Source organism: Rosa chinensis, chromosome 1 (assembly GCF_002994745.2).
Source record: "Rosa chinensis cultivar Old Blush chromosome 1, RchiOBHm-V2, whole genome shotgun sequence".
Classification (NCBI taxonomy): Eukaryota; Viridiplantae; Streptophyta; class Magnoliopsida; order Rosales; family Rosaceae; genus Rosa; species Rosa chinensis.
The window spans coordinates 40368174-40439559 of NC_037088.1; the positions used below are offsets into that span (position 1 = coordinate 40368174).

The following is a 71386-nucleotide window of genomic DNA, read 5'->3' on the forward strand; positions in this document are numbered from 1 at the left end:
GGTCGGGTCGGGTCAGCCGGATATCTTCGATTCTGAAGGTAGCAGCCGAGAGAGAAGAGAGAGAAAGGAATGGTTTCCGGAAAAGGAAATAAGTGAAAATAGTAAGTTTCTCCTTCGGGAAACTTCTATTTATACCAAAATGGAAATTCTTTCCAATAGCCATAACTTTCTCATACAAACTCCGATTCTCGCGTTCCACATGTTCACAAACTCGTATCGACGCGCTCTACAACTTTCGTGAATGAAGTTTTCAGAGAATCCCAACGAATAAAAAGTCAACCTTTGCAACCCCCCCTAAAGTCATACTTTCCGAATAAAAATTCATCCGAAACACTTCCGCTCCATCCACGAGCCACGAAACCGTCCAATAACCATAATTTAGATTCCAGAAAATCCTCGGAAAATAAATACGAATTTCTGGGGCATCACAGCAGGCTTGTTTGCAGCATATTTGTGTGATCTCGTCACTTTAACAGGGATCGAGATGAGGATTAGTGGGGACAGACCACTACAATTCCTGTCGTTCCTGCTGAACATCCGTGTTCTTATCTCCCCCTAATGACAAGAAGACTGTCTCATCAAAGTGACAACCCACAAATCCAGCGGTAATGAGATCGCCTTGCAAGGGCATTAAGTAGCGGACAATTGTTGGAGTCTCAAATAGAACATAGTTGCCCATTCTTCTGTGAGGACCCATCATAGAGCATTGTGGCGGTGCAATTGGCACATAAATGGCTCACTTAAATATGCATAAGTACGATACTTGTACCCAGTCACTAGATGTAACACAGAGGTACATTGAGTGGCGGTGGGTCGTAGACGAATTAGCATAGCTGCATGCGATATTGCATCACCCCAAGTGGATATAAGGAGATTGATGTGCATTACCAATGTCCGAACTACCATCGTAGTCGTTTCCGCAAGACCATTTGGGTGTGTACATGGGAATGTGTTGTCCAACATCAGTCCCATTACAATATCCATCGAAAGTCTTTCGATGTAAACTCTCTAGCATAGTCAAATCCATTTGACTGAATAGGATGATTTGGGGAGTAAGCCGGTTGTCATATGATATGTGCTAGGAGTGTAGCATAAGCAGCATCATGAAATATTTAAGCATCCGCAAGTTGGTTGAATCAATCCACAGAATCCCCATGGATTCTATGTAAGTATGTTCATTTCCTTTGCATAGGACGGTCTTAGTCCTAATTTCCCTAAGGAACGGGCTTTGTAAAACGAGCGAGAGGCTTTAGAAGCAACCAATAAGTATTTTGGTTAGGCCTGAGCATCTGAAACGCTATTTGAAGCAAGTTGGTGATTGCAGCATCACATGGGGCGCCATCACCATGATGGACGCTATCCATGGCGTTATGGATAGGGACTGTGCCAGCCCTAGGCTGGTGGTGGACGGAGGCGGTGCCCTAGGCAGCTACGTCGGTCACACTTAGTCCAAAAATCAACTTTTGATTCATGCTTCGTTTCGCTCGAAAGAAATGATGTCCATGTGAAGTCTTTAGTAGAGGGATCATCATATCATTACCAGGATGACCTATCATGTCGTGACAAAACCAATATGTGTCTAAATCCAAGAGATCTTCTCTCGTAACTTTATTGGATTTAATAGCTCAAATAGTGACATAAAGTCCACTAAAGAGACACATAAACTTCTCTAAGATGCGCATTTATTCGCAATCATTAGAGGTATTGCAAAGGAACTCATTTCCGTTCTCTACATGCATTTTCGTATGGAATCCGTTGGCTATCCATAGGTGTGATTCGCCCTAGGAGCATAGAGAGTTTTTGTGACAGTAATTAAGATGCCATTTGGCAAGTGGAATTTGGGCTATTCCATGTCCTTGAATTAATACTGATGGCCCAACCATTGTAGTCACAAAAGTTATATGCTCAGAATCAAAATGGAGTCATAATGAAAAGAACTCAAAATTTTATTCATAAGCCAGCGGAGTTACATCATTGTGTCTTTGACCAAAGAAAATCTAATCCAAAGTGCTAGCTAATGCAAAACAATGGTAGTCGTCTAACTTCTTTCGGTAATTCCAAAATAAATGTGACCAGGTGAGTAGAGAGATGTCAATGGAGCAAGGCTCGCTTAAGTACCACTAATATCATAACCTTCCTAGACATCACACTTACTGTGGGTGAGCCTACTTTGAAGAAATAATAAACCATTGGCATCTACTACAAAAATATATGGCAATTGCCTATTATATCTCTTGGAAAATAAAAGACTTAATCAAAATCGCCAGTCTCTAGATCTTGGCCTTTGAAGTCTTCAACCCTTAGAGCGAGATCGTCATCTTGATTTTCTTGCTCCATGTAATTTGCTTCCCTTGCTTCACGATACGTCTTGTACGCGTTAGCAACATTCTGGGGTGCATTACATGATTTAGCCCAATGTTCGGACGCTCCACACCAAAGACAAGCATCATCATGGTCAGGCTCCCTTGATCGAGGTGCGCCTAGGGCGTGTTGAGGACGGCTATGATCCTTAGTGGCGCCACCACCATAGCCGGAGGCTCTACCTCTCTCTCTTCACACGTTGACCTCTACGGTTCCGCCATGCCTATCTTGGCGATTTCCTTCCTCTTTGGGGCGAGAATATGGACCAGAACGTCCAGAATAATCCCTTTCCTTAGGGTTTCGCTCCTAGCACCCTCCCTTAGGGGCGCGACTATAACTAGACTCCGAAATTGTCTTTTCTCCCACGGGTCTAGAGTTATAGTTCTTCACAAGTATGTTGTCGTGCTTTTCAGCTACGTTCATGGTTCCAATAAGCTCATGAAATCTTGTGATGTGTCCAGCATTGACTTCAATTTGATAGTTCTTGGCTATCATCAATGCAGAGACGGGGAAGGTAGAGAGAGTCTTCTCGATCAACATCGTATCAGTGATTTTCTGCCCACAGAAATCCATCAAAGACTTGATACGAAGTGCTTCCGAATTGTAGTCAAGTACAGACTTGAAATCACAAAAGCGGAGGCTATGCCATCTCACTTCTAAATCAGGAAGCAGGGAGTCACGAACGTTGCCAAAACGCTACTCGAGTTCTACCCATAGTTTTCTAGGGTCTTCCTCATTGAGGTACTCATTTTGGAGCGCGTTATTCATGTGCCTTGTCATGAGAATTATGGCTTTAGCTTCATTGGCCTCTCTCGTAGCTCTATTCGCTTCAAAAGCGGTAGCTTGTTGAGAAGTAAGCACGTTCTGAAAGAGCCACCTCCCTTTCTCTCTACTAGGGTTAGGGTTAGGGTTCTTTGCTTCTCTCTTTCAACGTAACCATGAGTTCCGTTGATGCCATGGCCACAAGGCTAGCTTCATCTCTCGCGATTGCTGAAGGAAAGAAACAGATAGACCTCCATCCTACGCAAGGTCAGGGTTTGCGTCAGTCGGAGGTTTTCATGGTGGGGAAGTTGCTCACTGCTCAGGATTATAAGATCCGATCCTTCCTTGGGATGTTCCACAATGCATGGCGGATAAATGGATCCTTGCGTGTGGAGGAGACGGAGGGTCAGAGGGTTCTTTTCACTTTGTCTGATCCTTCGGATCGAGTTCGTATCTGGAAGGGCGCCCCGTGGGGGTACAATCATGCACCGGTGGCGCTGGCATGTTATGATGGTGTGACGCCCGTGGAAAAGGTTCCTCTGACCATGGCCTCATACTGGATAACACTGCAAGGTATTCCTCCTGCGTTTCGGTCTGAAAGAGTGATGACTATGATTGGTTACACACTTGGGGATTTTCAGGAGATTGATAAGATGGGAAAGAAGGCCGGAAAGCTTCGCATTCGGGTGGAAATCCCGCTGAAAAAGCCGCTGCCATTTAAACGATGGTATTGGGTGGAAGACGAGGTTGAATTCCTCTGCAAATTCAAGTATGACAAACTGTTTGGCCGGTGCTCCATCTGTGGATTGGTGACACATGTAGGCTTGCCTTGCTCGGGGCCGGCGTTGGAGGAGGATGATGACGGGGATGAGAGGACGGTGTTGGGATCGCAAACTACACATGCACCGCCGGTGACTTTGATTGGAGGTATGCAGTTGCAGCTGGGAGCTTCAGCTTCAAGTTCGGGGACGAAAGGAGGCAGCAGCTCGGTTTTGAATGTTAGGGTTTTGATTCATGGAAAAACCCTAGTTTTTAAGACCCCTATCCCTCAGCCGGTTGTGGAACCTCCTCTGAGATCTTTCTTGCACAACCTCGGCGACAAGTGGTGATCCGAGAGCTCCAGGAAACTGCTATGACACCAGAGAGAATTACCGGTAAGCGTAGAGGTCGATCTGAGGAGGGAGTGACTATCTCCCCCAAGAAGTTAAAGCTTAGCTTGGCTGTAGGCAAGCGTAATCTGCATTTGGAGTCGGAAAACCTAGGGTTGGTCTCTTTGCCGGAGGAGGGTAATTCTTGTAGTGGAAAGAGGAAGCGAGGTTGTCCGGTTGGCAGTAGGAATAAGCTGCCATCTGGGGAGAAAATGAAAGGTGCAGCAAATGAGATTGGGCAAGTGCAGAAGGCTCCCAAGACGAATAAGGTGAAGACTACATCTGCTGGTATGAACTCCAACTCAAAAGGGAAGGAGCTAGTTATTTATTAATTTTATTTCAGTTGGGTATGAGCCTGTGTGAGAAGGGACAAGCTTCTATGAGTCTTCTATGACGTTTCTAGTTTTTAGTTTGTACCACAATTGCGTGATTGGCAAGCTAGGGCTAGTTGAATGATTTCCTTTCCGTATGAGGCGAGGTTTGTCTTTTTCTTGTTTAGGCTAGCTTAAATGTGAACGTCCCAGAGATTCTTAAGAGTTTGCTTTAGTTTAGATAGGTAGTTCGGATTTTCTTGCCGGATGGCTTATGTAAACTTTGTAGACTTTAGCTTTTGGCAGTTGATCTAATGCATTCAACTTCTATTTCAAAAAAAAAGTAAGCACGTTCTGACTTGGCTCTTAGATCGTACTCAGGATCCCATCAGCTTTAAGATGCTGGCGAACATCACGGACCCACTTGTGGTATCCTGCGCCTGTTGTCTCTAGTGGAGCAAAGCTCAACTTGTTCAGGTTACTCATCCTGAAAAACAACAAAAGATTAGGGTTAGTTTCAGAGCGAAAAAGGCTACCACAAAAAGGATAAAAATTTCTGAGCGTAGTCGCTTCCAAGAAATTAGGAATTTCTGAGCGTAGTCGCTTCCAAGAAATTGGATTCCAAGAGGGGTTGGATTAGATCGAAACAATGATGTTTGCGGTCGATCGTTTTATCTCAACAAACTCTAAGTTTGGAGGACTCTACAAGCTCCAAGCTTGGAGTGAGCACGAAGCCCCACAGTTCGGCTTAATTTGGTCTCCCTTATGATAAAGAAAGAGGGGTAGAAGAAGGGATGTTGGAAGTCCCTGAGAAAAACAAGAGGAAAGTAATTAAAACTTCAAAAAACGGGAATTTTTAGAAAAGTTTACCTTGAAAAATTGCAGGAAATCTTGACCGGAAAAGTTGGCCGGAAAAATGTCGAAGGAAAAGTTGACGGAAAAGTCACCGGAAAGTGGCCGGAAAAGTCAACGGAAAGTCATCTGAAAGTTGCTGGAAAAGTCGCCGGAAAAAGGTTGATCGGCGTTGACCGGAGGTGCTGACGTGGCTGCCAGGTGCTGACGTGGCAGACTGACTGGATGCTGACGTGGCTGATGACGCAGGGCTGGCGTCAGTGGGCTTCAGGCTGCTTGGCTTCTGTCTTTGGGCCGAGATCAGTTGTGCTTCTCGGCCTAGGGTTATTCTTTCCTTTTGGGCCGAAGCTTTGCGCTGCTGGGATGGGTTAACTGAGGTAGGCAGCGGTTGGGCGGTGCAGTCACTTCAGGCGGCTGGTTAGGCAGTTTCCAGGCAGGTTCCGGTGATGGTTTTTCCGGTTCCCGGAATCTGGGGAAGAGGTGCAGCTACTGACAAAAGATGGTAGTGGAAGGTGGACTGGAAGATGGCAAACCGGGCAGGAGATCTCAAATTCTTCTTGGGAGGCCGGTTTGGTCTCTTCAGGTGGCCGGTTTAGGTCGATTCCTGCCGGTTCTAGGCTCCTGGAGGAGAAAACTTCAAGGTGGGCGGCGGTGGTTCCTGGGATTTGAAGGCTACGAATATATGGTTTCAGGGTTAGGGCTTCGTGCTGATAACGTGTTGTGGAGAAACTGAAATTGAGAGGAAATAGCTGTGTATTCTCATTGATAATAGGGGCCTCTTTGTATAGAGGATTACAATGCATAGAATCTCAATCATACAAGGAAAGTAATCGTACATTGAATAGGAATCTAAATCCTTCTAATTTAACCCTATTACCACTAGAGCAAGTAACCTAGGGTTTGGGCCAAACACAAATTAGGGTTTACTTGAGATTTGGAGTCCAAACCATCAGAATTTGCAATCCGGGCGTGCAAGAGATTGGGAGACCAATCAAAACTATATTCGTCCCAACACAAGTAACACTGTTTGTGAGGTACACAATCGTGGTACTCACAGTAATATTGTATTGAGATCCCTTATAGAATGTAGAGATGAGCCATCTACCAGCACATAAACACAGTACACCCGAAATAATACTGATAACCACGATACCATGCGAAGCCCCTCCTAAGTCCCAAATACAAATGGTCAAGCCTAATTGAGGTATACCTTGGCCCCAAAAGAAACCCAGCCGTGCACTCCAACTTTCTGATTTGGACACCTAGATGTCGGGCACCCAGGCACCACTGAACAAATCCGGCCAGATTTGTAACACCGGCGCCAAGCAATCTGCCGCCACTTGTAGCGTCGTCTCCAGAAGAAGTGCCGTCGCCATAAGACCTGTCGCCACCATCAGAAGCATTGTCTGCCACCGAAGGTGCCCAATCACCATCAGAAATCTATTCCATCTAAATACCAATGCAAATCCGCACCGACCTCTATTAATAACCTCGTCTTCCACACTTAGCTTCGCCAGAAAACGACTCCCAAGGGTCAGCACCGGGCGCGACCCTTGCCTAGGTGTCGAACACCGCTAGTAACCTTCAACGGCGCAGCAAACAACGCGGCTAGGGAGAAACCCTAGTACAGCTTTTTTTTCTTCTTATACTAGTTTAAAAGAAAATGTTAATAGTAAAATTTCCATTATTAGTAGGACCGCAACCAAATTCATCAGGGTAATTTGTGTAAGGTAAAACAATGACAATAATTTTTCTAACAATATATATATTAAAAGAAAGTACACTTTTTATTTTTTCTTCATTCCATTGATTGTTAGATATATAGTCGGCTAGCATTTCAGAAGTATTGATAGAATGTATATCAGAAGGTTGTCTATAGTTTAATTTGGTGATGTTTAGTTTTTGACTTGCTCCCCCTTTTAAAATTAATTTCTTGTATATCAGTACGAAACCACAAAAACTTTCACATTTAAGAATTCAATATAACATTTGATGGGACTCCTATCCCCCTTTTTAAAAAAAACGAAAGGAAAAGAAAAAAAAGAATTCAATACTCTCTGCAATAAGCTTCAGTTAACTAAAAAAAAATTATTTGCTTTCTTAATCATTTTCAAAAATATAATAGAGCTGCTTTTTCAAGATTCTTGGTAGATGAGCTCACCATAGGCTGCTCATCTTGTACCATTTTCATTATTCACAATTTCACATGGTTGTTCATACGGTTATAATTTATTGTACTTGCTAACTTCGCATCACTCACATCATGTATATAAATAAATTGGCCCCTGTTGTTGAACGTCATCAAGATAAACTCTTTTAGTTTTTTTTTATGTGGTATTATCTGTTAGATGTAGCATTATTATGTATAGGAAGAAAATGCATCTAATGATGGCGTACGTTTCCATAATATCAACACCAAAAAAGAAAAATTCATAATGATTTTGAAGAGTTTTCAAAACGCAACTTTAGTCTGTAACCACTAAGGCACTAACGTACTAACCAAAGAAGGATATGGCTCTTGGTCTGCCCAAGTGGTCCTCATTTTTTATCTAGGGCCGTAGTGGTCCTCCTTTTTTACTTAGGTAACATGATAACTATAAGTGGTTTTATAGTGTTTTTTTTTTCTTTTTGTTTTTCCTTAAATGTGTTTACTTGATCTTGTTTTATAAATTACACTAGTTAAACTTTATTCATGTTAACGACTCTTTATTAATTGATGAGTTACTAAATTATTTAGTAATAGTTTTTCTATATGAAAGAAATATTACCGTTTGATGTCGAAAAGTTTCAGATCAATAATTTCTTGTTGTTTATCATAGAGAGAATAATGAATAATTCATCAGGTTCCGAACCAAACCAAAGAACCAAACCAAACAAAGTATAATAAAGGACGTCAGGTCAGGGGTCAGGACGTGCAAATATTTAAAACCTAAACATAATAATAATAATAAAAAAAAACAAGAAAAAACAATTCATTTGAGCATACAAAACATGTGACAAAAACAAGCCTGACCCGCACAGCATGGTAATGGTGTTTCTCAGCAACTGCCCTACCAATATAACAAAAGGTCGATAAGCTTCCCAAAGCTTCAGGTATATATGGAAGGCCTGATACTCCCCATTAACACACAGCTTCAAAATCCACTCTTAAGACTTCCAAAACTCACAGCTTCAAAATAGAGTGAAGTCTCAATACAACCCAGAAGATTTCAAAAAACATGTCCATAGAAACCGAAAGCTTCTCGAACTCAGACTGGGCTCTCTTGGAGTCGATCCGTCAGCATCTTCTTGACGACGATTTCGATACCCAGTTGGGTTTTTTCGCAGATTCTCCTGCTCAACGTACTTCCAGCTCTAACAGCACTGAGATATCGAACAGTGATGCGGAGATAGTGGGGCGGAACCAAGCATTCACTAGCGAATTTGAGGAGGTGGCGGCGGAGCGTGAACACCACGCGCCATCGGCACCGAGGCATTTTAGGGGAGTGAGGAGGCGGCCGTGGGGAAAGTACGCGGCGGAGATAAGGGACCCGAAGAAGAACGGGATGAGAGTGTGGCTCGGAACCTACGAGACGGCGGAGCATGCCGGATTGGCTTACGACCGAGCCGCTTTCAAAATGCGTGGCTCCAAAGCTAAGCTTAACTTTCCTCACTTGATTGGCGCGCATGATATGGAGGTGGGCCGTGTGTTTCCCAAGCGTGCCTCGCCGGAGCCGGCATCTCCGTCCTCCACGACGTCGTCTGAAGATGGCTCGCCGAAGCCAAAGAGGAGGAGGGGTGGAGGGGACTCGGCTGCGGCGAAAGCCAAGTTGGATGAAGCTGCTCGAGAGTTTCAACTGTTCCAAGTGGACTCATTCACATTTGGCAACGAATTATTGGTTGAGGATATGGTGCTCTTGTCACCATCTGAATGCTCAGACATTCTTTCTTTTTTGTAGTGATTTTTCCGGCGAACGAAAATGTAAATTTGCATTATGAGTATTAGCTTCTTCAGATTTAGATCATTTTTGGTACAACTTCTCAAGATTTATTTTACCATATGAAGTATCTAAAAACTCAAAGTCGAAAACAAATTAAAAATGTTTGTCAGAGAGGTTAAAATGCAAGACTACAAACTTAAAATAAGTCTACAAAATCAATTTTTTTTTCCCTGGGAGCAAGATGTTTTCTCACTTCATGCATCGACAACAATAATCTAAAAATGCCAAAATGCTTTCTGGTGCTAAGGTATGTGACAAATAGAGACTAAAGGCGACTCCGCAATAGGTTGACGAGTCAAACGCAACTGGTGCTAAGGTATGTCGTGGCCGGACGGAGGAGTTTCGATCGAGTAGCGATGCAGGATCGACAGCTCTGGATTCTTAAGTTCTTCTCATCCATTTGATCCAGTCTCTGGATATACAACAAATTTGCAAATCCATAAAAATTTGCTTCATCATTGATTTTTAATATATGTTAGAATTGAATGTGGAAACACTAGTTTTTTATTTGAACATTATTCATAAACATTGAAGATGAAGAACATTCGAAACTAGTATTACATTAGATTTTTATTGATGAACCTTTTTTTTTTTTTAAAGCAAATAAGGACTAGCCGCGCGATATTAATTTCTTGGTCTTGGACAATTTAGAGACCAAGTCCCACTTATTACATAAACTTGTATAAGAGCTAGAACACATACTATGAAGTGATGAGACATTATAATGACATTAAATATGAGAAATTGCAAATTCGGAACTAACACCACACTATTATGATGTGGATCTCCAAATGGATAGCCTCATCTTCATCAAATCTCATATTTGGTGTGGTTTCTGGATTCACTATGTTCATAGACCATGTATTCTTTGGTATGAGCTTTTGATCAGTTACTGTTGCATGGATTATTGTTGTAAATTGGATAGTTTGGTTCTGATTTTCGGCCACCTCCTCATTGAGACTTTTTTTTGTTATCAATCTCATCCAATATTTGTTTGATAAGCCACCCACGATCATCCATATCCATCATGCTTAGATTCTGGAATTAGGGAGTTCCCGTGGTGAGACTTTGGAACATGACGAATCTCAATTCCTTCTCATGATTTTGCCTTCTCACTTTGTTTAACTGCTTAATTATCAGATTTAGAGATCATCCCCCCTCATATAGCTTTCTTGACTCAACATCTTCCTACTCTTCTCAGTCATAAGCATATTCTTGAACTGTTTTAAAACTTTTTCAACACTAGAAGTAGAAGGCCAAACCTCGGGTTGAGAATCAAATGAGCTATAAACAATAGCACATGCATCAATTCCACAGAGAGTGTTCAATTCACTCAACTTCTTCATCATACCCATTTTTCTTCTTCTTCTTCTTCTTCTTCTTTTTCTGTAGTTTTTCTGGTTGAATTGTTGGTGATGTAGGCCCTTCTCACAGATAAAACAAAAACAAGGGATTCAAGATGGTTTCTTTCCCTCAACATGCCCCGATATATTTACGATACATAATCATACTTGACAGTTAGGACTGAAAAAGGCAAGTTAGTGAGAGTGTTATCAGTAAAAATTCATCCTACGAATCTAACCCTGAGAGGAATCTTTATTGTCTAATTTACTGTGTATAAATGAGAATTTGACATATATGGTAATTACATAAAAGTAGTTGGTAAGATAACATGACACGTATAATTGGTAGGATTCCGGCCATTAGCGAATTTTTTTTTTTTAATATGAATATATGATATACAGAGTTTACTAATTTGAACGAATTGTAATTTTTATTTAATATTAAAATTACTTTTTGTAAATTTGGAAATGTTATCTATCTCTTATAGTGAAATTTGTAGGACCATAATTGTACCAAATTTTATATTTAAAATGACTGAAAAATCATCATGAGGTGGACTATGGCACATAACCAGCCCTTTTTTTTTTTTTTTTTTTATTCCTTGGATTGGCTACTTGCTAGCCCTCACTTTCTTAGCCTCAATCAGTATGTAGTCTCCGAAACCAGAATTACTTGGTATGGATTTTGTGTCGACCTAGCTAGTCCTGATAGGGGACGGAGGAGTTGAGCCCACTCCTAGGATTCCACCATCTAGGGGTGCTAGGATGAAGACTTGTTGTCATGGACAGAGTTTTTTGGTAGAGCTCGGCAACATAATCATTCACTCAGCCTTCGATGGCAGCGTAGGTAGCGGGAGACGATAGATATGAAGAGAGTTTTGACTTGGGTGTTTGAGTAGTTTTTTACTGTTTTTTGCTGGTCTGGGCTTCCACTTTTAGACCAATCTTGTCCTTTGTTTATCAACGCCCTTTTCAGCTGTCATTGTACTTCATTCGGAATGCTGGGTTTCATACTACTTTCATACCTTTATCAATGCACATTCAATTTCCTGATTAAAAGAAATAATAATAAAATATAGAGTCAAATTTTTTCATAATTAGACTAAATGTTCAAAAGATGTCAAATGATAATGAAAACTGCAAATAAATTCCAAAAAAATAATTCTGAAGAAGCTGCAAATTAAGGTGTAAACAGGCATAAGTTAAAGTATATTTTTACCACGTGTTTTCTCTACGGTAGAATAACGTCCTGACAAATTAATTTGGCAACGCTTAGTTTTTTAATTATTCTTATTTATTAATTTATTTTGTTGTATATATATGTAAACCCCTTGAACCCTTTATAATTAAAAAAAATTCATTATGTATCTTTTGCAATAAGCATAAAAGAACTCAGATTTTAATTTCTATTTCTGGTAGAATAATGTCTGACAAAGTAATTTGGCGACGCTTAGTTTTTGAGTTATTCTAATTTTTTAATTTATATTTTTGTATATATATGCAAAACCCCTTGAACTTATTATAATTTAAAAATTCATTATGTATCTTTTACAATAAGCACAAACAAACTCAGATTTCAATTCTAAATGAAACAATATTTTCTTTCTTAAACATCAAAACTGAAAAAGAAATGCTAGCTTTTTCAAGATTCATGCATGGTAGTTGAGGCTCACCATGGCTGCTCTCGTCTTCCACCTTTTTTTCTTTTCCTTTTTTTGGAAGGCGTCTTCCACCATTTTAATCAATAGAATCTTTTTATTTTAATGACATAACAAAAATATTGCCAATAATCACATGGTTGTTCATACCATTATAATTTATTGTGTGCATCACTCAATCCATCATGTAAACAAATTGGCACAATGCATGCGTTGTTGAACGTCATCAAGATAAACTTTTCTATGTGCCTTAGATGCGTGTAGCATTATTGTTCATAGGAAGAAAATGTATCCAATGAAAGAATCTGTAGGCATACATTTAAAAAATAATTTCGAAGATATTGAAAAACCATTAAGGATCAAATGTTTTTCTGTACCAGAGAAGGTGATAACTCTACGTTTTTGGCCCTAGTTGGTAAGACGATAAGGAGGACATGGTTTCTTTGGTATATGTGCCTTTGTCTTCCAATACACAACTTGCTAGCCGAATTTCACTCCTCGCCCTTGCGGCCTTCACGTACATTTCCTTTTCTATAACAGAATGTCCAAGACTCGAAGGCGATGTTGATGTCAATGCAAGTTGAGGTCTATGAGTAGTTTTAGGTAATGAAAATGGTGAACTTCTAATAGCGCGCTTATTCTAAAGGAGTATCGGGCCACTTAAGTGTTAAAGTGGGTTTATAGACTCTTTATTAGGCACAAATTAATCATTTTGGAATTGAATGAGTAACTGGTGGTTAATGATCATAATTTAATTATTTGTACTTATATTCTAGAAACTGCAATCCGGCAGTGTATTAGCCTGGAATGCACTTATGTATCATGCATTTCAATAATGAGTTGAGGATGGGCCACAAAAGTATCCAATGTACTAATATCTAATGTAAACATCTCAATTGCATAATGATATGCAATTTATGTTGTCAAAAAAAAAAGAAGCAATTGTATTCAAGGTCTAATTATCTGTTAACGACTTTTGTTTTATGCCATCAATTGATGAGTTGCTTATATCTTATATGCTTCTAGATGAAAAGAAAAAAAAAATTCGGATCAATAATTCTCTTATTGTTTTAGTTTATGATATATGTTCATCAATCTGAAGAATCTAACGTCAAAGAACCAAACCAAACAAATACAATAGGGGACGTGCTAAAATAAAAAAATTAATAAAAAAATTTGTTTGTAGCATTTAAAACGTGACAAAAATAAGCCTCAAACGCAGAGCAGTACAGGTGGAGTTTCTTAGAAACAACAACCCTAACAGGGTAACAAAGCTTCACGGATATATATAGAAAGCCTGATAATCCCCAACACACAAGTTCAAAACTACTCGGGACTTCCTAAACTCACAGCACAGCTAGTCAACTACAACATATATTCAAGACCTTCATACAACGTCCCAGATTTCAAAAACAAAAGAAAATGTCCACAGAAACAAGCTTCTCAAACTCAGACTGGGCTCTCTTGGAATCGATCCGCCAGCATCTTCTCGAAGACGATTTCGATACCCAGTCGGCATTTTCCACTGACTCTCCAGCTCAAAATACTTCCAGCTCTAACTGCACTGAGATATCGAACAGTGATGCGGAGATAGTGGAGCAGAACCAAGCATTCACTAGTGAATTTGAGGCGGAGGTGGCGGCGCGTGAACACCACACACCATCGGGTCAGAGGCATTTTAGAGGAGTGAGGAGGCGGCCGTGGGGAAAGTACGCGGCGGAGATAAGGGACCCGAAAAAGAACGGGACGAGAGTGTGGCTCGGGACCTACGAGAAGGCGGAGGACGCAGGATTGGCTTACGACCGAGCCGCTTTCAAAATGCGTGGCTCCAAAGCTAAGCTTAATTTTCCTCACTTGATTGGCATGCATGATGTGGAGGTGGGCCGTGTGCTTCCCAAGCGTGCCTCGCCGGAGCCGTCATCTCCGTCCTCCACGACGTCGACTGAAGATGGCTCGCCGAAGCCAAAGGGGTGGAGTGGGCTTGGCTGCGGCGGAAGCCCAGTTGGAGGAAGCTGCTCAAGAGTTTCATGTGTTCCAAGTGGACTCATTCACATTTTGCAACGAACTATTGGTTGAGGATATGGCGCTCTTGTCACCATCTGAATGCTCAGACATTCTTTCTTTTTTGGAGTGATTTTTCCGGCGAACAAAAATGTAAATTTTGCATTATAGGTATTAGCTTCTTCAGATTTAGATCATTTTTGGTACAATTTCTCAAGATTTATTTTACCATATAAAGTATCTAAAATCTCAAAAGCCGAAAACAAATTAACAATATTTGTGAGAGAGGTTATTGAAGAAAAACAGACACAAACTTGTGGAAGCTTTTCTGGTATATTACTTCATTAAAGAAAAAGTGATTACAAAGCTTTATTCTATATAGACACAAAGAAGAGTGAGGAAACAGACTTCCATCACCCTTAAAACACTCTTTTAAGGAGAGCTTTACCTTATTTAAGGAACAACCCAACCATAATTATCTAGCAATTCTAACAATTGAAGTAACGTATTAATAGTGAAAGATAATGCAACCATACTACTAATAGTTATAGTACAAATCTATAAACTTAAAATAAGTACACCACGATCTCCGTGTTCCTTGCTGGTAGATTTGCAGGCCAAGACCAAACAATAGTTTCGCTGTCTCGTTTAGCTACCTAGCTTCTCAGTCTAGCTTCGCCGCGTTGTTTCTCCGTCTCGCTTCTTCGCCTCGCTTCACCGTCTCTCTTCTCCCTCTCGCTTCGCCACCTAGCTTTGTCAGAGCCCTAAATTTATTAATTTAGAGAGAATTTTGATTTTAGGACGGTTTTGATTTTGGGAGAAATGGCTTATACCAGTGTTAGTGGCATGTTGAACAATTTGTTTAAAATTCGAGTGCTCTTTCTCTCATCAGGTTTATGATGGGCTAACAACCCGTTAGTATTGCTAGCCGCATGGGCTCCGAAAAAGTGGAGTTTGCTCTTGGTAAAATATAGTGATTATTTGTAGTTATTGGTATTTGCCTCAAAATAAATTCCTTCCACCGCAAAGAAAAAAAACAACTCAAGTAGCAAGTACTGCCTCCTGCCCACTTAAGAGTGCAAATTTAGCTAGAATATCAGCCACAGCATCAACTATTCTATCCACTTGTTAAATATTGTAATACTCCCTCCGATTACAATTTAGGGAGTGTAAATTTCAAATTATTTATTATTATTATTTTTTATTTTTACGTTGGAGAACAATCGAACCATTCGTCTAGCTTAATTATAACCTAATTTCCTAACTCCCCACACCTCTTGGGCTAGCCTAATTATCTGCAATTGAATGAAGTTGTTACAAACAATTTCCAATAAAAAATGAATTTATAATTTTTTTTATTTGTCAGATAAATGATGTAATTATTTTTCCCTCAACGTTCCAAATCTAACCCAATATAATAGAGGACGTGCTAAAATAAAATAAAAATAATAAAGAATATTGTTGCAGCATCAAAAACATGTGACGATATGAAGCCTCATCATACCAATGAAGTCTCAAAGAAGCAACTGTGCCCATTTTAATGACATAGTTTGCAAGCAATGCCGATAAGCCTCCATCCCACTTCCCTATCTATAAATAGCAAAGGCAAATTAGTCTCATATATTCACAACTTCCAAAACACGGAGACTTCCACAAATCACAGCTACTCCTTATTTCAAAACATGTCCACAGAAACTGAAAGCTTCTCAAACTCGAACTGGGCTCTCTTGGAATCCATCCGCCAACATCTTCTAGACGACGATTTTGAATTTGATACCCAGTCGGCATTTTTTGCAAACTCTCCTGCTCAAAGTACTTCAAGCTCTAGCAGAATTGAAATATCGAGCAACGACTTGGAGATCGTGGAGGAGCCGAACCAAGTGTTCACGTGTAAACTGGAGGTGGAGGTGGCGGTGGCGGAGCGTGAACACAACACGCCGTCGAGGGAGAGGCATAATTTTAGGGGCGTGAGGAGGCGGCCATGGGGAAAGTACTCGGCGGAGATAAGGGACCCGAAAAAGAACGGGACCAGAGTGTGGCTCGGTACCTATGAGAGGGCGGAGGACGCAGGCTTGGCTTACGACCGAGCTGCTTTCAAAATGCGTGGCTCCAAAGCTAAGCTTAACTTTCCTCACTTGATTGGCACGCATGATATGGAAGTGGGCCGTGTCCTTCCCAAGCGTGCGTCGCCGGAGCTGTCATCTCCGTCGTCAGAAGATGGCTCGCCGAAGCCTAAGAGGAGGAGGAGTGGAGTGGACTCGACAGCCGCGAAAGCCAAGTTGGGTGAAGCTGCTTAAGAGTTTCATGTGTTCCAAGTGGACTCGTTCACATTTGGCGACGAAGATATGGTGCTGTTGTCGCCATCTGAATGCTCGGACATTCTTTCCTTTTTATAGAGATCGATTTTTCCGGCAAACGAAGATGTAAATATTGCGTTATGAGTATTAGCTTGTTCAGGTCTATTTCATTTTCCAGTAAAACTTTTCCAGATCTAGTAGCTTGATGAACACGCGCGCGCGCGCACACACGTGGGGGACAAAGTGATTGGAAAATCTATGATCTAGATAAGAGCAGATAGTTGATCTAGCAGGGAAATTAATATATAATACTAAAGAACTCGAATTGTTGCATCAATCACATGCACCAGGGTAAGAGCTCTTGGGACTTGTGCTTTGGGGTACTTGCTGTTCTAGGGCTTCTAGCCTTCAATCGATTATTGAATCACTTCTTATTATATGATAATTAATTTCTCACTTTACCGTACATAATTATAGCATTAAAAATAAACGTCAACAAATGTATGTAAAAACAGATTAAGGATTAAGCCAAGGAAATAGCACTGGACATTTGTTGAATGTAATTCAATTACAGTAATCAACCTTCAATATTGTTGTTCAAGAAGATCAAAATGATGATGATCAACTTATCAGAAGTTTCTAATGCATAAAGCAAGGAGGATAAATCCTACAAATATGGATATAGCAGACCATCCGTCACGGCTAACCACGTACTTCCTTCGACCATGGATCAGTAGGCGGTAGGCAAGTTCGCAATCCGGACAATAGTGATTCTCTCCTAGCCATGTTTCTATGCACTCTAGATGAAACTGATGTGAGCAAGGCACGACAGCCACCTTTGATCCCACAGTATACTCTTCCGAACAAATGCTGCAACTCTTATATGATAGAGGTACGGGGTCGTCCACGGTGGAGCTTTTCCTTTTCTTTTCCGGTCGACATTGTCCCTCCTCAATCTGATCATGGCAATCAGCACATCTAACCCTACCGATCCGTAGCTTCTGGACCATGGAGTCTGCCATTGTTTCTGATTCCGATTACCTCAAGTCCCGCTGAAAAAGCTCAGGGACAGTTCAGAATGTATAGCTATAGCTAGCAGTAGTATCCTGAGGAAATATTTTGGTGAAAATGTTTTGGGGGAGAGACTAACAACTATATAGTGATGGCCGCGTCCTAATTGGTAATTACCTAGTGTGAGTCGGATTTGTATTTCACGATGGTGGAGTATGTAATCCTTTTCGTTATAGGAAATCGACTCAATTTGGGATTAGGACAACATACACTATTGACTAATTCCTAACTCCATTCTGGACCATGGAGTCTGCCATTGTTTCTGATTCCGATGACCTCAAATCACACCGAAAAAGCTGAGGGAGAGTTCAGAATGTATAGCTATAGCTAGCAGTAGTATCTTGAGGAAATATTTTAGTGAAAATGTTTAGGGGAGAGCTAACAACTGTATAGTTAACAAGACCCGAACCGAATTTTACTCTGAGACCCAAAATAGGCTCATGGGGCCTACCTTAGAAGAAATTCTACCAAAAATTTGGCGGAACTTCAGCTAAAAGTGGACTACCCAAAACCTGTGAAAACGTTCTAACACTCCTTAATAATCTTTATCTCCTGGAACCTACCTGCTCCCCATAATTCATAACCGACTCCCCAACAAGAAACATAAAACCAAACTGAAATTCAAGACTCAAATCAAATTATATATCTTTCATACTAATACAACTGAAAGATGATCATCAGAGCAATCTAGACAAATGAACTGGAATAGAGTACAAGTAGGTTAACATGTAACCTACAATTAAAGAAGATGGAAGCGGTGGTCACTATGCCTTGACTCCTACGCAAGCTCCACCTCAACTACTCTGTATACTAGCCACGAGAAACCGAAAAACCTAGGGAAAACCATTTAAAAACCGTTAGAGTGAGTGGACGAAAATAAGTAATTGTACATAAAGTAAAACAAATATCTAATGCTTTCTCAAATTTACTTTCATAAAAACCAAGCATGCAGTAAGGATTCGTGGAGATACTTTTAATTAATCTTTGGTATTGAAATCTCAACTCGAAATGGAAATCACGTCGAAAACCGTCTCAAAATCTCATTAAAATACTCATATGCTGATATATCTCAAAAAAATCATTCAGAAATCTCAGAAATATACTGATATCTCCAATCATACTGGAAATATCAACTCTAAACTCTTGGAAATCCCGTAAAAACTCATATCGTAAAATAGGCGATGACTAGAGGCAACTGCTGACTAGTCATCTCATGCCACCTAGAGGGTACTGCTGACCAGATGACGCATTAGAGGGTACTGCCGACCGGAAATATATTCTGAAGGGTACTGCCGACCAAAATATTGTTTGGAGGGTACTGTCGACCAAATTATTACCTGGAGGATATTGCCAACTAGGTAATGCATGCATGCTCTAACGTATTCACCTCCTCAAATAAACTAAACTCAATCTCATTAAAATATTAAAATCATGAAATCTCGATAACTGGTTTATACTCAAATATTTGAATATCAATAATTATCATATCGCAGTTAACTCATAAACTTGAAGTATTTAAATCTCCATGTTTCTCTCAATAACTCGATACTCAGAATGCTAAAAAATAAATGAATGCTTTTGGAAATGAAACTCAATATTAACTCAGGAGATCATCAATAAATCATTGAAAACATAAATCAAGAAATCAAAGCTCATACAACTCAATTTCTCAATAAGCCATACAAACATAAAATATCAAAGACTCAAATCATAAATAAATCTCATAATAAATAAATGCCCAAAAGTAATACACTGCATGCATAATTTATTTTGAAAGCAAATGTCCACTCATAGATTTGTAGCTACGATTGCCGTCCAATGTTTTCTTCCTCGAACTCGATCTATACGTTGTCCTGAACAAATTGATATTATGAATAATACATTTTCAGACCTGAAATTAAATTGATGATAAGAATAATGGAAACCTAAAAATGATAATTCGTCGAAAGCTCAAATTCATATCGGAACAAGCTCAAAATTCATAGGCTACTTTGATTAAATAATTATAACAACTATAAAAAATTGGTTGATCCAACGGTCGGATCTTCCCAAATCAAAACCTGAATTTCTGAAACTTCAGAAATTATGATAATTTCTAAAACATGCACCAATCGCTACAAAGTTCATATCAACATGTCTATAATGCTACTCTCTACCTAACAAACTAAAACAGAAGGTCTGAAATGGCCGGACGCGCCCCCACTAGCCGCCACCTCTCACCCCAAATTGGATCACCAAACTTAATAACAAAATGTTCCTTATAACATCCCCAACAACTTTCTCAACTACAACATTAATCAATTTCAAGTCTACAAGCCGGATTTGCCCCGAAAACTTGAAATCCCTAATTTTTCTTCCGATCTTTGATTCTCCTTCCTCCGATCGAATTGGAGCTGGTAGCTAGGTGGGTTTGAACCACGAAGAAGAGAGCTTCAAGATATGGGTGGTGCCGCAGCCGGAGGTGGCCAAAAAACGGCGATCAAACACGATGGCCGAACTGGGGTTTTAGCTTCAAAACTCTTCCTCCAGTGCAATCAGAGTTAATGGTGGTCGGAGGATGGGTCGGCGTGAAGTGCCGCATCGAACACGACCAGTCCGGTGGTCTGGGTTGCCGGAACGATGGAGAACTTATTGGGTTTTCGAATCCAGGTTGGGTTGTAATTCGAGTTTGGGAGAGAGAGAGAGAGAGAGAGAGAGAGAGAGCTGTTCGGCCAAAGTGGAAAGTTTCCCAAAACAACTTGCTATTTATAGAAATTTTCCTGGAATCTCATACGAACTTCGATTTTCGAGTGCCACGTGTCCATTAACTCGATTTAATGTGTTCTACAACTTTCTAGAAAAACCTCAAAAAGTAGGCCAAAGAAATGTCAAACATAGAGATTCCTTAGAGTTTGAAACGAAGGTAAAAAGTAAAGATAACTATCGTTTGCCATCCGATTGACAAGTAAACAAGCAAATTTGGATACGGGGTGTAATAAGAGTGATGGCAGCGTCCTAATTGGTAAGGGAAAGCCTAGTGCGAGTCGGATTGTATTTCACGATTGTTAAGTATGTACTCCTTTTCGTTATAGGAAATCGACTCCATTTGGGATTAGGACAAACTATTGACTAATTCCTTATATAATTTAGTAAATAAATTGCCAAAGGTTGATTAGTTCCATTTCACATTTTCACAAGAAGTATTTTCTTTTTTTAATAAATAGAGGAATAGCCGGGAGCATCCCGGCTCATCTCGTAGGAAATTTTATTCGGAAGGAGGAAAAAAAAAGAGGTTAGTTGTACTTTATCTACGAGTACATAGTTGTGTACACCTAAATTGAAGTTGCAATTCCCGGATAACTCTATACTTGTGATGAGCGGGAATTGGGTGGAGGCGTGAGTGGTTTACCAGTTTGCCAGCTGTGGCAGTATTGTATTAGGGTAACGAGGTTAGTAGTTACCCAGTCTTATTTGGTGTAGACATGAATCGTTTACTGAAATGCCAAGTATGGCAGTGTTACGGGGGGAGTAAAGAGACTTTTACTTACCTAGGCTTGTCGATATAAGAAAAGCCTTGTGGTTAAAGAAGAATGTAATTGATCGGAGTGAAGTGTTTCAAAAATAAAGTTGTTATAGTGTGGGACTGGTTAAAAGGTCCAGATGTTGTATTAGTTAATACGTGTTGTTGAATGTTGTTCTTGTTTCGAACTTAAAATGTCATTTGAAGAAGAAATCCCGAAGAGTTCGGATCACCTCAAGAAGATCATGTCGAGCGTAACTTGTTGATACCCCTTCTACCTGAGGTGCGAGTTTTGAAAAATTGGATCTTCAGCTACTTCATCCACTGAACAGAGAAAAAAAAAGGAGGAAAAATTACAAGAGTCAGCAAGGTACATATAAACTTCCAAAATCTTACAAGCCAGTGGAACCCGACTAGTTAATAGGCTGTACATTTTGAACTGAGATGAACTTTCCAGCTGTATGGATCTAGTATAATATACTTCAGCAATCAGCACCACAATCTTTGTCTTTTTTGGTCGAACTCTTTTCTCTTGTTTACCGAATATATGATATATTATTATTATCAAAGTATAGCTTCTAGATTCCCAAAAATAGCTCATCAATAATTTAAAAATGAACCAAAAACACACTGCTAAAGTACTAATCCTTAAACTAATCACACGGACAAACATATACAATGAGATATATAAGTCTCGTGTAGTCATATTAGTCCCTCTTTAAACTTAGAGGGAGCTTCTTAATCTAGTTGATTTTTTGTTTTTTTAAGTAGAAGCGTTAATAAACAAACAAAAGAGTATAATGAAGGAACGTTCGCATGACTCACATACGAAATACGTTGGGAATCAATGAAGACCAGATCGATGATGATGATAATAATAATAATAATAATAATAATAATGATCTACATGCATGCATTTCTTCCACATGTTACTTGGAGAAACTCCCACTGCACTTGAGAATTGAGACCAGCATGGGACATATTTGACGAGGAAAATAAAACCAATTCATTATTATTACGGGTCAAAATAGTGTCGAAACAGGACGAAAGGAAAAATTCCATGACATGTAAACGGAATCGAAATTAAGTTCTTACCGACCGTACTATATATAGATATTCATTTCAACCCTTTCTATGTATTCGCCAAAATTGAATCTTTTATTGTGGACTCATCTCCAGATCTCCTACCAAATAGAACCCTTGATGGAAAGAACAATGACTTGATGCGAAAGGCCGTAAATGAAGAAAAAAAAAAGTCGGTTGCAATAACCTATGTCTTTTATGTTAGATTTTTTATGTGTGCGCGTGTGTTTTTTTTTTTTTATACGGAAAATCGAATATTCGATTCAATTTGTCAACGTTGAACAGTCTTTGAAATGTTGGCTTAGCTAATTAACTCAACTCCAACGTTTTAATGACTTAACTCACCTCAAGTACAAAGTAGATGAATTTTCGTCTAGCTAAGTACATACTGGCTGAAAAATGTAAACCCTTTCACAACTCACATCAGCCCATCATTCAATGTCAAATTTCTTCTTTGTTATTATTTTTACATTTATTATTATTATTATTACTACTACTACTACATGACTAAAAGTAATTAAAATATATAAACAATAGCACTGGTGATAGAAGCTTTCATCTTGAATAATTTGGAGACGTACAGTAGAGATATTTGACATTTTGGGTTTGTTTTTGTTTTTATTATTTTATTTTTATTTTTTTCATTTTTTGTCACATATGAGTTTGCCGTCAAATTTAAGCATCATATGGTCAAATGGTTGAAAATTCTACCATGGCGTATGATATTCATCTGGCTTTTTCCACTGATAGACTGAAAAACGTGGTGCATATTCATAATATGGAATTACATATATAATGTTTCTAATGTGGAATGTGTTACCTCTCAATACCATCAACACGACTATCGAGCTAAAAGCATCTCCAGATTCAGCAGTATAGTGTAAATCATGCAGGCAGGTTTGGCAATCCCTTTTCTTTGTTTTCTTTTCCTTTTTTTGGGTAGTACTTTTCGTTTCTCTACTGGCATCCACTGGCTTCTTGAAATGAAATGTGTTGGGCTATCTTAAAAAATGTACAAAAAAAAACGTAATTTTTTTTTCATCAAAAACACAGACAAGCATTGTTAAGAGACATTAAGCATTACCAGACCCCAAAATAAACCGTGTCCTAACAAGGGAAAATAGAGACTAAGAGCATAAAGGGCAATAAGAGTAATTAAACATTCCGGCCCAAAACTAGTCAGCCGAACCTGATCCATCTTACTTTCTTACAACAAAAGCAAGATGATTTTACCTCCCCTATAACTAAATCTTTGGAATGGAAGCTGGATGGAGCAGAGTTAGGCTTTGTTTATTCCAAGAAAATAACATAAATTCAATCATCCAAAAGTACTTCTATTCATACCTCCACATTTGGTACATAGGCCTCCATAAATTTTTGTAAAAATTTATATTCCATTTTACCCTTGTATAAAACTGAAACATAAAAAGCACCACAACTTACTTAACTCTATCTTCTTCTCCCTAATTCTCTCTCTCTTATTGTTTCTCCCTACTTTTTCTCGATCTTTTTGTTTCTTCTCTCTCATTCTGTCTCAGTGTCTCTATTGTGATTGATGGGAACTTGGGAAGCTAGTAGTTAATTAACTATGGCAATAGTGTTTCCAAGATTTGCAGACTTGAATGATATATAGTATTGCAATTGTTAAAACAACATACCAGAATAATGAGAATATCGTATGAAACTTAGCTAATAAACTAGAGGACGATAGAAATATCAAATCAAAACACAAGTTAAACGACAGCATAGAATTAAAACAAGCAAGGTTACAAATCAACTTTTACGGCGGAACTTGAAATCTTATATTCCCAAACCTAAGACCAAAATCCTGCCCTTGAAATCTCCCCACCCACCAAAATTAATTAGCAAAATAACCCATCAACTAGAGAGAAAGACGAGGAAGAAGAAGGAAGACTACGGGCTTGGTTCCAGTTTTTTACTTCTTTTATACTCTTTTTTTTTTTTTGTCTTCCGTTCTCCACAGGGACAAAATGGGGTAAAAAAATTTACAAAAATTTAGAGAGGTCCATATACCAAATGTGGAGTTATGAATAAAAGCAGTCATCATCCAAATGAGAAAGAAGTCATGAAAAAGCTCATGAACTGGACAATCTCGTGAAATAATCCCACTTTTTTAAAAAAAAAACTTGTAAATGATATGAATGCAAGTTTTTTCTTCGTACCCAGCATTAAGCGATCAGGCATCGCAGCTCCTACTGGTGTTATTGGTTGTGTTGCATTAACTCTAGTTAACTTTCTATCGGCTTTTGCTTTAATAAATGAATAGATAAAAGATACCTGACCAAGATTAGAATGCAGTACAAAGTGATATTCCATCACAAAATCTAGTATTACAGTTGTGGAATCTGGCTTCATACTTTGACACTTCAATTGCAATAATAACGGGTTTGAGACAGGGTAAATAGTATATAATCCTAAATCAGAAAAAGTTTAATTTCTGAGATTATAGTCACCAAAGAGGACAAATCAACAGGTCTGGGAACACCATGAACAAAAGACTAGGCTATTAACACTCGCCTAAACACTTCCTTTTACAACCTCTCAACTCTCATCTATATATCGGATGCCGTCTCCTGCAAAAGTCAAACAGTACAGTGAAGGCAAGTCACATTCATGAACAAAGGAAAGAATTAGATATTCAAGGTACTAGTTTTGGCAGTAAAGTTAGATCTCCAGTGTTTGTTGCACGGAGCATGGCAATCATCTCCCCTTGATAATAGCTTTTTTTTCCCTTATTTATCAACAAGGGAAGGATGCACCAAATTTGGGACCTCTTCCAACCTTGAGAAGAGAAATGAACTAACAATAAAGTTGAAAGCTGGGTATGAGTGAATGAGAGAGAGTGCAATTTATTGGATAAGGCATGTTCCCATTTGTAGAAGAAATAAGTTAGAGAGCTTCAGACCAAAAAAAAAAGTTAAAGAGAGCTGGAAGGTGGATTGCATTACCTCTTTGGTCGACTTCGGTCTTCCTCATAGTCCATCACTCCACCAGGTTCGGAGTAGATCTCCTCATGCCCCCGGAAGTCACTGTCGGCCTGCTTACAGGGTGGAACTTCTGCCACAAAGTAAGTAAGACACATCGACAACCATATCCCAATATTTGTACAAAAGACTTGCATGTGGAGTGGGAATAAAAAACAGACTCATTAAGTGATTACCGCTGTACATTCAAATCACCAAAATAGTTTTCTCCCTGAACTCTCACAGCTATGAACAAAATAGATAGCCAGAAAAAGGCACACATTTGCAAAATGCAGTTCTTCTTGATAAACCTTTCAACAGAAACCACTCCAAAGCGAACATAATGTTTTTCTTAACCTCTCTTCCCCCTCCCTCACCATACAAACAAACTGACATATGCATGCACACATGAGTGAGCATGCTGCAAATTGCAAAATAAATGGCAGTTTGCCATAGCTTCTGAAATTTTTAATGAGTTAATTATCCTCAAACCATAGCTTCTAAAATAAATATATTGTAAATAGCAAAGCATTTAAACGAGGTATCCTGCGAGTACAGGAAACAGAACCAACACCTAAACCCCACTCGGCCCTTCTCTCTCACACTGTTTCCTCTACCTTCCTCTATTTGTTCCACTTTGATTTGTTTGCCCCCTTTCTGATATGTTCATTCAGCTTTAAATAACTCATAACAAAAGCATTGATGTGCACACTTGATGTAGATATATACAGCAACTTCAATAAAATCCTCAAATGCAACTTGTACACTTGTTAAAAAGGATAACTGCAGAAGCAATTTTAAAATAAAACTGGATTAAACTGACCTTCATAGAATATGCTCTCTTTACATCTTCCACCTTGTCTTCAATTTCCTTTTTGTGCTGCTTGTTCAGTTCAGTCATTTTATCTGCCCAGCTCATCTTCTCTTGAATTGAGATAAGAAGGTTGTCTGACGTAACCAACCTATGTTTTCAATCATAAAGCAATTAAGTGTCCTATATTTACATGTGAAGAAGATACTTTACAAATGATAGATGCAACAGAAAAACACCCAAATACTCAGGGCCACGGGATTTGTCAACATGAATGCACTACCACATTGACAGTGGCAGCAGTTCATTTTCCTGAACTTTTCAGTTGACAAAAACAGGGCTAATCTAGTGCCAAATGAAGGCAGTTAGAAAAATGGTATGCGAAGCACCATACATGCGATTGACACCTTATTTGTTATGAAATTTTCTTGCAGTGCAATTAGGGCCAGACACTGCTGTTTTCAGAATATTTTTGTTACACATTCATAATGGACACCAATCCTTGATAAGCAGTTGTTCTACAAAGGTATACCGACATACAACGTAATAAAGCTAGAGTAACTATACTACTGCCTTTAAAAGCAGAGATGTTACCAGTTTGATAGTGTTTGGATCATACTCCCAAGTTGCTCAGGTCTCGGATCTCTCCCTGCAGCAAATTGGACCTGCACTTTCCAAGAAAACAAATTAGATACTTCATCATGTAACAGAACAGAACAAAACAAAAAGGAGGGAAGTAGGGGGGAGTGGGAACAAAAACAAGGAGAAAGAAATCTGCAAGCAACACATATCTCCAACCTCAAAGCATTTTCTTAACTGGTCCAACTTTCCTCTTACTATGCCCTGAAAGAAATCAACCAATGTAATAATCAGCGCACTTCGCCTTCATGTTTCACTCCACTTTTTAGACAAATTAATTGAAATCTCCAAAAATGATCACCCTTCACCCCAAGGGAAAGCAAATGCGCATCTATATACCATCTGCATAACAATATGTTATGTTTAAAAGGTTATCTTCAATACCAAGTAAGAGTGTAATTCAAGTTATCTTTTCATAAGTTATGAGATCCATTGATTCCAATCCATCACTTGAGTGATTTAATCAAGTTTACATCCCAAATATCTAGAAGACCAAATTTATTCCTGCTATCAGAACAGAATCTTATATTGCTTTTTCTTGATATGTTCTGTTTGTTTCACATCCATTAAAATACAATTCAGTATGGTAGGGTGAAAACTTGACGTAGAAGGATGAAAGAACAATTACCGCATACATGCACTCATTAATGAGAAAATCTTCGAGTTCACGTACATTTGCAACATCTAACTCCTGCATTAGCTGATCATATGGTAGTATCTGGAAAAGCCCTCAAGAATATTTTAGGAAACCATATGCAGAAGGCAATATGAGACACCTGCACCTGAACAAGCTAAAATAGAATATCTAGCAGATAGGGAGTACCTGAACAAGCTAAAATAGAATATCTAGCAGATAGGGAGTTAGAACAACCCCCCCCCCCCCCCCCCCCCCCCCCCCCAAAAAAAAGAAAAAGAAAAAAAAAGAGAAAACCCAAAAGATTTGGGGCTAATCCGAAAGAAATCAAAACATGCACGATGCATCAGATAAGATTTGAAGGAAGAGATGAGATGAGATAATATACTTTGAAGAGGAAAAGGATAAATTTCAATATCCGGTTCATCACTTTATTAAAACCAAGTTACATAAGTGTTTCTTCAACACACTGCCTACGAAAAACGATCTCAAAATATAGCAACCACTAGAGTTGGGCATGAGATGACTATGACATCCAAAAACCACTACTGTTCATGGTTAGGACCTAATAAGTCTCAGACATTCAAAATCAACAAAATAACTTTCATATCATCTAACTCTCCAGTTTCAACGGCGATACAATCTAAATGCTTTGCATTTCAAACAGTAGTGCTAATGATAACTATATAAGTTTGCTCCAAGTACAGCTAAGAATGGAACTTGCCTAAAGTAGGTTAACTTGCCTTTCAAATTTTTGTTTCTTTTACCTTTACTTTCAATAATGACATTTTTAAGCATATGTAAGATTAAGTACAGAAGTACAGGCTTCCAATAATCATATTCAAAACTATATAGCAATAACAACTTTGTGCAATTAGAGAAGTAAATCACCCACAACTTACGACAAAAAAAGAAAAGAAAAAAGGAGTATGGATAAGAATCTTGCCTTGTTTGTCTCAGCCAGTGTAAGAACAGTTAACTGCCTTAGCTTTAGTGCTTGATCAGGGACCAATTGTGGAAGACGACCGGCATTACCTATGATTCAACATTGTCTCAGTTTCTGATATCCCATCACAATATGCTAGGAAGAAGCACAAAGTAATAAATAATAACAGAAATGGAAGATAAATAGTTCTCTATGCATTTCCAAAGAAAAACGAACTATACAACTAATCATGTTACAGTATTCAACACAGTGATTTCTAAAATCATGAGTTCGGTTGCCACTAAATATGATCAAAAATTGGAATTGTAAACAAAAAATAAAATAAAAACAGAGCCACTGTCCTAATGGGAAACTGTCATTAGGACGAAGCACAGACCCACAAAATGAAGCATGGTTTGCACACTTACTCTTGTAATCACTCCATGTGCCGTGAGCAAACAGACGAAGCACATCCAGGTACACAGCATTCTCTGTTCCTTCAAGCTGCACCAAAAAATCCAGTGTTATAAGAACAAATGCATATAATGATACACATAACTCCACTAACAAGAAACAATCCAAACTCTCTTAGGCTACACAAGAATTTGAATTTGATTTCGACACAGAACTTCATATCAATGACCTAATCCTAACAAAACAAAACAAAACTATTCCATCAACCAAATAAAAACTAGTCTCAGAATTTCTCCGCATCATATTCTACCACATCCATTGGCAGCCATTATACAGAAAAATCTTCCAATCATAGCATTCAAAATCTTCCGATCAATTTCAGTTCTAAGTAAACGTTGAACAAAGCAAAAACCGAAAGAGAAATCGAGAAAAGAAAAATCGAGAACCTGAAGAAGATTAGGGAGGGCGAGAATCTCGGAGAAGGCGAAGAGGGAAGGGTGGGAGGTGGCGTCGGAGACGACGGAGGAGAGGGCGGAGCCGGTGAGAGAGGAGGCTTGCTTGACGAAGTGATCGATCAGCTCCTCTTGCTTTTGCTCGATGTCCATCTCTGCAACACGGAGCTAGGGTTTTTGGTGGGTTTGGTCTGGGGATTTGGGGGAAGAGATTGACGAGTGTGGGAATTGGAAGGAGTGGCCTTCCCTTTTAGTATTTGATTGTGAGGAACCACCCCAGCAAAAGCTCCGCATAGACTGATTTCTATTTTTCTATTTCAACCCAAAAATAATTTCCATTTTTAAATTTTTTTCTTTCTTTTTACATTTCTTGTTTTATCTTTCTTTTTACTCTTCCTATTTTACCACTGCTATTTACCACCTCCAAATTTTGTTAAAAGAAATCTGACACCGTTCACAAGTTATATGTGAAAGCTTCATTTTCCGATAAAGAGATAACTCTGATAACTCCGTAAATTATTGTATGTTTTTTCAGTGTGGTGCATTCGAAAGATGTCATTACCTTTCTCATCTGATTATCCCCAATTCAAAACTAGTTCTTTAAGAAATTTCTTGTCCCTTAAAATGTTGGCCTCCAAACTGCTGCCATGAACAATATTACCAAGGCCCGCAAATTTTGAAGCTTCTTCAACTCTAGAATGTTAGGCTCTGCGGTATGTTTGTCTAGCACAAACTTGCTCGTGAATTTTTTTGTAATAATAGTCAAATTTTTCATACATAAAACATTCAATTACTCACCATTCCTCTCTAAGTCCATATTCGTTCACTGCAACTCCTTTCATAGGGCATACAAATTGTACATGTTTTACAACGAATGAATAGGATCTGTTGTACCAAAGAATGAGACAGTATGTAGTAGGATAACTCTCTGTGAGTTGGAAATCATGAAGCACCAAAAAAGGCAGAGGCAGAGGCAGAGAGGTTGAGATACCTAAGCCTTGTAAAGTTCCTAATGGCAGTAGGAATTTGGGAGTAATTGAAGTAATTATCAGAGAGGTCCAGCTTCTGAAGATGAACTAGACGAAAGAGGCGGTTGCTGGAGTTGACAGAGCCATAGAGACAACTGCTACTAAGATGAAGGCCAATGATATGACCAGTCTCTTCATCACATTCGACATCCTCCGATAAGCAGCAGCTGCTATTTTCTCCTTCAGGTTTCCATGATGAAGTCTTTGGATGAGCACCATTATAGATAAAGCTCTGCTTGAATTGCACCATGGCAAGAATATGACTGCAAAGAGGAAAATCAGTCAGCCATCACAACATAAAGAAGTAACAGAACTAGTTTCAAACGCATAGACAAGAGAAACCCAATATAGGATATATGTTTTGAAACTTTTTGAGTATTGAATATACGGAAAATTCTTCAATGGAAGTAAATGTAGGAGGGTTTTATACGCTTGAATGGGGTGAGATCAAGTCCTTGTAATTGAGTCAAGCCTATCAACAAAGAAGATCAAGAGTATATATTTAATTTACACTCCACATTAAATATTAGTTATGGTTAAAGTCGACAACATATGTCAGTAGATAAAGACACGCAACCACTCATATAATCATCACTTGGCAGAAAAGTAGCACAACCTAATCTGTTCTACGTTTGTTTGCCAAAAAATTTAACTGTTCTGTTTTGTTGCTGCAGTATATATGCTAAAGAGTTCCATTTCTTCTTCAGCATTAAAGAGTTCCATTTCTTCTTCAGCATTCATTTCCATATGAAAGGCACATATCTAGTATAAAACTTGCAATATAACAAACAATGGAAAAGAAAAGCAAACCCATATCCTACCTCTAATCCGGTTAACCAAGATAGTCGCAAAAGGAGATTGTATCAGCACATTCCGTTTTTGTAATGCTGAGTTGAAATTACTACAAGAGGTTGGTCTACCACTGCAATGGTCTATTCTACCAATTGATGTACCGATGCACTAATATACTGAAAACTCTCCTAAATTTAGTTGGAGGCATTGCAAAATCTCATTTTCATTTGACTAAAACTCTGCTCTGTAGTTTATTCATATATACACACATAATGTACTTCGCAGAATTTTCTTCCACATTTCACCTACACATGCTATAATTGCTACTTGCATCAGCTCATAATCATAGTTATTATAGAATATAGATTATCCAAAACCTTAATTAACAATTGGTTTTCATCCTTTGCATTCAATTTTTATGTGCTATAGGTGTCATCTTTCTAATTGCAATTATCAAAGATAAAATATAAAAGTAATCCATCGAATCAGCAATTAAAAACATAATCCAGTTACTAAGTGGTGGTTGAGGACTGTATACCAGGTTATCCTCCTTGTGACTGAAACAGACTTCTCCAAAATCAGAAAATGACTTCCTCTCTCTGCCTTCATTTTCTGCATCTCACACCAAACCACACCAAGTCTTATTAGCATTTTGCTATAACCAAAAATAAAACTTTATGCTCTTGACAACTTAGGAATTTTCTGCCCAAATCCAAAAGCCAAATTGCTTTTTCATTGGAATAATAAAGAAACCATTCACCAAAAAAAAAAAATTAAATAAATAAAGTAATAAAGAAACCTTTCAAACCAATTTTGAATTAGAATCTTACCCAGCCAAAATTCCACTCCTCTTCAACCTCCAATTAGGGCTCTGCAATCTCAATCGGACAATTCCGTCAAGGTTTGTCCTTTTCTAATATCAAGGTAGTCAGCAAAATTGTGTTTTCTAGAAAGTCTTTGATGAAAGACCGAGTCAGTTCAACTAGAACGAAGTGAAGAGAGATCAGAAGAGTGCAAGTATTGACTAACCCAAAATTGGCTCTCATCTCTCTGTGATTTTCATTCTACTTGGAAATAGTGTGAACAGTCTGCAACTTCAAATAAGAAGAGAAGCTGTGCAGAAATAGAAGCAGCAAATCAGCAATTGCCTACAAGAGTGAAGAGGTGAGTAAAGCTAAATCAACTGAGAAAGAATTTGAGAATTACGCTTACAACTCAGACGTCAAGACATGACAATATTGGTCCTGCGAGCAATCTTAACCTTGGCCTATCTATCTGTCTTAACATATCAAGAAATGTTGCTCACTTTCCACGAAACTGCTGCATATCAAGAAACAGGGCAGAAAGAAGACACATTAATTTTCCAGCTTTTCAAAGTATCAATTGACAACAACATATATATTGCCAGTATCAACAGACTGAATCGGGAAGAGCAAAGACCAGAATTGGGATGTGCGACATACCTTAAGAAATTGGAAATGGTCTGTTTCTCCTTCATATGGCATGTCCTTGTCAAACCCATCGATCATGAGTTCAAGCAAGACCCTAGAACTGTGGAATCAACAATGAGTTCAAACAATAGGATCTTACACGCAAAATATGCAAGCCCTCTGAGACATGGCCAAATTGATCAGAATGCAACCCCTCTGTCGTTGTCATCTCGTTACCAAATTGATATGCGCTTGATGTGAGCAATCTTGGGCCAATCTTCACCCGTCTCTCTTTGGCACCCATTGATAAATGGATCAGAAAGAGAAGCGGGTAGTCCACTATCTGGCAAGCACTGCGGAGCAGGGCAACGCCAAATCTCCAATCGAGAAAGAGAAGTAGGTAGCCCACTATCTGGCAAGCACCGGAGTGCAGGGCAATAAGCTATAACCAATTTTTGAAGAGAGTTGAGATGGCCAAACCACTTGGCCCCGTCGATAATCTCACAATTCAGACGGAAGATCAGGAGATGTGTGAGAGTGCTGGGAACATCCCCTCCTCTCTTGACAATCTTTCAAGAGAGGTGAGTGTTCGGAGACCCTTGTTCAGATTCTGCATTCACTTTTCTACGATGATGATAAGTGATTTTAACTTTGACGGGAATCCATCTTTGCATTCCAAATCTAGGCAATCTATCACTTCCAAAGACTCGAGAGATGGGAGACTGTCTGGCGCTAATCTCCCGGTAAGATTGGGACAGTGAAATACTTGAAGTTCAACAAGATTAGGAAAAACCGCACCTTCATTATTGTCACCTCCAACATAAGACCATTCTTGCCACCCACTCATATTGTAGAATTGTAAAGCCCGTAGGGACCTAAATGGTGTATTCACACAAGTAATAGTGTTGCCGTCACCATAATAGAATTCAGAACCTATGGACACCACTCCATCTAACCCATTGATATGAAGCTCTTTGAGGGAAGGTAGCTGTCCCAATGGTGGCAAGGAGATACAATTCGCACAGTCATGAAATTCAAGATAAACAAGAGCAGAGGAAGAATAAAATCCTGACCAACCTGGAAACATTTTGCCTCCATAACCTTGAATTGTAAGCCTTTCCAGGTTCAGGTGAGGTTGGAGCTTCTCAAGCACTTCTCTTTCTTCTACAGTATTGCCTTTTTCACTCCAATACCGTAGTCCTCTCCAATCCAAAACCAGTTCCTTAAGAAACTTCTTGTCCCTCAGTATGTAGGCCTCCAAACCGCTGCTATGCACAAGCCCTGAGATACAAAGTCTTCCACGCAATTTTTCAAGCTTCTTTAACTCTGGCAAATTATCCCCCGCAGTGTGTTTGTCTAGCACAAACTTCGGTAGCATCTGGAGCTCTTTCAACTTACCCATTTGTGGTGGCATCTTTTTTAACTTTATCTCTGTAATATCCAGATGGCTCAAGTTGATCAATCTTCCCAAGCAGGGTGCCAGCTCAGTAAGGCGGCCACAGTTTGACAACAACAATACTTGCAAGTTATACAAAGTACAAATTGTATCAGGTAACTTTTCGATGTAACTGTGAGACAAGTCCAAGTGCTTAAGATGTTTCAAGTTGCTAATTGAATCAGGCAATTCCTTTTCAGTGAACCATGATAACTTGAGCATTCTTAAACATTGAAACTTTGGCAATAGCTCATCTAATCCTTTGCCAAAAAGTTCGTTCATCAGAAAGGTACGCAAATATTTAGCTTGCTGTAAATCCTCACATATCTTAATGTCATCACCATAATTTGTCATATATGAAAAATGACGAGTCTTGCTCAAAATGTTGGGTGAATCAGTGCGCTTCCACCTAAGACAAAATTCTCCGGATACAAAGCTTGCTAAATCATTGATAAGGTCATGCATGATGAAAGTAGTTTCATAGAGACTTGATGAAAGCTGAAAAAATGACCTGGAGATTAGATCATTGAAGTAGTCTTGTCCAATTTCTTCTGCTGTTTTGTTTTGTTTAGGTTGTAAGAGATCTTCAGCCTTCCACAAGTAAACCAATTCTGATGTTCTGAACTCATAGTTCTTAGAAAATATCGAACAATGTGCAAAACAACGCTTGAGATGTGAAGGCAGATTCATATAGCTCAACCAAAGAGATGGCAGAATCTCACTTTCCAGAGGCAACTCCACATATCACTGTTCAATATACTTTCCCATTCCTCCACTAACAATTTAGAACATAAGAGACCCCCAAGGGACTTAATAGCCAAAGGAAGACCATTGCACTTTTGAACAATTTGTCTACCGATTTCTTTAAGATGTGAGTGTGCACCAACACCTGCATTTTTGAAGGCATGTTTTTTGAATAACGACCAGCTATCTTCCTCAGACATTAGCATGAGACGGTGAGCTTCAAGGTTACCCATCATACGTGCAACATTTTCATCGCGTGTTGTGACAATAATCTTGCTTCCAAGTGCTCCAAACTCAAGGGGACGCATTAAGAATTCCAACTGGTTATAATTCTTGTTCCAGATGTCATCAAGAACAAAGAAGAACCTTCTTCCCACCAAAGTTTCCTGCAACTTTGACTGAAGCAGATCTAGGTTTGTGATTTCACAAGCTTCTGATGAGGGACTCATAAATGTGTTTTGAGATCCTAAAAACATCAAATTCTTTTGAAACGCAAACCCATGCTTGAATGTCAAAATGTTGCTTGACTCTAACATCGTTGTACAGAAACTGGGCAAGGGTGGTCTTTCCAATCCCACCCATACCCACAATAGGAATCACACCTATTTCATTGCCAGTCTCATCATCTGATAGCAATAATTTAACCAATGTTTCTTTCTCTTCATCTCTTCCATATACAGACTTTTCTACCAAAGAAGTTGACGGTATTGTTTGTGATACCTTGTATCCAGCACTTGCTTCCATACCCAAGGCATCTCTTCTCCGCTCCGTAATGGAGTCTAGTCTGTTAAGAACTTCCTCTACCCTCGGGTATATTAATGCTGGGTCAAAAGCATGAGATGGAGTAGAGATGAGTTCTTGTACCTTACTCGTGCTACTCCCACATTCGTGTTCTATCTTTTGCCTCAACGCTTCTGTTTTGATCTCCTGCAACAGGTCCTCAGCATCATAGACAACCTCTTTAAGCTTATGGAGCCATGGCTTCACAGTTGTTGGGAATTTCAGTTGCTTCCCCTCGGCATCATCAAGAATAGGGTCAACAGATAACAGCTTCTCCTCTAATTCCTTCTGGACATGGCTTAGGGGCACACGGCCTATCCGGTGCTGGATCACTTTAACAATATTTTGGATAAACTGAGACTCGTGCCTACAAATTGCAATCAAAACAAAAATATATCTTACAAGCTAGCCAGCTATGCATGTATATACAGTTGTTAGTAATTACTCAAGGCTTTAGTTTTGATAAATCTACGTACCCATCAGCTTCATTTTGTAGAACCATTCCTCCTAGATCTGCAACTTCTTTAAGCGCTGCCCTCCATATTCTCATTTTACTCGACGACTGAGTTTTCTTGTGTCTAGTAAGTGCTTTTGCAACACTTCCAGTCTGCTTCCTCACTTGAGATGGATCAATGTCGTAGAAGACAGGTAAAACGACATGCTTGGAGGTCCTCTTGTGTTCAAGGATCATAACAAGCTCGTCGAGGCACCATTTGGAAGAGGCATAGTCTTTCGAAAACACAATGACAGAACTTCGTGATTGTTGAATGGCTTTCTCTAGTTCTTCCTTGATATTTTCCCCTTTCTCGAGTCGGTCATCCCGGAAAGTATCAAATCGTGCGTTGACAAGGGCTGTGTGGAGGTGATCCGTGAAGTTCTTTCGAGTGTCCTCACCTCTAAAGCTCAAGAATACGTCATAGCTAAATGGATAAGGAGAGGTAGTATATTTGGAAAGGGAGGCCTTGTGACCTCGGAACTGAGCCATGGATGAACCAACAAATCAAAATCTCAGAGTTATGGTACGTGGTTAATTTTTCAGTTGAGTGGGAACTGGGTTTTTTAGATCAGCTGAAAAACTTGGTATCCATGGACCATGATTAGCTGGAAACGTGTAAATAATTATAATTAATATTTAATAAGGAATCAGATGGAGATGAGAACACGGGATTTTTTTTTTTGATGACAGAACACGGGATTGAACCACTTAATATAATAAGGTTAGCAACATGTTTCTCCGATCTGTCCCAATTTTCTTTTATTAAATGGAGACCTAAACGTCTGCAAGGAAACAACAAAGAAAGAGAACAAAGTAAATATATATTCATGTTATTAGCAGTTGCCAGTTCTTACAGAGAAGCCTTATTAGCTGTGAAGTAGTCAAGCATGTTTACCGTGAAATCATTAAGGTTGCTGATGTTCTTTCCAAAATTTATCTGGAAGCACCACGAAGTGCAACCTCCCCCATGAGGAATATTGATGATCAATAGTTTTATGATGATAGTTTTGGCTCTGTTTTTTTTTTTTTTTTTTTTTTTTTTTTTTTTTTTTTTTTTTCAGGGCATTGGCCCCAAATTATACAGAAAAGAGTGCGTGAAATATAGACCATTTTCAAAAAAGAATAAAATATAGTCAGAATAAAAAAGATTAATAATAATATCTAGCCCACAAGTTCTCAAACAATGACGTGTTGTAACCCAATGAAGACTTCATCCTTTTTCCTAGAATTACAACTTAATGCATATATTTTTTTTTTTAGAAGAAAATTTCTTTATTCAATCAAATGAAAACCAAACTACAAACGGCGGGAATGACCGGTGGTGGACAAGAACTCCCCACTCTCCTCCCTACTAACCGAACAAGTTATGGGTCTATCATTATCAATGACATCCATGAGCCAACTGGGCCCAACCCCTAACTAACTATACCTCCCGTTACCTCGAGCTACAACACCTGCCACTTCATGAGCCAGCCATATTAGCCACCCGTACCACATGATGGATCCCTTGAATCTCCAAAGCACCCAACAGCATGCGGATCCTTTCTACTAGCAATCCCTCATCAGCAAGACATTCTTTAGAGCCATTAACTAACCTTACAGCCTCCAGACAATCCATTTCCACCCGTAGGTCTCTCCACCCACGCACTACTGCCCATTCCAAACCTTTTAGAACACATAAAAGCTCCGCAGCTCGTGGTTTTAACCTCCCAGAGATCCCCTCACCCATAGCTTCCACAAGCCTTCCTTCACTATTTCGACAAATCCAACCAATACCAACTTGGCCCCCAATTGCCATTGTTGATGTCATAATTTGGTTTGCCAAATACTTTTGACTTTTCAACCCACTCCACGTAGGACGCGTTGAAATGTCAAAGAGTCCACGCAAGACTCCGACCTTTCAACGCACTTAAATCTTTCGTCAAGAAAGAAAAGATAATCCTAAGACGGAAATAACCATGGCTAGTGAGATGTTTCACTTTGGTACTCCAAGTCTTCAACCTTAGATCTCCACCTCTTAAGTCCTGGATGGTCACCATATGATTGATTCACCATCTTGGATGGCAAGACAAAAGCATATCATGACCTCACTATCAGGGAAACATAATCCAAAGGAATCAAGAGACTCAACCCCAAGAACAAGAGTTTGACCTCCAAGCTTAAAACCCTCGACCTCTAAGGATCATGACCATGAGCTCCAAGGCTAAAGCATCGACCTCTAGGTTCACAATTAGTAGTTATCATGAAGAGACATGTAGCACCAATTAAGGCCAAATCTCACCAACCATGCCAAGTGTCGAATTCTGACATGAAGCATGGCTCTTAGGCATGGCGTAAGAGTAATTCAAGGAAAAGGGAAGCTTGGATAGGCGACACCCGTCTCTTAACCCTTCACCAACCAAATCAGACCACAACGTGGTGACACGTGTCATCGAATATGTCAAACTCATACCTTGGAGTGTCAGTAAGCAGGAATTACAGGCTAACACCCCGATTTTAGGGAATAGCCCATACCGTCCCTTTCCACCTCAACTACTCCTTCTCCTATAAATATCAATCCTTCACAAGCAGAAGGGGGCACTTCAACTCTCTCTTCTCTCCCAAAGCTATGCCAAAATGCATAGTCTCTTCTCTCTCTTTCTCTATTGACATGTCAACTTCATTCTTATGTCAAAATGCTTAAGCATTATTCTTTCTTCTCCAATCTCCATAAATGTTCAAGCACACTTATCTAACTTAGGCATCGGAGTGTGTTTGGCCGGCCTTAGGCTGGTCCTCTGGTAACCTTCCATCCCTTCACATTTGCAGGTCCTTTCCATAGAGGTCCGCCAACTCGAGGCAGTGGATGCCCAACATAAGGTGAAGGAAGTCTGAGGCGAGGCTACCAGTTTCACCCAACCAAGGAGTGTGGAGGCCCAACACCAGGTGAAGGAAGTCTGAGGCGAGGCTATCAGCTTCACCCAACAAGAGAGCTGTTATGATGAACCTCCTCCAACTTCAAGTGGTGGACGTCCAACGTCGTGAAGAAGACGATATAAGCCCGAGCTAGACTATCAGTTTCGCTCAACAACGGAGTATGGAGGCCCAACACCAGGTGAAGAAAGTCTGAGGCGAGGCTACCAATTTCACCCAACCAAGGAGTGTGGAGGCCCAACACCAGGTGAAGGAAGTCCGAGGCGAGGCTATCAGTTTCACCCAACCAAGGAGAGTGGAGGCCCAACATAAGGTGAAGGACAGCGGTGTTCACCTGGTCAGTTGCTGACCAAAAAAATTATGCTCAACAATCCTTAGATTTACATCCAAGGGTGGAAAACAAAACACCTCAACTTACTAATAATTCTCTCTGCCTTTGGATTTACATCCAAGGGTGGTTGAACATTATTTTCTTGGTCAATAACTGACCAGGTGAACATTTTCGAGGTGAAGGAACCCCGTGACGTCAGGTGAAGGGAGCCCGAGACCAAACTATCAGCTTCACCCAACAAGAGAGCTGTTATGATGAACCTCCTCCAACTTCAAGTGGTGGACGTCCAACATCATGAAGAAGACGATATAAGCCTAAGGCGAATTTATCAGTTTCATCCTACAAGGGAGTAGACAACAAACGGTCATACTTCCATCTATTCTCAAGAAGGAATGATCAAGGCCTTCCCGCCTCACTCAAGAAGAAAAGAGCGGTGTCCAAGGCCAAGTGTCCAATCTTACTCAAGGAGGTCGAAGGAAGAGGACCATCGAGGTCTTACTTCAGTAGTTTAGTTTCAAGAGGTAGACGACCAAGACTAGGCATAGGACCACCAGGGCATACCTTCAGTCACAAGTAGACGACCAAGGCTACTCACGTAGTCAAACTAATCGAAGGAAAAGATAGGCTCACTTGAAGAAAACAACCCCACCACTTTTACACTTGGATTTCAACGGAACATCCATTGACTCGTTGATGCTGAAATTGGCATCAACAGCCATCACATATGCATCACAATTAAGCTTTAGAAAGCCATGCATGGGTGGAGCCCACTTGCCTCTACTTTCTACCTCATTTTCATGCATGCCCAGCTAACCATTATTATGATTAGTCTCCTGTATAATGCCAGCCCAAATGGAAGCTCCAATATCATATATAATCTGTGCAGGTCGTGCCAACTCCCCAAATTGAACAGGATTTCTCTCCTTCCAGTTACACCATAATAACACGACTAGAAACTTGATCTCATCCACAGTTAATTGTCTCATTGCATCCTTCAGGAAGCTAGAAAAATTATCCCACATACCTTGGCTCAACTTTGTGTAGAAACTCGCCTTTTCCAACACCGCAACGCTCACTGGATAGAGAAAGGTTGCGTGTAAAGGTGTTTCAGAAGATTGTTGACACCGCGAGCACATAGGATCCATTGTAATTCTCCTCAAGAACAATGCACTCTTACAAGGCATGTAACCTGTAGAACATCTCCACAGAAAATGTGACATCTTTGGAGGTATTTTAAGTTTCCAAAGATGCCGCCAGTAGTCCGTAGGAGCTGGTATAGCACCTTGGTCACTGCTTCTCTCCCTCCGCTCCTTCAACGCTAGCCAATAACCACTTTTTACTGAATATTTTCCATGTTTATTCTGGTTCCAAATCAACTTATCACACCCACCAAGTGAACCATCCCTCATGAGGAATATTGATGATCAATAGATTTATGATGATAGTTTCTGCTCTGTTTTTATTTTTATTTTTTAGAGGGCATTTTGGCCCCAAATTATACAGAAAAGAGTGAGTAAAATATAGACCATTTTCAAAAAAGAATAAAATATAGTCAGAATAAAAAGATTAATAATAATATCCAGCCCCCAAGTTCTCAAACAATGACGTGTAGTAACCCAATGAACTTGCCAAACACAAGCTTCATTCGTTTTCCTAGAATTACAACTTGATGTATATTTTGATATCTTGATTTTTAAAACTACCTTTTTGATACTTGAACTAATGTTTCGTTAGTCATTTTAGTACTTCCGTCTGTTCTATCGTTCAAAATGCTTTCATGATGTGCGTATATGACACTAATTTGATGACTATGATATAGAAAAAAGGTAAATATTTAATTGCTACGTAGATATGAAATATCAAATTTAAAAGAAACAACAAACTCCCAAAAAAAAAAAAAATCAACCACTGTTATTTGCTCTTCCTTGTTCCTCTGAACTCTCTCAGCCTTTACAAGCCAGAATCTGGGGATTTTCCAGGTCATGGACTCGTGATATTATTCAATCTTAATCAAATCAAGTTGAGCTGGCGACCTTAATAGATACCTATTAAAATAGCGAACAAAAATTTTAACCTCCCATTTCACGTGGTGTGACGAGGTCCACGGATCACAAAATAGTCCAAGATGGAGGGCCAACAACCATTGTTTTTTTGTTAATAAAAGACGAACAACCGCTAATATCCTGACGTCCTTGGTCTTTAAAAACTCACAAGGAATTGCCATGTTTTCGTATTAATTATGAAACTCTTAATATTTACGGTCCTTGGTCCATGATCAACGATTGGGATAATTACAGTACCATTACTGTTATATCTTCTATTGCAGATACAGCTATTGCAAACTGCGCAATGCTTTTCTGTACTATTTCTATGTGTGCTCCTCGAAAGTTGAGGCCATTATTAGTAATCTTGCCATCGCTGCAAAAGTTTACCCAGCAATGTATGGGGCTGTAGGTAGATCATCGAAGTAGCACCAAAACGTAGTGATGTAAACACCTCTCGTGTCCTAATAAGTCCAAGAGTTGATACAGTCCGCAAAAGAACTTCCTTGCTGACATGTAGAATTTTTGCATATCAAAGACCAAAGAACACAGTTCAAATCAATTGGCATTGCAATGATTTATTGTTTGATCGGTAGGAAATATATGTGACACTAGACTACCTCGGAACCGGAAAAGATTTTACATGTTCAGTTAGGGAAGTTCAATTCAATGGAATTGCAATACTAACGTTGCCCATGTTGTCTTCTGCACACACATATACCCAAAACTGAGAATTTGGCCAATGGATTAAATGCTCCAGAGGCAACATACAGAGCAGTGAAACAAGCTTTCATGACATTCTTCAATTTCAAATCCTATACAAAATGACTTCAATATATGGCAGTAAAGCACCTTTCGTTGCAGGTTGGAAGCATTGCATAACATCCACAGAGCTAGGGTGGGGAAACACTAGAAGCTTTGACCAGGAGAGGATCCAGAAATTGGCACATGCAGATCTAAAGTAAGAACTTCATTTTAGTACCAACATTGTCCATCTGCAACTGAAGATTAGGAAGGATTAGCAAATAACTGCATACATGAAAGAAAGAGAGCACACTGGCCAAGTTACACGACACTAAACCAATAGCTCTTAAACAATGTCATTTGAAACATCAAAATATCTGTTAAAATATCTAAACTCTAGATGTTTTCCAGTTGATCATCAGTCATTAGACCTTGCTTAGCTACTGCTCCCCTCACTGAACTCTACACACAGAGACTCACTATATGGATAGCATTGACAAAGCAGTAGAGTTTTCATAAAACCATGAGTTCTAAGACCATTTCAGTTATTATACAAGAAAAAAGAAAGTGACACGGGTATGTCCGAATGTAGCCAATCATCAGAGCCAAGTAGCCTATTATCTATGGAACTCTCAATCACTAGTGATCACTACAACCTGGGAACTTCCTTTCTGCTCTTTCCAAGTCTGGCCCTCTAGAAGATGAAGCTTTCATCAGTTAATTAGCACTCGCCCAAGGCATATAAATCCCACCAAGGAAGTTACCAACCACAGCTGGTTAACTATGTCCTGAAAGAAATCAACCAATGTAATAATCAGCGCACTTCTCCTTCACGTTTCACTCCACTTTTTAGACAAATTAATTGAAACCTCCAAAAATGATCACCCTTCTCCCCAAGGAAAAGAAAATGCGCATTTATATACCATCCATGTAACAATATGTTATGTTTAAAAGATTATCTACAATACCAAGTAAGAGTGTAATTCAAGTTATCTTTTCGTAAGTTATTAGATCCACCGACTCAATCCATCACTTGAGTAATTTAATCATGTTCACATCCCAAATATCTAGAAGACCATACTTATTGCTGCTATCAGAACAGAAACTTATATTGCTTTTTCTTGATATATTCTGTTTGTTTCACATCCATTACAATACGATTCAGTATGGTAGGGTGAAAACCTGAGGTAGAAGGATGAAAGAACAATTACCGCATGCATGCACTCATTAATGAGAAAATCTTCAAGTTCATGTACATTTGCAACATCTAACTCCTGAATTAGCTGATTATATGGTAGTATCTGGAAAAGCTCTCAAGAATATTTTAGGAAACAATATGCAGAAGGCAATATGAGACACCTGAACAAGCTAAAATAGAATATTAGTAGATAGGGAGTTAGAACGAACCCCCCCTGCCCCCAACCCGAAAAAAAATAAGGGCCGATCCGAAAGAAATCAAAACATGCATGATGCATCAGATAAGATTTGAAGGAAGAGATAAGATGAGAAAAGGATAAATTTCAATATCCGGTTTATCAGTACTTTATAAAACTACTAAGTTACATAAGTGTTTCTCCAACACAGTGCCTATGAAAATCAATCTCATAATATAGCAACTACTAGAGTCGGGCATCAGATGACTAAGACATCCAAAACCCACTATTGTTCATGGTTAGGACCTAATAAGTTTCAGACGTTCAAAATCACCAAAATAACTTTCATATCATCTAACTCTCCAGTATTTCAACAGGGATACAATCTGAATGCATTGCATTTCAAACAGTAGTGCTAATGATAAGTTGATAACTATATAAGTTTGCTCCAAGTACAGCTAAGAATGGAACTTGCCTAAAGTAGGTTAAATTGTCTTTCAATTTTTGGTTTCCTTTACATTTACTTTCAATAATGACATTTTTAAGCATATATAAGATTAAGTACGGAAGTACAGGCTTCCAGTAATTACATTCAAAACTATATAGCAAAACAACTTTGTGCAATTAGAGAAGTAAATCATCCACAACTTATGGGAAAGAAAAAGAAAAAAAGAAGAAGAGAAATATGGATAAGAATTGTGCCTTGTTTGTCACAGCCAGTGTAAGCACAGTTAACTGCCTTAGCTTTAGTGCTTGATCAGGAACCAATTGTGGAAGACGACCAGCATTACCTATGATTTAACATTGTCTCAATTTCTGATATCCCATCACAATATGCTAGGAAGAAGCTTGAATAAATAAATAATAACAGAAATGGAAGAGAAATAGTTCTCTAGGCATTTCAAAGGAAAAGGGAACTACACAACTAATCATGTTACAGTATTCAACACAGTGACTTCTTTAATCGTGAGTTCAGTTGCCAGCTGGTGGATATCACGGCCTTGAATAGATGATGAATTTTTTATGCTCCTTATTTCAGTATATTGATATACACAACCAAGGGTGAAAAGAATGTAAGGTGAACCACCTATTTGCATCCTACCTATATCTCTCACCTTATGTGGCAGCTCATGTATAATAGAAACCACCCTATCAGAATGTTCCACCAAATGATGTGGTTACGTCACATGAATAGCTACATAAGGTGTGAAGTACTGTTTAAGGTTTAGAGCTTAGTACAAGAAAATCAAAGTAATAAAGCCAACTGCCACAGAATAAAGCAGAGCATCGACCCACAAAATGAAGCATGGTTTGCATACTTACTCTTGTAATCACTCCATGTGCCGTGTGCAAACAGACGAAGCACATCCAGGTACACAGCATTCTCTGTTCCTTCAAGCTGCACAAAATCCAGTGACATAAGAACAAATGCCTATAATGATACACATAATAAGAAACTCCAATAACAAGAAACAATCCAAACTCTCTAAGGCTACACAAGAATTTGAATTCGATTTCGACACTAAACTTCATATCAATGACCTAATCCTAACAAATCAAACAAACCATTCCATCAACCAAACAAAAACTAGTCTCAGAATTTTCTACCACATCAATTGGAAACCATTATACAGAAAAATCTTCCAATCATAGCAATCAAAATCTTCCAATCAATTTGAGTTTCTAAGTAAACGTTGAACAAATAAAAAACCGAAAAAGAAATCGAGGAAAGAAAAATCGAGAACCTGAAGAAGATTAGGGAGCGCGAGAATCTCAGAGAAGGCGAAGAGGGAAGGGTGGGAGGTGGCCTCAGTGACGACGGAGGAGGCGGCGGAGCCGCTGAGAGAGGAGGCTTGCTTGACACGGTGATCAATCAGCTACTCTTGCTTTTGCTTGATGTCCATGTCTGCACGACGGAGCAAGTATAAATATATAAACAGTTCCAAACTATGAACACCAACTAAATACAAATGAAAAAAAAAAATATATGTATATATATATATATATAGTAAACTATGAGAAATAAAAGAGATGATGTTGTTCAAGCTATCACACACTCTCACAGATGATGTTGCACAAGTACTGCAATCACTGTGGTTGCTTACCATTCATCAACTTAACGGTAAACTTAAAATTACACAACAGAAAATACAGAGCAGGGCAAAAGAAAACTAGGAAAGTACAAATGCATAACCTTAAAATAGCCCCTCAGCGATTTTTGCATCCTGACCTCTCCCTTCTGATCTTTTTGATTAGTCTGATCAACATTCCAACTATATAAACAAGATTAGTCTGATCAACATTCCAACTATATATCTCAAGAAACAACTCATGCTTTTGAAACATTGCCATATCCCTCGCCAATGCAATTTTCCAATCGAATTCAATTTCAGAGCATGGATCGTTTCCTTCAACATTTGAGGGTGGAAGTTCAGCCGGAGCATTATAATCTCCACATTATCTTCTACATGACAGTGATACCAACGACTGTTTGTTACTCATTATTCAACTCTGTTCATCATATTCATGAGCATTGTTGTCATCATCAAGTGGGGCATGCGAGCAATCTTTCCTTGCAAAGGATGTGCATTAAGTTGAAGATAAAAAAAGAGAACCAAATCGCCAACTATCTAGCAAGCACTGGAGCTCAAAGCAAGATATAATCTTCAAGGTTTGGAAAGAGTTGAGATGCGCAAACCACTTGGCGCCATCCATGGTATTGAGATTCAGCCATTAGATACTGAGAGCATTGAGAGAACTGGGCAACATCTGCTCCTCCAGAAAGGAATCTACTTTTTAACATTCGTAGAAGTTAAAGTCAATTGACAAAAGGACAAAATTCAGTCTAGCCCTTGAGAAATGAAGCTTCAACAGGTATCTCTCCATTAAGGCATAGAAATCCCACCAAGCAGTAAACTACTCATGCCTAGTTACTGAGATGAACATTATGTTTAATGAGATGCTGCATGTAAAGTACAGATAACAAAGGGAGGATACATTAGCCAGCTATCCAAAAGCATGAATCCCTGGCCTAAGGCTAAAGATCAATTATATAGGTGCCTCACCAGTACTCTAGCTACATGTTGTTAACAAACTCATCAATTTACTATTATGGAAGGGAAAGGATCATATTCTTATCAATGAAGGAACAAAAGTTTATAGCCACGACCTCTAAGGTCATTAGTTCTTGGATATCAGATTCTATAGAAAAGGACTTCAAAAGTAGGGAAGTAAAGCACAACAAGGAAGGATAATAACTTTACGAGCAGCATTACATATAGTTCAACCAGGGAGATGATATCAGAGATTACACCGGCAATGGATTCCAATATCATATCTGAATGTTAAGCTCTCCTGATCGTGGAACCAAGCTCAAAACACTTATAGTTCCAATATTCATCATATAGGCTATGGAATACATGTACTGATAAACAAAAGGGATATTGTAGAAGACATACCTGATTACAAAAAATGCAATCCATATGTATGTTGATCACATTCCCATTGATAGTTATGACATGGATGTGATAAGTCTTAATCCAATCTCGTTGGCTATTTATTTGGCACCATTTTTCCAGCAAAAGACTTGCATAGATACATACATCAGAAGGTAAATTGGGGAGCCCTCTATGTCGGAAGCACTGGAGAGCAGAGCAATACTCAATCTCCAAGGCTTTAAGATAAGAGGGTAGCCCGGTATCTGGCAAGCCCTGGAGGTCAGAGCAACCTGAAATCTTCAGGGTTTCAAGAGAGTTGAGATGCACAGACCACTTGGCACCGTCCATAGTCTTAAGATTCAGACAGTAGATCTCTAGATAAGTGAGTGCTGGGCAACAGCCTCTCCTTCAGAAAGGAATCTAGCATTTCTTCACATTCATTCAAGTCAAATTCAAAGTCAAGTGACAATCTTTCAAAAGAGGCAAAATTTGGAGACCCTTCTTCACATTCTCCATATTATTTTCATTGAGCTCTTTACGTCTTTTTCTCACTATTCTTTTAGTTTTTCATAGAGCAGTAATTCGAACCTGGGACTAGACCCCTAGTTGAAGTAAAAAAAAAAAACCAGCAAACTGAAATAACACTAAGAGCATCCAAAAGTTGGGCGTAGCCCAGTTTTCCAATGCAGAATCTTTATTCAGTATGGTGCATGAATAAGAAATACCACTAAACTGAAGGAGGGAAAGTTGAACAGTTTCATTTTCTTTTCTCTGCATTCATTTCTTATGTGGAAGAATAAGGAAATGTCAGAATATCATCTTCCTAATTGCAATTATCAAAGACAAAAAAAGAGAAGTAATCCATCGAATCAACAATTGAAAAATAATCGAGTCACTAAGGGGTAGTTGAGGATTGCATACCAGGTTATCTTCCTTGAGACTGAGACAGACTTCCTCTCAGTCTGTCTAGGGTTTGTCATTTTCTGTCAGGGTTGCAATCTCAATCGGACGATTCTGTCAGGGTTTGTCATTTTCTAATTTCATGGCAACATTGGGTGTTTTTCCCTTTGTATATCCATTTTCTTAAACGCTCTCACAGTTAAGGGCCCAAACATTTTTTAAAAAAAAGAAAAAGATAGGGCTTGGACATGGGCTTTAATTACCAAGCAGTACAGAAACATCTGGTTTATTAGTTTTCATATGAAACCAAACAAGTCCAACTTGAGGACTTAGAACTGATTAGTGATTACATTGCAAGTATAGTTTTTAGGATACACTCTGTGAAAAGTTTGTACAAACCTTGTTGAAAATGTTCCATAAATGATGGAAAATTTGATTAACAAGCAATAGAAACAAGAGTCCAGTAGTGTCTCTTTATAGCTAATAGAAAGATGCTACTAACTGGAATGTGCTACTACATCTGCTCCTTTGAAGTTGAAGCCTTTGACAAATAGTTCCTCCAGCATCCTTGCAAATAGTTGCTCCAGCTATGTGAGAGGCCGAAGGTTAATTATTGAAATAAAACAAACAGCATAGACACCTATCGTGGACCTCCATATTAGCAGACATGCTGCATGTAAAGAACAGAGAAGAAAGCTCAAATCAATCGGCATTACAATGCTATTATGTATTAGTAAGAAATATATGCAACAGTTGATCGACCTGGAAGCTGGAAAAAATCTTACAGGTCCAGTTAGGGGAGTTCTAATTAATGAAGTTGCAACAATGTTGGTCCTCATGTCATCTTTTGCACGCCCGCACACAGCATCGAGATTTCATTTGATGAATTTATAGCTCCTAAGATAATAGAGAAGTGCCACAAGCTTTAAGGTCACTCTTCAATTTCAGATTATATATAAATAAAAATGATCACTTCAAATCTATAGTAAGTAAAACACCTTCAGACTTTCAGAGGCAGGCTGGCAGGATTGCGCGCTTAACATCTAGAGAGCTCAAGAAACACTAGAAGCTTTGATTAGAAGAGGTTCCAGAGGTTGGCACATGCAAATGGAAAATAGAATTCAATACTAGAACCCACTTTGTTTATCTGCAGCCGACATTAGGAAGGATTAGCATACAGAATTCACAACCTATATAATGAAACAGAACACACTGGCCAAGTTACGAGAAACTAATCCAATAGCTATTAGATAATGGCATTCATACATCCATATGTTTGTAGAAAAGCTCTGAAATCGAAGATGTTTCACTATCAATCAGCCATGAGACCTTTATTAGCTCCCAACACTCTACTCCAGTACAAACATCTAGAGATCCAATATATGGATAAGGACTAGTTTGGGATTGCTGTGACTTTTAAAAAAAACTACTGCTGTACTGTGAAAATAATCAGCTGTGAATTAAAACAGTTTCGTGTTTGGTAAATAATATTTTTAAAAGTGCTGTCAGTACATAAAACAATTGCAGAGTGTGTTTTGATCTATAACATCTTCTAAAAGCAATCTCTAGGCTGCTTCTAAAATCTACTGTCAGTGACCTATAATTTTCAATTAAAACTGTTTTTTATTTATTTACCAAACACAATAAAATCTAAAATTTTGAATAAAAACTTATTTTTTTTAAAAAAAAAAACCAATCTCAAACGGAACCTTAACAGTGACAGACAGGGAAGCGGGAGAGCTTGCAGAAAAGCACCTCAGATGAAATTCAATGACTATGATATTGCATACAACATCTAGGCCAATCTACGCATTTTACAACACTCTCCGTTGTACTTGCAAAGGCCATCGCAATTATTACACAAGAAAATACTATCCGTCCCAAGTATTGTATTATATATAAAACTCTCGATCACTACAAACAAGGACCTTCCTTTCTCATATTTCCAAGTCTAGCCCACCAAAGATAAAGCTTTTATCCTACTTCAAGTATAGAAGTCCCACCATGGATAAATTATAATAACTCTCACAGTTGGTTGCTGAGATGAGCGGTCCGGATACTGAGACAGTGAGATGGTGCATATATTGAGAGCAAAGAAGATATATTACCCAGCTTTTCCAAATTATAAAAATTCGAGGCCTGAGAGCAAAGAAGATATATTACCCAGCTTTTCTATTCGAGGCCTAAGGGTAAAGACCAACTGGAACTAAAATGCGATTATTTATTTATTCATATTTTAGACAATGTCCAATTTCAAAGTCTTTTTTTGTTTTTTTTTTTTGGTGGTTGACATGAATTAATCAGCACTCTAAGGCTGTGTTTGTTTCCTGGGACTGGACTGGACTGGACTACCTTATGTAATAAAATTAGACTTATCCCACGTTTGGCACACACAATGACTCATTTAAATGAGATAACAGAGTCCCTGCATCAGCTCCGCACCTTCTTACACAGACCCCCCAAAAATCACCGGACTGTGGAAGGTAGGGCTTCAACAACGCTCATTAGTCTGTCCTCTCTTTCGCGCGAAGCCACATCTCTCCATCTCTTTCACGCGAAGCCTCGTCTCTCCACTCTCGATCGCGCTTCATCCTGCTTGAACTACTCTTCCAGGTTCAATTTCTTGTCTCTCTGATGCTCCTTTTGCTTTGATTCTGATTCCCTCTTCCCTTCAATTTCTACTGTGATTTGTTAAATTAAAGACTATGGATTGATTTTCTATTAACAATTGTTTATGGGTTGTAACAATTGGTGTCTAGGTAGCTTGATTTGCTAAGAGAATTGATCAATTTCAAGACTGGGTTTTTTTCTTTTCTTTTAACAACGTCTGTGTTTTTACCATGAAGTCTGGATTCCAGCTACTGAAGGAGTCTTGAAGGACTTGGTCAAGAAAAGGGGTCTGGATTCCAAGTTCAAGATTGACTCTGCTGGCACCATTAATTACCATGAGGTAGAGGGACGAAGAAGAAGATGGCCATGGATGGCAGCAATGCAGCAGCAACGGAGGAATTGGCCGTAGGTTGCTTCGTCTCCATCAAGACCACCTTGGGGGACGACTTCCAGGGCCAGGTCATCACCTTCGACCGCCCCTCCAACATCCTCATCCTTCAAGAGGGTTTGAAAGGAGGGCCTAAGCGGAACATCAGGCTACTCAAGGCCAACTATATCAATGAGTTGAGCTATTTGGGTCAAGCTGAAGACCCACTTGACATTAAGAACTGTTACCTTGATCTTAATAGTCTCAGAGCCAGAGATACTCAGGTAGTTTACTTGCTACCCAATTTGGAGTTTTGTTGAATACTTGTTAATCCAAGTGTTTAGAGGATGTTAAGTCATGAAGAACCCAATTGTGAATTTAGTTGAATAATGTAGTGTTTGGTGTGTTTAATTGCAGACAAGCAGAGGCAGAGTGTGAGAGGATCGGAGTTAGTGTCACCAGCCAGGCTCAGAACATTTTCGATGCCTTGTCTAAGACGTGAGTGCTTTGCTCTTTCTTCTTAAGTTAGTTTGGAGCTAAACATATGATGTAATGCTCATTGCTAGTGTTAAATAAGCTGCATTTTTGGATTCATGGTCATTCAATTTAGTAATGCTCTGATACTTGTTTTCGTGCAAAATGCAAGCAATTGTTTGTGGAGGGCAGATTTGGTTGAACTTTGTAATGAGGTGTTGCTCTAATGTTTTGTTTCTAAAGTAGCTTAAGGGTTAAAGTTTCTGGGGTTTTAGGCTGTCTGTAGAACTATGGAGTCACTGATGGATGCAAAATCAAAACTTTCTAACTTTCAAGACATAAATCATAATAAAGTTAGCTCTAGATTGTGACTTGTGAAATTTGTAATTCGTAAGTTTGTAGAAGTTATGTTGTCTGGACTGATTGTCATGGTGGTGATCAGGCTTCCAGTACGCTGGGACAAGACTGTCATAGTTGTGATGAATGAGGTTCGTGTGAGCAGTCCATATCTTCCCTAGTCTGTCAGTGGAGGAACTCCTGCTGCCAATGATCGGGTGAAGAAAGTGCTTGAGTTGGAGAAGACTTTTCCCTCAAGGGATAAGTCATTGTGGGTATGTTTGTGTACTCGGCCTTCTCTGAGGGGAGCATTATCTTTTTTTTTTAAGACATGTGCAGCTCAAGATAAATTGTTTAATCATGGTGGTAAAATTGATTAAATGCAAGTACGGTGGTGTGGTGGTCTTGCTGTCAAGACGTAAGACCAAGCATGAAGTGTTGTAGTATGGTTTTGCTTTTTAAGCTTGGAGATCATAATTTATTTGCATGACAACTTTGTTTTCTGAGCATGAACTCGAAAAGAGTAGTTTATTTGCAAATGTGGGAGACATGCTTTTTAAGCATGAACTCGAAGAACAAGAATGAAAGATTGTTTAATTGCATTGTGGTGGTCTTTCTTGGTGATTTCTTCCTCGTATAAATACAGGTTCTGTGGTTCTTGTTGCTATTGAGTATAGTTTGATTTTCAATCCTTTGGTTGTAAAAAAGTTGGTCCAATATTTTTAGTCCAATACACAAACAAACATGGAATAGGACTATTTTGACTATTCCGCTCTTTAGTCCTAAGCAGTACCAAACATGGGTCTTGTATTAGCATAGCATATCCTAAGCTAGAAGAGTCCTAGACTACTATAAAAAATAAGGTGGGGGGTAATAGTCCCACGTAACAAACACAACCTACATACATGCCTTTAACAAAACTTATCGAGTGATATGCCAGTACGGACAGTTCTTATCAATCAAAGTGCAACACTGTTTGATCATGTGTTGTCTGTTGCCATGGACACCAAGTTTGAGGTAATTAATTCTCGATTTTGCAAATACGACAGAAGAACTGAATTATGGAAGCACAAAGAACCACAAGGAACTTTGTAGCCAAAAAAAATAAAAAATAAAAATAAAAAGCACCACAAGGAAGTAAAATTACCTTCAGTGGCAGCACTGCAACTGGGACTATCAGGACATCGCATGGCTTAGTTCACCTCTCTCTCTATCTTTTCCAAAATGCACGGCCTAAGGCCAAACATCAAATGGAACATAGAGATAAGCAATAACCTTTAGTTAAGACCATTAATTCTTGAATTCCACATTCGAAACAAAAGTGAAAATACCTTTAGTGGTAACGCTGCATATAATTGCAACGTACAACTTTCACAGAGCTGATATACACTGGCAAAGGAAAACAGAAAAACCATTACTATCAGCTCGATCCTGAAGCTGCGGTCAGACGAGAATCTAGAAGTTACATGCAAAAAAAAGAGCACACTCGAGACTACTAAAGATATTTATGATCGAGTAAACTATAACTGTACACTCAATTGCTTATTTTACTTTATGGTTCCACACTGTGTGGCATAGTTTTTATAGTCTTTCAATGAGGAAATGGAAGACACTATTGTGGACTCCAATTCAAACATTGTTGTAGAAATTCATCACACCCCAATGTTGTGTAACAATGAAAAAGATCAAAAGATGCATAGATGTATTAGGTGGTAAAGTTATGCTAGATTAATTAGCTTGAGTTTTAAGTTTTTGTGGTACTAGCTTATTTACCTCGATCGACTCTCCCACATTTTGTGTGGCAGGCTTGTGAAGACTAAATTGAAAGAGCAACTTTAAAAGCCTTCTAGAAAGTCTCTGATGAAAGACCAAGTCAGTTCAACTAGAACGAACTGAAGAGAGATCAGAAGACTGCAAGTATTGACTGACCCAAAATTGGCTCTCATCTCTCTGTGATTTGCATTCTGCTTGGAAACAGTGTGAATGAGTGGAGGAGATAAAGAACAGTCTGCAAGTTCAGATAAGAAGAGAAGCTGTGCAAAAATAGAAGCAGTAAATCAGAAATTGCCTACTAGAGTGAAAAGGTGAATGAACCTAATCAACTGAGAGAGAATTTGATAATTACGCTTATAACTCAGACATCAAGACAAGGCAATATTGGTCCTGCGAGCAATCTTAACCTTGGCCTATCTCTGTCTTAACATATCAAGAAATTTTGCCCACTTTCCACGAAACTGCTGCATATCAAGAAACAGGGCAGAAAGTACACACAAGATTACCCAGCTTTTCAAAGTATCAATTGACAACAACATATATATTCCCAGTATCAATAGACTAAATTGGGAAGGGCAAATACCAGAATTGAGATGTGCAACATATGGCATGTCGTTGTCAAACCCATCGATCATCAGATCAAGCAAGACCCAAGAACTGTGGAATCAACAACGAGTTCAAACAATAGGATCTTACACGCAGAATATGCAAGCCCTCTGAGACATGGCCAAGTTGATCAGAATGCAACCCCTCTGTCGTTGTCAGATCATTACAAACCGATAAATATGCTCTTGATGTGAGCAATCTTGGGCCAATATTCACCGTTTCCTCTTCGGCACCGTTTCTGAAGCAAAGGACATCCACTGATTTGTAGATAAGTAATAGAAGAGGGTAGCCCACTATCTGGCAAGCACCGGAGCGCAGGGCATTTAAATATATTTAATTTTCGAAGAGAGTTGAGATGGCCAAACCACTTGGCGCCGTCGATGGTCTCACAATTCAGACGGCCGATACTGAGATATGTAAGAGTGCTGGGAAACATCCCCTCCTGCTCCTCCGCAAACCAATCTACATTTTCGTCGCAGTCAAAATCAAGTGACAATCTTTCAAGAGAGGTGAGTGTTCGGAGACTCTTGTTCAGATTCTGCATACTCTTTGCATTCACTTTTTTACAGTCGATGATTTCAAGTGATGTCAACTTTGACGGGAATCCATCTTCCGGAAAACATTCGAATTCTGGGCAATCCCATACCCTCAAAAACTCAAGAGATGAGAGACTGTCTGACGCTAATCTCCCGGTAAGATTGGGACAGTTTGATACTTCAAGTTGAAAAAGATTAGGAAAAACCCCACCTTCATTATTGTCACCTCCAACATAAGACCATTCTTGCCACCCACTCATATTGTAGAATTGTAAATACTGTAGAGATCTAAATGGTTTATTGACACGAGTAGTAGTATTGCCGTCACCATAATAGAATTCAGAACCTATGGACACCACTCCATGTAACCCAGAAATATCAAGCTCTCTGAGGGAAGGTAGCTGTCCCAATGGTGGCAAGGAGATACAGTTCACACAATTTTCAAGTATAAGATAAACAAGAGCAGAGGAAGAATAATATCCTGACCAACCTGGAAACATTTCGCCTCCATAACCTTTAATTGTAAGCCTCCCCAGGTTCAGGTGAGGTTGGAGCTTCTCAAGCACTTCTCTTTCTTCTACAGTATTATTGCCTTCTTCACTTGAATCCCTTCCTCTCCAATCCAAAACCAGTTCCTTAAGATACGTCTTGTCCCTCAGCATGTAGGCCTCCAAACCGCTGCTATGCACAAGCCCTGAGATACGAAGTGTTCCACGCAATTTTTCAAGCTTCTTTAACTCCGCCAAATTATCCCCAGTGTGTTCGTCTAGCACAAACTCTGGTAGCATCTGGAGGTCTTTCAACTTACCCATTTGTGGTGGCATCTTTTTTAACTTTGTCTGTGTAATATCCAGATGGCTCAAATTGATCAATCTTCCCAAGTTGTCTGGCAGTTCAGTAAGAATTCGACACTTGCGCAACAATATTGCTTGCAAATTATACAGAGTACAAATTGTATCAGGTAACTTTCTAATGGGAGTTTCAGACATGTCCAAGTGCCTTAGATGTTTCATGTTGTTAATCGAATCAGGCAATTCCTTAATATCATACAATGATAAATTCAACACTCTTAAACATTGTAGTTTTGGCAATACCTCAAATAGTACTTCTTGGAATTTCTCTTTATTGAATGTCCCCAGATAGCATGCATATTCAGGTACAGGTAGAAGAGTGCGCAAATATTTAGCTTGACTTATAGCCTCAAGTTTTGCAAAGCTATCACCATGTTTCTCCATATATGAGAAATGACGAGTCTTCCTCAAAATGTTGGGTGATTCACTATTCTCCCACCTAACAGAAAATTCTCCAGATACAAAATTTGCTAAATCATAAATAAGGTCATGCATGATGAAGTGTGCAGAACTTGATGACCGTTGGAAAAATGACCTTGAGATTAGATCATTAAAGTACTCTTCCCCAACTTCTTCTATCATTTTGTTCTTTTTGGGTTGCAAGAGACCCTGGGCCTTCCACAATAAAACCAGCTCTAATTTTTGAAGTCGATAACTCTTGGGAAATATCGCACAGTAGCTAAAACAAAGCTTGAGATGTGGAGGCAAATACAGATAGCTCAACCAAAGAGATGGCAGAATGTCAGTCTCCTCCTGTGTCAATACCCACATGTCACTGTCCAATATGCTTTCCCATTCCTCGGAAAATAGTTTAGAACATAAGAGACCCCCAAGGGATTTAATGGCCAAAGGAAGACCATTGCACTTTCTTACAATTTGTCTTCCTATTTCTTCAAGCTGCGAGTGTCCAGTAACTCCTCTACTTTTGAAGGCATGTTTTTCAAATAACAACCAGCTTTCTTCCTCAGATATTGGCATTAGATAGTCAGGTTGAGGTGAAAGAGTACCCATCATACTTGCAACATCCTCATTGCGTGTTGTGACAATAATCTTACTTCCATGTGCTCCAAATTTAAAGGGAAGCCTTAAGAAATCCCACCGATTATAATTCTTGTTCCAGATGTCATCGAGAACAACTAAAAACTTTTTTCCCACCAAAGCTTCCTTCAACTTTGACTGAAGCAGATTCAGAGTAAGGATTTGGCAAGCATCTGAAGTGAGTGACTCATAAATCTGTTGATAGATCCTAAGGACATCAAATTCTTCCGAAACACATGCCCATGCGTGGAGGTCAAAATGCTCTTTAACTCTGACATCGTTGTATAGAAGCTGGGCAAGGGTGGTCTTTCCGATTCCACCCATGCCCACAATAGGAATTACACTTAGCTTCTCATCATCTGATAGCAATAACTTAGTGAAGGTATCCTTCTCGTCATCTCTTCCATACACACTGGAGTCGTCTACCAAACAAGTTGAAGGTATTGTTTGTGACACTCGGTGTTCAGCAATTGCTTCCGAACCCAGGACATCTTTTCGCTGCTTCATAATGAAGTCTAGTTTGTTACAAACTTCCTCTACCCTGGAGTTCATTAATGCTGAGTCAAAAGCATGAGATGGAGGAGTATAAATAAGCTCCTGTACCTTACTCAAGCTACTTTCCAATTCGGGCTCCATCTTTTGCCTTAACACTTCTGTGTTGATCTCCTGCAACAGATCGTCTGCATCATAGACAGATTCTTTAAGATCACTGAGCCAGTCCTTCACAGCTGGGTTATTAAGTTGCTTCCCCTCGCTGTCATCCAGAACAGTGTTACTAAATGACAACTTCTTCATTAATACCTCCTTGATGACGCTCAGGGGCAAACGACCTAGCTTGTCTTGAATCACTTTAACTATACTCTGGATGAACTTTGATTCGTGCCTAGAAATTAAATTGCAAAACAGAAATATATGAGTTTTAGGTAGTCTACAAAATCTGATATCTATATAATGAGATAACAGTTACTGATATATTTTATTTGGACCTTCTAATCAAACAAAAGCTTCAATCACATACCCATCAGCTTGGTTCTGTAGCACCATGCCTGCTAGATCAGCCACTTCTGTAAGTGCTGCCCGACATTCATTTAACTTCTCCGAAGACTGATTTCCCTGGTATTTAGGAATTTTTGCAAGATTTTCTGCCTGCTTCCTCACATGAGATGGATCGACATCGTAGAAGACTGGTATAATGTGATGACCGCAGGAGATTCTCTTGCGTTCAAGGATTGTCACAAGCTCATGAAGACACCACCTGGAAGATGCATAGTCTTTTGAAAGCACAATAACAGAACTTCGTGATTGTTGGACTGCTTTCTCTAGATTTTCCTTGACACTTTCTCCCTTCTCAAGTTCAGGGTCATCTCGGAAAGTATGAAATCCAGCGTTGAGAAGGGCCGTATAGAGGTGATCTGTAAAAGTCTTGCGAGTATCCTTGCCTCTAAAACTCAAGAACACGTCATAACTAGTTCCAGAAGGAGAAGTAGCATATTTAGAAGAGGAGGTTTCTGTACCTCTGAAAAGAACCATGAATAATGAACAAACAAATTTTCAGACTGCAGCCTCTCAAACGCTTATACTCTTTCCAGATTTTCTATACGGGTGGAAACTTGTGACACTTCCAAGCAAGTAAAACAGCTGAAATAAACAAAGACGGTTCTGCTGCCATATACAAACAGCAGCCGTCTCTATTTGGCATCCATAGATGAGACAAAAGATGCTATTTGGATTGATCCCCTCAGCAATCCTCTGTATATCAGAAAATATGGTTCTATGTTTTTCCCAATGTATATTATTACCCCAAATCGACTAGCAAAAATTTTAACATGGTTTTCTCAAGCCCTGACGTTGTTGAGAGTTAATACTCTTAAGTCAGCAAGGTTCATTTACCAAGTTTTCTCATCAGATTGCAATGCCACGTGTCACAAATCTGGAGGTTCAGTTAGCAAGGTTGTTAGAAGAAATGTGTAGCTGAGCTGGGTAGAGAGAGATATATAAGGCTTTGTGCATTTTCTTCTTTTTAGGATTTATTTTTTCACTCTCTCTGATGGTATCTTTGACTTCTGTAATTTTTCAATTCTGTTAATGGATTCAACTTCAAGCTTTCTTATCATGGTATCAGAGCCAGTACGCTCGCGCAATTGTTTCGATTATGAGGTTCTGTGGCTCATTTCGATTTGGTGGCTCGCTCAAATTAGGGTTCGTTCGATTTGGGGCTTTTTCTTCTTCTCGCTTCGTGCTTCCGCTTCATCTTGATCTGCGCTTTCCTCATGGTTATGGTAATTTCGTTCTACCAATGCTTGTAGTTGTTTGGTTCTTATGAATCTTGATCTGTTATTGTACGCTTCTACTGCGTTTGATATATTGCTTGACTGGTAAATCCCCAAAAGGGTAGCCCAGCTTTATCTGCTTGACTGGTAAATCCCCCAAAAGGGTAGCCCAGCTCTCCATTTCTTGGTGAATCTCTGTTATTGTTCCTACTTGATTGGTAAATCCCTCAAAAGGGTAGCCCAACTTTATCTGCTTGACTGGTAAATCCCCCAAAAGGGTAGTCCAACTTTATCTGCTTGATTGGTAAATCCCTCAAAAGGGTAACCCAGCTTTATCTGCTTGACTGGTAAATCCCCCAAAAGGGTAGCCCAGCTCTCCATTTCTTGGTGAATCTCTGTTATTGTTCCTACCAGTGCTCTATTGTTTTTTTTCGATCTGCGCAAGATTCATTATTTTCTAGTCAATTCATCATGGCTGTGGTTCAATCTCCTATTCACTCCTTATTGAGTATGATAACTGTTCGTCTTGAAGATGGTAATTACATTACTTGGAGTTTTCAGCTTCAATCATTGCTTGAGGGCAATGACTTGTTTGGATTTCTTGACGGGACTAATGTTTGTCCTCCTCAATTTGTCTTCACTGAGAAAGATGGAGTAACTACTACTCTGACTCCAGCTTTTAGAGACTGGAAAAAGACTGATAGAGCCTTAATCAGTTTGATCATTGCTACACTTTCTCCAGAAGCAATGGAGTATGTTGTGGGTTGTAAGTCATCACATGAGGCTTGGGATAAACTTCACATGCGTTATTCTACTGTTTCTATGTCTAGTGTGATGCAATTAAAGACCTCTTTTCAAACTCTACAAAAGGGTTCTGACACCATTGAGCGTTTTCTCTTGCGAATTAGCAAGGCTAGAGATGAATTACTCAGTTTAGGAGTTAAAGTTCCAGAGGAAGATATGGTTGTTGTTGCTCTTAATGGCCTTCCTGTAGCGTATGATATGATTATGACTGTGTTGAAAGCAAGGGAAACTCGTATTACCCCTCAAGACTTGCGCAATCAACTTCTTGGTGCCGAGAGAGATATTGAAAATAGGTCGTTATCTTTGACCTCTCTTACTGCTATGGTTGCTAATACTTCACTTGCTGCAAATTCTGGGAGCAATTTTCTCATCAACAATGCAGGAGCTAGTTCTAGTACTCAAAACTCTCAGAGTTACAATGGCAATGTTGGTTTTGCAGACAATGGTGGCCATGGTCAGTCTTCTAATGGACATGATACTAATCAGATCAACAATGGTAATGCAAATGGTTATCATGGAAATGGAAATGGGCAGATGTATAATGCCAACAGAAATAGTTACAGTGGAAATGGCAATGGAAATTCTAGATCTAACTACAACTACAACCACAACAATGGTAACGGAAATGGGTACAACAAGATTTGGAACAACAATGGTGGAGGCAGGTACACTTGGAACAATAACAATGGTGGTGGAAGCAACTGGGTTAATTTCAGCAATAACGATGGTGACAGGGACAATAATGGTACAAGAAATCAGGGTGCCTCACCAGAATGCCAAATCTGCAAGAAGAGAGGTCACATTGCTACTACCTGTAATTGGAGAAATACAGAAAATTCATCTTCATCTACTGATTTTGCATATCATGGACAACCACCACCAGATTCCATTATTGCCATGCCTGGAAACTGATTATCACTTTGTTCAACTCAGACTGCAGGTATTATGACAAAGGGACTTCATGGCCCTCAGTTCAACTCTCACTCTGGCAAACTCAGACTGGGAAGACCCAGCTGCGTTTGAGGGGAGATGTTGAGAGTTAATACTCTTAAGTCAGCAAGGTTCATTTACCAAGTTTTCTCATCAGATTGCAATGCCACGTGTCACAAATCTGGAGGTTCAGTTAGCAAGGTTGTTAGAAGAAATGTGTAGCTGAGCTGGGTAGAGAGAGATATATAAGGCTTTGTGCATTTTCTTCTTTTTAGGATTTATTTTTTCACTCTCTCTGATGGTATCTTTGACTTCTGTAATTTTTCAATTCTGTTAATGGATTCAACTTCAAGCTTTCTTATCATGAGGTATTATGACAAAGGGACTTCATGGCCCTCAGTTCAACTCTCACTCTGGCAAACTCAGACTGGGAAGAGTAAACTACATATACCCCCTTGATAGGATTTCAAAACACAAAAAACTCCACAACATTTGGTTTTGAACATTTAAAGACAAAAGTTTACACTTAAGGACAATATGCTCTCCACTTGCCACATGTCATGAGTTAATTTACTTTTTTACCCTTAACTACATATTTTGACTTGTAATCCCTTTATAAGGATTAAATCTTACAAATAAGGACAATCTGCTCTCCACTTGCCACATGTCATGAGTTAATTTACTTTTTTACCCTTAACTACTAATTTTGACTTCTAATCCCTTTATATTACTCTTTTTTTCTGAGAATAACCCTTTTATGTTACTTTTTTTTTCCCCTTAACTACTCATTTTGACTTCTAATCCCTTTATATTACTTTTTTTTCTTTTTCTGAGAATAATCCATTTATGTTACTTTTTTTTTTTTCTGAGAATAATCTGTTTATATTACTTTTTTTTTCTTCTGAGAATAATCCATTTATGTTACTTCTCAAAAGCAAAAAAAAAAAAAAAATCTTTCTTTTACACGTTGCTAAGAGAAAGAATCTCATACCTCACTCTCCTACTACTCTCATCTCATCGCCTAATCGTACTATTACACTCGTCCAATCCTGCTACTGCACTCGCAGCACTCATACTTGTCAAGTTCTGCTACTGCACTTGTACTCGTGTCCAGTTCTGCTACTCATGTTCTGCTACTGCACTCGTCACTGAAAATCCTGCTACTGCACTCGCTGCACTCATACTCCGTCTAGTTCTACTATTGCCCTTATACTCATGTTCTGCTACTGCATTCGTCATCGCCTAATGTCTAGTTCTGCTACTGCCCTCGTACTCGTGTTCTGCTACTGCACTCCTCATTGCCTAATCCTGCTACTGCACTCGCTGCACTCATACTCCGTCTAGTTCTGCTACTGCCCTCATACTCGTGTTCTGCTACTATACTCGTCATCGCCTAACGTCTAGTTCTGCTACTGCACTCGTGAGAATAATCTTTTTATGTTAATTTTTTTCCCTGAGAATAACCCATTTATATTAGTTTTTTTTTTTAAGAATAATTTGTTTACGTTACCCTTTTTTTTTTTTTTTTTTTTTGAGAATAATCCCTTTATGACACTTCACAAAACCTCACTCTCCTACTACTCTCATCTCATCGCTTAATCTTACTATTGCACTTGTCCAATCTTGCTACTGCCCACGCTGCACTCATACTCGTCTAGTTCTGCTACTGCACTCTTACTCGTGTTATGCTACTGCACTTGTCATCGCTAATCCTGCATTCCTACTACTGCATTTGTCCAATCCTGCTACTGCACTCATACTCGTCCAGTTCTGCTACTGCACTCGTCATCCCCTAATCCTGCTACTGCACTCTCTACAGTCATGCTCATCCAGTTCTGCTACTGCCTTCGTACTCGTGTTCTGCTACTGCACTCGTCATCGCCTAATCCTGCTACTGCACTCGCTGCACTCATACTCGTCCAGTTCTGCTACTGCACTCGTCATCTCCTATTCCTACTACTGTACTCGTCCAATCCTACTACTGCACTCATCCTCGTCAAGTTCTGAGACTCGTGTTCTGCTACTGCACTCGTCATTGCGTAATCCTGCTACTGTACTCATACTCGTCCAATCCTGCTACTGCACTTGTACTCATGTTCTGTTACTGCACTCGTCATCGCCTCATCCTGCTACTGCACTCGTCATCGCCTCATCCTGCTACTGCACTCATCCAATCCTGCTACTACACTTGCTGCAGTCATGCTCATCCAATTTTGCTACTGCCCTTATACTTGTGTTCTACTACTGCACTCGTCATTGCCTACATTATCTTCTTTCTTGCCCTTTTTGTTTTTGTTTTTCTTTGCTTCCAAGTACTTGAACACAAAAGGCTGGTCATTAATCCATAGACGATGGATAACATGCTTGACCTGATCAATGCAATGATGCAATAGCCTAACAAAACTGCAACCTTTTCACTTTTGCACGCTATTCTCATTAACACACCACCCAAATTCAACATTTGAAAATGGGATACAAAAATAAGTACTTTTTCTTGCGCTCCTTTCTTTTCAAACGGCCTCCCGATTGCTCGAGTGCTTCTGCTTCAAATCGAAGGTCAAGCACTTGCTTTTGCTTTCTTTTCTTCTTTTTCTTCTCATCCGAATGTTGAGGTGCAACATTCCCAGCATGATCCCCATCTTCCATACCAGTTTCTTCTACCCCCACTTCATCCTTTTCCTTCTTCTATTTAAATAACCATTGTATCATCCATATGCAACAATGGAATTGAATTGAATTACAGTTTTTACCCAAAATATAGCTTCAAATTTCAATCAAACCCTCCAAACCACACCAAACCCAAAACCCAAAAATTTAAATACAAGAACAAAACACAAGCAATCAAGAACTAATACAGCAGCAAATACTTCACACTTACTACAAAACTAACGTTCCAATTTGGTGTTTCGATTATGAGTTGGAAAGATATCTGTCAATATATGATATGGTAAGATAAAGGGTGTCTGAAACAAACTTGTATTCCTCCACAACCTCCACCAACCAATCCACCAGGACTTCTCACATTTGTTCTGAAATACAATTCTGCACCTTCTCCAGGTAACCACATAAAGGTCTATTCTTCCCCTCCACCTGAATCACACACCACCATTAGCTTCACCTTAAACACCACTATGCTACCAAAATTGTTTGCATAGACAGAAATCAAAAATCTGATAAAGAAAAGTTCAAACTCATTTCGACTATTTGAGCTAAGCTTCTTCTGCTTTCAATGACCAAAACTATCACTAATCATAAATAACCATATCCATGTTAAGTGAACTAATGAAAGCAAAAATCTGCCATCCGGATTTGGTATATCTGAAACTGGATCCTTAATTATGCATCATTTCCCAGATAAAATTTGAACACGAAAAACAATGATTCTAATATTATGAAAACCAAATTCTGATCCATTCCAGAACGCTAGTGCCAAATGCAAAATCCAAATCACCAAATTCTAAATCTCAACCACAAAATCCATATACCCAATTGAGAATTTGAAATACTATCAAACTCCAAATCAGAAAACTACCTCCAATTTATGAAGATGCTTATACATAGAAAAAGAGTGAGCACATTTGACCAGATCAATCGAGCTTACACCTATCTCCGTCTTGAGTCCCTCTTCTTCTCCTTTTGCGACTCAATTTTCTGTTTCTTTGGTGCCGATTTCAGAACCGAAACGAGATCCAGCGAGTTGGTGATCTCTCCTAATACGGGTCGCTGCTTCTTGGACGCCGGAGCTTTCAGAGCCTCCTCGGCTGAGGCTCGCTTCTTCGTCAAGCGCGTGGTGTAGACACTGAAGCAGAGACCATGCTCCTGGAATACCCAGATTGAGGGTTCTTGGCATGGCGGAAATTGAATTCCCAGAAACTGACTGAAGATTCAAGCTTCACTCCATCGCCGTCCGTCATCGAACGGGAAAGCTAAGACCAGAATTAGATCGGCGCTGAGGAGACGAACCAGAGGCCGGTGGTTTGCCGTCATTTGGTCGCCGGAAACGGAAATTTCGGTCGGGTCTTCTTCGGGTCGCTGGGTCTCGAGAATGGTCGAGTGCTTCTCTGTTTTGGGGTGTTAGAATTGGGTCAGTGGCATACGCGTAAATATTTCATCAAACTGAGTATTTTGGTCATTTTCCATTAAAATTGGGAGTCAGGCTTGTATCATTTGGCTTTTGGGCCTGGACTCATGTCCTTATTTGTATAAATCTTTTTTAGAGTGGGTTTTATGTGTTTACATCTTTGGTCATGTGCTACTATGTAATTTTCTATAAATCCAATGCATTTTGTCAGCTTTCCCTTTTTCTTTCTCCAAATTTGTTATCGGCAGAGACCAATCATATATGAGCCAAACAATACAAAGGATTAGCATTTATATAGTTACTAGAAAAGGCAACCGCGCGATGCCACGGGAATTGGATTTGTTTGTTGTTAACAATTTTTTATGTAGTTCTTAGTCGTTAAACAATTATTTTTGTAATTCTGATAAAAAATGTAATAGATCATAGTTACATAAGTTTGAGAAGTACAATTTTAGAAACAAAGTTTCTATAGTGCAAGTTTTAATAAGTTGTTTGAATAGATTACACATTTGCGAGAACTACAATTACAGAGATATAATTAATGAAACTCTTCCATTTTTAAGATTTTAAAAAAAAATCTACTTTAGGTATCATTTGTAGAAATTTACAAATACAAAACAGAATTGTTCTCTCACAAAAAAAAAAAAAATTAAAAAAAGAAAAGATATGGCAAAATTGAAAAAAAAAAAAGGATTAATTTCAGTTTACCCCCCTGAGGTTTAGGGGTGTCATCATTTCACCCCCTCAACTTTCAATTTTGAATTTTTACCCCCTAAACTTTTCAATTTCAATCAGCCGTATCCAATTTCTACTATTCTGTCCAAATTGGACGTTAAGTTTGACCCTTGAGGGCTAAAATGGTCATTTCAACATTTTTTTAAAAAATTTCTGTTTTTTAGTTTTTTTTTTTAAATAATTTTTTTTCTGTTTTTTTTTTTTTTTTTTTTTTTTTTTGTCTTCAACCTATACACCACAAGTTATAATAGGTTTATAAAAACAAAAAAAATACTCTAGGTGGTTGAAAGTCGCTCGTTGGTTTACGATCTTTGTGATATATCTCCGATAAAGTGAAGAATTTTAGGATATATCCTCAATAAAGTGAAGAAATATTTGTAAAAAATAATTTTACACTTTATCTGTAAATAAATATCTGTATATCCCTTCATCTCAAAAAAAAAAAAAATATCTGTATATCTCCAATAAAGTGAAGAAATATCTGTGTAAAATCATTTTTGGTCTACGATATTTGTGATATTTGTCCAATAAATTGAAGGAATTTAGGATATATCCCCAATAAAGTGAAGAAATATCTGTGTAAAATCATTTTTTACAGATATTTATTTACAGATAAAGTGTAAAATTAATTTTTACAGATATTTCTTCACTTTATTGGGGATATATCCTAAATTCTTCATTTTATCGGAGCTATGTCACAAATATCGTAGATCAGCGAGCATCTTTCAACCACCTAGAGTATTTTTTTTGTTTTTATAAACCTATTATAACTTGTGGTGTATAGGTTGAAGACAAAATAAAAAAAATAAAAATAAAAACTAAGAAACATAAAAAATAAATAAAATTAAATTAAAAAAAAAAGAATTTTTTTTTATTTTTATGTTGAAATGACCATTTTAGCCCTCAAGGGTCAAACTTAACGTCCAATTTGGACGGAATAGTAGAAATTGGACACGGCTGATTGAAATTGGAAAGTTTAGGGGGTAAAAATTCAAAATTGAAAGTAGAGGGGGTGAAATGATGACACTCCCAAACCTCAGGGGGGTAAACTGAAATTAATCCAAAAAAAAAGACAGATTGTAATTTTAGTTAAACATTGGGGGCAAAACCGTCATTCCACTGTTACATGAACAGTGATGAACAGTGGATCCATCTTCAGTAATACTAGAAATGTTTCCCGCGCGTTGCTGCGGGTAGAATTTTTACGCGATGATTACTTAGTTGCAGATTTCGTTCGTGAGTATAGTTTGATTAACAAAGATGAATAAGATCTTTAAATGAAGCGAGGAATATGTAAAATTAAGTGATCCGAAAATTGTACTTGCAGAGTGTAAGTTACATATTATCTTTTTCTTGTTTTCCATTTATATTATGTACTGTAGCCTAGGAGATACTCAAATCAGATTTTAATAGCTTAGTACGATAATTGACCATTTAGTATGACATTAAGAAGTAAACCAAAATCCCAGACATAATCATTAATAGAAGATACAAAAAGTAGGCTAAAGCAATTGAAAACCATTGTGACATGCAGCCTGATACATCCTTTGAATCCTTATGGGATGCTCACTGCCAATAGCCACATTTCCAACCATCACTGTTCTTATGGATTCAAACTACATTTGTCCAATTAAAGACAAACAAAAATTTCGAACAAAATGAAAGAAACCCATAGAGGTAGAATGAAAAACATAGTTATGCTGATATCTACTACCATAACATGTTATCTGCAGCAACCACTACCTAATATCTCATTCAACTGATGCGAACATATCAGCCATTATTAGCCAAGGTGAGGCTTAGTTCATCAAATCTACTTTTCGGAAATCAATAGTTTTGGGAGTTACCATTTAGTTTTATTTAGACAAATATCCAATGAAAGCAACATCTTTTCTTATGCCATAAAAATGACCAATGGTAGACTTACAATTGTTTAAGCATAATGTATTTGAGAGAGATTGATGAGAGAGATGTGTTCTTATTATTGAGAATAGGAGCCCTATATATAGGGATTACAAAGTGCTAGTTCTAATGTTACAAGGAATACCAATCCGTGTAGGATTGGGAAATCTAGAACCTTCTCTCCTATTGCTACTCCTAGTTTGATAAGGCACACTAAATCGATATTCCTTCAACACTCCCCCTTGTGCCGCTTCAAACTTGGTGGTGACGCTTCATCCGTTGCCTCGTTAAAAACCTTGCCAGGTAACAAAAAACCCTGTGGGATAAAAATAACCCTGGTCGAAGGACAAAAAGAGCACAACACGTCCTTCACTCTTCGAGATCGAACATGTAGACATCATAACTCCCCCTGATGTCGATATCTCCCCCTGATTGCTATAATCGTGGGAGTTCGGATAACTTTCTCAATCCGATGCTCTTCACATGTTTCTCGAAGGTGGATTTAGCTAACGACTTAGTGAATAAGTCCGCTACATTATCCTCTGATCGGATTTGATTCACTTCAATCTTTAGAAGTGATTGTTGTTGCTGATTATAAAAGAACTTAGGCGATATATGCTTGGTGTTGTCGCCCTTGATGAAACCTAACTTCATTTGTTCAATACAAGCTGCATTATCCTCATAAATGCATGTAGGTTCATTTGTGGTAGACTTCAAACCACAACTTCCTTGAATGTGTCGAATTACAGACCTTAGCCATACACATTCACGTACAGCTTCATGTAGAGCAATAATCTCTGCATGATTTGAGGAAGTAGCAACAAGGGTCTGTTTTGTAGACCTCCAAGATATCGCAGTGCTTCCCATGGTAAAGACATAACCAGTTTGGGAGCGACCTTTGTGAGGGTCAGAGAGGTACCCTGCATCAGCAAAACCCATCAAGACATCATTGTCGTTTTGATGGAGGGAGATAGGAGAACGCCGGCCACCATGAGCGGTGGCGGCGCCGGCGGCGGCAACATGGCCGGCGGCCATTCCATGGACGGGGGCGTTTTGCCTTTTGGGGTCCAATCCCAATTTTCCGTCATTCCTTTTCTCTCTGTAGGGATAGAATAGGCCCATATCAATCGTACCTCTTAGGTATCGAAAGATTGTCTTTATACCAATCCAATGGCGGCGTGTTGGCGCAGAGCTATGTCGAGCTAACAAGTTCACTGCGAATGAGATATCCGGTCTTGTGCATTGAGCTAAGTACAATAATGCGCCTATTGCACTCAAATAGGGCACCTCGGCCTCTAATGGTTCTTCGTCCTCATCCCTTGGACGAAACGGATCTTTTCCGGGCTCAAGACTACGGCCGATCATGGGAGTACTCGTAGGCTTTGCTTTATCTTCATTAAAGCGCCTTAGGATTTTCTGAGTATATGCAGACTGATAGATCAAGATTCCATCACTACGGTGCTCGAGTTCTAAACCGAGACAAAACCGTGTTTTCCCAAGATCTCAAATTCGGATTTCAAGTATTTAGCAGTTTCCTTCAACTCATCTAGAGTTCCAATTAGGTTCATGTCATCGACATAAACTGCTACGATTGCAAATCCGGAACTTGTTCTTTTAATGAACACGCATGGGCATATTTCATTGTTAATATATCCCTTCCCAATCAAGTAGTCACTTAGACGGTTATACCACATCCGTCCGGATTGTTTTAATCCATATAGTGAGCGTTTTAATCTTATTGAAAACGCGCTCCGTGGTTTAGAGCCACTTGATTTGGGTAATTGAAGTCCATCTGGAACCTTCATATATATCTCTGAATCTAGATCCCCATAGAGATATGCTGTAACCACATCCATAAGCTGCATGTCAAGTTTTTCGGAAACTACCAAACTGACAAGGTAGCGGAACGTTATAACGTCCATTACGGGAGAATATGTCTCCTCGTAGTCAATTCCAGGGCGTTGTGAGAAACCTTGCGCCACAAGGCGGGCTTTGTATCTAACAACCTCGTTTTTCTCATTACGCTTTCTAACAAAGACCCATTTATGGCCAACAGGCTTTACACTTGGGGGTGTCTGCGTTACAGGCCCAAATACCTGTCTCTTTGTTAGTGAATCCAATTCAACCTGGATTGCATCTTTCCATTTAGGCCAATCCGCTCTTTGTTGACATTCTTCAACAGAGCGAGGTTCGATATCATCATATTCTATAATTCCTTTTGCAATATGATATGCAAATGCATCATCAATCGCCATAGAATTTCTATCCATCATCTCATGTACACTAGTGTAATTTATGGAGATCTCTCTATTCTCTAGAGTTGGTTCTGACATTGGAGCGTCCCCCAATGATGTCTCTTGGACATAACCATAATCCGGAATATTCTCATGAGATGGATTATTTACATCGATGATTAATGGATTATTTTGTGCCGAACTCGCTTTCTTTCTTGGGCGAGAATCCATCGAACCTATGGGCCTCCCGCGCTTCTTGGCGGGAGCCGTGGGCCTAGCCACAACGTCACCATCATTGAGAGATGGGACGTTGGCGCCATGCTCATGCATTCTTGAGTTGGCGTCATGTCCTCTACTTTTAGGGACATCAATCCTTGCAGGCACGTTTGCAGCAGGTATGTGTGATCTCGTCACTTTAGCGATATCAGAAAACGCATCAGGCATCGAATCTGCTACGTTCTGAAGATCGAGAATTCTCCGCACTTCAATTTCTGACTGTGCGGTTCGGGGATCAAGATGAGACAGAGTGGGGACAGACCACGACAATTCCTGTCGTTCCTGTTGAACATTGATGTTCTTATCTCCCCCTAACGACGGGAAGACTGTCTCATCGAAGTGACAATCCGCAAATCTAGCGGTAAAGAGATCGCCTATCAAGGGTTCTATGTAGCGGATAATCGTTGGAGAATCATATCCAACATAAAGGCCTAATCGTCTTTGAGGACCCATTTTGGTACGCTGTGGCGGCGCAATAGGCACATAGACTGCACACCCAAATATGCGTAAGTGTGAGACATCAGGCTCATACCCAGTAACCATCTGGGACGCAGAGAAGGGTTGAGTGGCAGTGGGCCTCAGACGAATAAGCACAGCTGCATGCAATATTGCATAGCCCCAAGCAGAAATAGGGAGATTGGTGCGCATCACCAATGCTCGAGCAACCATTTGTAGTCGTTTAATGGTGGCTTCTGCGAGACCATTTTGGGTATGAACATGAGGAACAGGATGTTCAACATCAATCCCAATGGACATGCAATAATCATCAAAAGTCTTTGATGTAAACTCCCCAGCATTGTCTAATCTTATAGACTTAATGGGATGATCAGGGTGGTGAGCCCGTAACTTAATTATTTGTGCTAGGAGTTTAACAAATGCAGCGTTCCTTGTGGACAATAGCATGACATGTGACCAGCGTGTCGATGCATCAACCAACACCATAAAATATCTAAATGGTCCGCATGGTGGTTGAATAGGTCCACAAATATCACCTTGGATTCTTTGCAAGAATGGTATATTTTCTTTGGTGTCCTTTGCATAGGATGGTCTCGATCCTAACTTTGCTAAAGAGCAGGCTTTGCAGAACGAATGATGGGATTTGGAAACAACCAATGAGGATTTTGGTTGAGCCATGAAGTCACAATGGACCTTAGAAGTAAAAATGGGAGTCAAGGGAGCAGGGGTGGCGTCAAAGCCACCCTTGGGCCGCAGGGGGATGGCGGCGCCGACCGGGGATGGCCGGACTTGAGGGGGAAAGGCGCCGTGAGGCGCAGGTGCTCCTCCTTGATCCAAATTTTGAGTTTTACTTCCTTTCGTTCTGAAAAAGGGATGTCCGTGTGAAGTCTTTAATATACGGATCATCATGTCACGACCTGGGTGTCCCAAACGGTCGTGCCAAAGCCTATACGTGTCGGAATCCCATAAATCATCTCTCATGACATGGTTGGATTCAATGACTCGAATAGTGGTTGCATACAACCCACTAGAGCGACACATAAGTTTCTCTAATACTCGTTTATTTCCGTAGTCATTAGAGGTGATGCAAAGGAACTCTTGTCCATTCTCACAATGCGTTTCCGCATGAAAACCATTGGCTCTTATATCTTTAAAATAATAAAGTTCGAAAAACATGTCTACGACATGAGATAAAATAAATCGATACTTTATTAATAATATCCAATGATGACACCAAAGTTTCGTGACCATAATCTAATCCAATATAAAAATCAAATCGTAGACAAATCGTAGTCACTCTATCCATTCGATAATTTCAATTTAGTTGTGACCAGGTAAGGTAAGGCGAGATTTTGGTGGAGCGTTGCTCACTTTTAAAACCGTTCTCTCAGATCAAACCTTGCCTAGACATCACAAGTACTCTTGAGTACGCCTAGA

The 71386-nt window shown here is 39.2% G+C and overlaps 6 protein-coding genes, 1 long non-coding RNA gene and 2 pseudogenes across 12 annotated transcripts; 3 read left to right on the plus strand and 6 right to left on the minus strand.

The window, feature by feature from the left end:
• Positions 1 to 8548: 8548 nt before the first annotated feature.
• On the plus strand, positions 8549 to 9438 carry LOC112173512 (ethylene-responsive transcription factor 2). The gene has a single exon (XM_024311152.2). The coding sequence runs from the start codon at positions 8653 to 8655 to the stop codon at positions 9370 to 9372; it is 720 nt and encodes a 239-aa protein (XP_024166920.1). The 5' UTR covers positions 8549 to 8652; the 3' UTR covers positions 9373 to 9438.
• Positions 9439 to 13739: 4301 nt separating this feature from the next.
• On the plus strand, positions 13740 to 14776 carry LOC112179073 (ethylene-responsive transcription factor 2). The gene has a single exon (XM_024317391.2). It carries the CDS (start codon positions 13838 to 13840, stop codon positions 14489 to 14491), a length of 654 nt encoding a protein of 217 aa, XP_024173159.1. The 5' UTR covers positions 13740 to 13837; the 3' UTR covers positions 14492 to 14776.
• A 1285-nt stretch (positions 14777 to 16061) lies between these two features.
• LOC112181665 (ethylene-responsive transcription factor 13) lies at positions 16062 to 17027 on the plus strand. The gene has a single exon (XM_024320047.2). It carries the CDS (start codon positions 16099 to 16101, stop codon positions 16711 to 16713), a length of 615 nt encoding a protein of 204 aa, XP_024175815.1. The 5' UTR covers positions 16062 to 16098; the 3' UTR covers positions 16714 to 17027.
• Positions 17028 to 24672: 7645 nt separating this feature from the next.
• LOC112174385 (COP9 signalosome complex subunit 7) lies at positions 24673 to 29522 on the minus strand. 6 transcript variants are annotated; one of them, XM_040513926.1, is made up of 10 exons: positions 29220 to 29522; positions 28788 to 28863; positions 28381 to 28469; positions 27429 to 27518; positions 27140 to 27142; positions 26960 to 27004; positions 26756 to 26826; positions 26174 to 26312; positions 25336 to 25424; positions 24673 to 24960 (listed from the first exon to the last, which is right to left on the minus strand). In XM_040513926.1, exons 1-10 carry the CDS (start codon positions 29376 to 29378, stop codon positions 24936 to 24938), a joined length of 786 nt encoding a protein of 261 aa, XP_040369860.1. In that variant the 5' UTR covers positions 29379 to 29522; the 3' UTR covers positions 24673 to 24935. The 6 variants fall into 6 exon arrangements, with proteins under 6 accessions (XP_040369860.1, XP_040369878.1, XP_040369873.1 ...); XM_040513944.1 differs by having other exon boundaries at positions 25336 to 25441; XM_040513939.1 differs by having other exon boundaries at positions 25336 to 25444; positions 29220 to 29521.
• Positions 29523 to 29971: 449 nt separating this feature from the next.
• On the minus strand, positions 29972 to 36514 carry LOC112174379 (annotated as a pseudogene).
• Positions 36515 to 41881: 5367 nt separating this feature from the next.
• LOC112174411 lies at positions 41882 to 45237 on the minus strand (annotated as a pseudogene).
• Positions 45238 to 48004: 2767 nt separating this feature from the next.
• On the minus strand, positions 48005 to 54427 carry LOC112182664. Its single transcript, XR_005805412.1, has 9 exons — positions 53814 to 54427; positions 53583 to 53694; positions 53387 to 53490; positions 53231 to 53314; positions 52789 to 52846; positions 52605 to 52690; positions 48669 to 48817; positions 48433 to 48567; positions 48005 to 48340 (listed from the first exon to the last, which is right to left on the minus strand). It is a non-coding gene; the product is annotated as an uncharacterized LOC112182664 (long non-coding RNA).
• Positions 54425 to 56585, minus strand: LOC112166797 (putative disease resistance RPP13-like protein 1). The gene is made up of 2 exons (XM_040506647.1): positions 54552 to 56585; positions 54425 to 54466 (listed from the first exon to the last, which is right to left on the minus strand). The coding sequence occupies exons 1-2, from the start codon at positions 56583 to 56585 to the stop codon at positions 54425 to 54427; spliced, it is 2076 nt and encodes a 691-aa protein (XP_040362581.1).
• Positions 56586 to 56784: 199 nt separating this feature from the next.
• On the minus strand, positions 56785 to 57791 carry LOC112166807 (disease resistance protein RUN1-like). The gene is made up of 3 exons (XM_024303714.2): positions 57280 to 57791; positions 56865 to 57144; positions 56785 to 56802 (listed from the first exon to the last, which is right to left on the minus strand). The coding sequence occupies exons 1-3, from the start codon at positions 57789 to 57791 to the stop codon at positions 56785 to 56787; spliced, it is 810 nt and encodes a 269-aa protein (XP_024159482.1).
• Between the last annotated feature and the right edge of the window lie 13595 nt (positions 57792 to 71386).

Coding starts and splice junctions, on each gene's coding strand:
- LOC112173512 (XM_024311152.2), top strand. CDS start 8,653: ATGTCCATAGAAACCGAAAGCTTCTCGAACTCAGACTGGGCTCTCTTG.
- LOC112179073 (XM_024317391.2), top strand. CDS start 13,838: ATGTCCACAGAAACAAGCTTCTCAAACTCAGACTGGGCTCTCTTGGAA.
- LOC112181665 (XM_024320047.2), top strand. CDS start 16,099: ATGTCCACAGAAACTGAAAGCTTCTCAAACTCGAACTGGGCTCTCTTG.
- LOC112174385 (XM_040513926.1), bottom strand. CDS start 29,378: ATGGACATCGAGCAAAAGCAAGAGGAGCTGATCGATCACTTCGTCAAG. Junction 28,470..28,787: donor CACATGGAGTGATTACAAGA/GTAAGTGTGCAA, acceptor GTTGAATCATAG/GTAATGCCGGTCGTCTTCCA. Junction 24,961..25,335: donor GACCGAAGTCGACCAAAGAG/GTAATGCAATCC, acceptor TGACTTTTGCAG/GAGACGGCATCCGATATATA.
- LOC112166797 (XM_040506647.1), bottom strand. CDS start 56,585: ATGGGTGGAATCGGAAAGACCACCCTTGCCCAGCTTCTATACAACGAT. Junction 54,467..54,551: donor CTAATCTTTTTCAACTTGAA/GTATCAAACTGT, acceptor GGGATTGCCCAG/AATTCGAATGTTTTCCGGAA.
- LOC112166807 (XM_024303714.2), bottom strand. CDS start 57,791: ATGGTTCTTTTCAGAGGTACAGAAACCTCCTCTTCTAAATATGCTACT. Junction 57,145..57,279: donor CTACAGAACCAAGCTGATGG/GTATGTGATTGA, acceptor TTTAATTTCTAG/GCACGAATCAAAGTTCATCC.